Raw genomic sequence first — 63,524 nt, forward strand, 5'->3', positions numbered from 1 at the left:
ACAGTCAAGCATGGCATTACAGAAACTATTCCTTGTTGACTCTAATAGCATCATTCCTCATAAACACTAGTTAGTGGATCTTTCACTTTGAGGACCAAAGTTAGCATGGTCCTCATTGATTTGCATGAGAAAACAATTATCTTTGACTGCAAAAGGCATTTAAAGCTGGAAATCTGGAGACATTTGGTCATAACAAAAACTTCTAGAACCTTACAGGTTCAAAAAGATTTTAAAACTGCCTGCTATCCTGAGATTTTTCCTTTCGTTTGTAAACTTCAGTGTTTCATAAATCTTACAATTCTGCTAAAGCCAAATGTTTAACACTGTTACATATTACTCCATAAAATAATATGGTGAGCACATCACTGCCACAGTGTAGGAAATAGACAATAAAGTAGTAACTTGGTCTGTTTGAGAATTTTTAAAGAGAGCACAGCTTTTCCACAATGAGAAGTGTCAGCAGCGAAACTGCCATTTACACTGTACCATTGCTTAAGAAGGATTTCCTGCCATTGCTCAATATTCCTATTCTGGCTATCATCAGGAATAGATGAGCTCTGTTTACTAAAGAACATGCCTTATGCCATGTCAGTATTAGCCACCACAGTGTGGAATACCTGAAGTTCAGTTTTGTTGAGCATTGTCCTAGCACTGTCACATCCTGCCCTCACACAGTCTATAGGATACTTTGGAGCAGGTTTCTTCCCTGTAAGCACAAAGATGAGACTTAGACCAGCTGTAAGGAAGACTCAGTATCAACACCATGCTCATGACCCAGCACTCCACACTGCTGTCACACATGTCACCTGAAAGCAGCCATGGCCAATCCCTATGGCAAGAAGAATTCAGTGCTCTGAAACTGAGCCCTGCAATGTGATGCTTGAGAATCAACTTAGGCAGGACATTTAAACTGCACCTCTCCTTAGCAGGTCCAGTCAACAGCTCCACCATCTAGTAACAGGAAAGCAGTACCAGGAAAAACCTGCAAAAAATGTGTTACATTTTGCATCTGTGAAATGCAGCCTTATAAAAATCACACACTCTTTTGCACTATCTTTTTCAATTTTTTTACATATTTACACAACTTTTAAACACAGAGGTAGCCTTTAATCTCTGCAATTTAATAGCCACTCCATACTCTAAAACAACAATTCCCAGGTTGGGAATTTGCACATCTTGACTCCACATTTGTTGCTAGAGGCACAATTCTTCTCCCATGCCATGCTGCTCATCGCTCAGACAACTGAGCAATCTCAGCTCTGTGTTTATAGTACTTTGGGTTTGTAATATCTTTGGGCATGCATGCAAATGTCAGTGCCCATCACCATTGCTACACTCTACCATCTCCATTCTCCAACAAACAGGACTTTGCTGAGCACATCACTGTGTAACTATCCTACTAAAACTTTCCATAAAAATGCTAAAAGAGTAGAGCCTAACCCACTACAAAGGTGGAACCTCTGCAACCACCCAAGGTGGCTTTCCCTGCTACAAGGGCTCATCTGCATGGAATTTCTGGGGTCTATGCAAGATTGTAATTACCTCTAAGTCCTCTCTGGGGAATAACAGTATCTTCTCCACCCTTTCACTGCATTTCATTGACAAAAAATTAATCACTTTGTATACCTTCCTCCCACTATCACACCTAAAGTTGGACAATAGATAAAAAGAGTTTTCAGGCAGAAAAAGCAGGCAGAAAAAGACATGCAGATACAGTATCAGGTCTGATTAAACAGCTCTGCATCCTTAGAAATCATGTTATTTTTTTACTTGCTTTAACTCCTTTTTTGCTTCTACTCTTCAATACAGACTTTCCTATTTCTAGGTACAACATGAGAATCAGCATTTGATTCACACTACTTTGCAATTACATAACATGTTTAAAAATAAGTGTCCTAAAACAGTTCCATTTACACGAAGCCTTATAAGCCATTCCTCCCAGTTTCAAAATTAAACTTACATTTCAGATCATGGCAGTTCTGAGTCACATTTTCAAAATGTGGTACATGAAAAATATGCAACATCGGCTGCCACTGACTACAGACTGGTGCCAGTTTAAAGTATTTTTGCAAGACAGGAATAGACAGAGGGAAATAACTGTCCCAAACCCTACTGAAGAATATGCCCTTTCCCAGGCCCTGTGTTTTGCTCAGCTCGTAATCATTTTCCAATCTGCCGGAAGCTAGTGGTTCTGCTGCCAGGAAGTCTCTACTGACTCCTTCTAAAGCAATGTATGCTGGTCAGGGACTTCTTTCCCCTCCTGCTTTGTCTCTCACACTTCATTTCCCCATCACAAACATACTTTTAATCTTTTCTTCTCATGGCTTTTCCATCTGACTGTGGCATCCTCCAGGACCAGTGTAGCACAACAGAAGACCTGCATCCATGTTTTCTTTCCTATGTGTCTGAGGACAATGAGCATATCACGTATACAAAGAGGTGCCCACAAACGTGATGATTTTTAAGTTCCCTTGTGTTTCAGGATGCTACTAAAAGGGAATTCTATTCACACTAACACAGGTGGGGGGTTTGATCTTGTACACCTTGTCAGGGCAGCACCACTTGGGCTTTTTCTTCCAAGAATCTAAAGCAAGTCAAGCTCAGATGTGATGCTGGGCTGCTTTTGTCTTCTCTGCCTGTTCCATGTGGTACAAAAAGCTCCTGAAAAAACACTGTGACTGAAGAGGGGGTGTTACTTCAAGTGAAGAGGTTAGCAGCCTAAAGGAAATAATTAAAGCATGAGTGTCCTGAAGGCTGTTTAGCAGTTAGATAGCTACTTGAATGAAATGCTTTATGGTGGATAAGCCAGTCAAAAATCAGGTTTCATTCCCTGAGCTCACCCTAGAAGCCTTCCCTTCCACATGAGGGGCTATTCCTCTGTGTCCTGCTCTGGGTTAGGATGATCTGGAAGGCAACTACTGGGTCCCAACTCAGACATTCCCCTCGCAAATGTCATGCTTTGGCTGGTGCCACCAATCACCATCAGCCATAGCCTCCAGTTGCCTTAGGGAGATTGGAACTGTACCCGTTCTTCCAAGAGCAAGCCGGAAGGGTAGATGAGGATATAAACAATGACTACGTTGTAATTAGCAATAACACAATTACAAGCAAAAAATACTGGGTTTGAAGGGGCTACATGACTGCTTCAGAGAAACCCTTGTGCCAGAAGAGCTTACATCCCCAGCTCCAATGTATTGGGTTTATTAATATTTTAAATCAGAAAGCAAAGAAGCTTTGGTGTTATAAAGGAGCACTGATAACACATCATTCAAACAACTTTCAACTTTGCACAGACACTTTAAACCATTCACTCATGAAACAACATGTCAAAGGCAGCTTCTCAGTGTAGGTCAGATGCTAAATGGGAGGCACATTCCACCCCATAAACATTTAAACCACCAGTAATTAATTTAAAAGAGGCCACGAGAGCCCTTTGGTCTGCCAGTGCCTCCTCCAAGTAGACAGGCAGTGGGAGAGGGTTTGTTGGTATGCACCAGGCATTTCAGGCATGAATCCCAGCCTTGTCCCAGTGTACCCCAGAATATGGGCACAAAGCTCTTGTGTTGGCATGACCAGCAGGGGCACAGGCAGCCAGCAGTGAAAGCCTCACAAACCATCTCTGAGAACGTGGGTGGTGCTCAGAATCAAAACAGAGGCAGCTCGAACAGTGATAACATCAGTATTACAGAAATCTGATAACTGCCTGACTGAATCTTACTAAAAAGCCCACAGGTGCTACACGAGTGGTTTCATTCCTTGTAGCACATCTTACCTGAGCTAGAGGAATAGACTGGCTCTTGTGAAAAGTCACAAGCCTGCTGCATCCCCACTTTTGCACAGGTACTTAGTTCCTTGACAGTCTCCAAGGGCATGAGAAGATTTACCTTATCAAAATCCTATACCTTGTCCATAGAAGGGATGCAGAAGAAATAGTCAAATTCATTAGCCTTGGGTACAGGCGATAGGGAGTAAAACAAGCCACCATTTTAAGGGGACTTTGACTGTATTCAGCTCTCAGTCCTTCATTCACCCATTCTCCAGCTACCTCAGGACCTTAACCAGAGCAGACTCCTGAACTGGTCACACGTTTTCAAATTACAACAATCATACAGTCAAGTGAAACCAGTCCTCAGCAGACACAGTCATCTTCTCCAAATATCAGCTCACTATCATGCAACGGTGATGTAAAAAGCTAGCGTCAGCTATGAGGAAAAATTGCAGCAAAACTTCCAGGGCAATATCCCTAATCCAGGTGTGGAGCCTGAGATGCCTCAGCATAACTTGAGATAATCCTGAACCACCTTCAACTCCAACCAAAGTCATTCACTCTTACAAATATTCAGGTACAAACCTGAGCACCAAAAAGCAAGCAAACAAAGAAATCAGTGGTTGGTTGTTATGTTTCCCTTGGACATGCACATACACTTGGGGTTTTTTTGGAGCTCTTTGCCCTCTGGCTTTCCAAACCACTTGCATGATAACTGAGAAGGTCATTCACATAAAAAATAAAAGAAGTTTTGTAATGCTTCACATGTTCATAGGTCTGCCAAGTCTTTAATCCACACAACACTTATGGGAACCAATAGTCCCCTCCATCCCACCACAAAGTACAAATATTCACAGGAAGTCTGAAAGCAAGGTTCCTTAACTTAAAAATCCTTCTCTTTTCACAGAAAACATTTTGAACAGAGATAGCAAGAACAGTCCAAAGCAACGTCCCAGGAAGAGTTTTCATTTTCCCTGTGAAATTTTTATTTTTCAGTAAAATCCTTCTGTGCAAGGCTCTTCCTACAAGAAAATTTCAACCAGCTATAGTGAAAACAATCCAGGCGGTAATATATAAACACATGAGGAGACTGTAGCAGGTTTAGAATTACTTTATGAAGAACAGATAGCAAGAGAGGGCTGTCCTGCTCCCAACATCTTCAAGGAGCATTTTAGATAATTCATGTTTTCATCCCCTCACCTTGTGAAGCCACTAAGCTTGAAATGTAGTATGTCCCTAATCAGAGTCCCAGTGGGACCTACCCTCTCTGTCTTTCCTCCATGATTTGCCTCAAGTTGCATGTAAAAGAAAAGTTAAACTTTCACTGGTTTTTTTTTTAGCCTTTTTCCCCCCATAAATTGGGTTGGTTTTGATTTTGTGACCAGAGAATCATCTGTAAGGATTTTGGCCTGTAATCATTTCTGAAGAGCTAAAAAGTACTCAACCAGCAAGAGGATCTAGTTCATATTGTCCCATCAGCAGTGCTCAAGTAAGCAGCAGGAGCTGTTTAACTACTTACACCTTTTTCCTAACATCTGCCTTGGTTCTGATAGCTCCCTGACTGCCTGTGACTCTCCCTGTTGTTCCTGCAAGAGTTCTTCAACTTTTTAGATTTTGAAAATGTGGCTATATAGTTACTGCTTTATGCAACACATACTTTTATCAATACTTCTCCATTGCTGTCCACCTTATACTCTTCACCTCAGCCCAAGCATCAACAGGTTTCATGCCTAACAAATTCATCGTTGTGAATAGGTAAATAAAGCTCGGCAGTCAGCAGAGCTTTTGATCTGATAGAACTCCTGTCCCAAGAGCTACATTTTATAGGGCATACCTCAAACATATCACTTGACCAATATCAGATACTAAGTCAATATTTATTCCCTAAAACTATGCATATTATTGGGCCAGCTTGTTTTATCTACTTGTATTTTTCAGAGTTCACAGGAAAGACTATTACTAAAGAGAAAAATTTCACAAAAAACAAGAAAAGAAGACTTTTTATGAGTCTCAGCTCACAAAAATCACTCAACTCTGATTTTCTGACCTGCTTGGTTTAATTTCAAGTTGTTTTAGACAATGTAGCTGTCTTGATCCCAAACTACTTCCCAAGATCCATGACAGTTGATGTTGGCACATCCCTCCACTCCCCCCACCTTTCAATTCAGTTGCAGTCAAAGTCGAAAAGCTTGATGCTACAGGGCTGCTGTTTGCCTGCCTTTTTAACTTAGAGATATTGAAAATCTGTCACTCTGCCAGCAAACAGACTCATTTGCTATTAACACAGCCCATATTTAGCCATGTGTCTCCGAAGGAAAAAACACATACTTTCTTCTTAACAAAGCCCAATCTCTGGCAGCCAAATCCCTGGGGACCGCTGGATCCCATTTTGCATGGCCAAATAAGGAAAAGCAAGAATTTGAAAAATGCAAACCTGGCCTGAGATTGCCTGAAGCTTTCAGGAGCCGTTTTTGCATTTGTTAACCTTTTGTTAAACATCAGATGGTGCTGCACGGCCTTCATTTTATCACTTTTTCCTGAATGTTTAATTTCCAATTAAGTATTTTGGAACACAAGTATGCTTTAAGGAGATTTAGTAAGAGATCATGGCTGAGAGCAGTAACAGGACACAATACTGGAGAAAACAGTGTTAAAGCTTTACTCAAAATAAAAATGGTGCAATTCACTAAAAGATACTGATTGGACATTCTCCAGATTACAGGCAAACACTCTTCTGAAATGTACATGAGAGGGAATCCAGTAGGTTAAATAACACACTGCACATCTCAAGAGGATTTTAATTCTGGCTTCCCACTGAACTTCACTACCTTCCTTCTGAAGGAGTAGCCAGAGATGTGTGTTTCTCTAATGGAAAAAAATATTACACATTTAAGGCGGAAGGGATAGGGTGAATAATTTGTGTCTACATGTAAACAGCATGTAAAGACTTCCTTAAGAAGGGAACTTTGACTTCATTTTCCTCTGTCCATCTTCCACCACAAATGTATCCTGCCCTCCAGCACTCTGCTTCATGACCTACCACATCTGAGCAGCAGGCAGCTGTTCCACAGGAACCCATTCAAGATCCCCATTATCATTGTGTATGGAATCTAAAAGCACATGGGGAAAAGAGAGCATTTTCTACCATCCCAGCTGAAAAATGTGCATGCAGAAGTTATATAGCTTTACACAGAGCAAGTGCAAAATTAACACCATGTAGTTCATGCATGCATGGAACAAATTCAAGGGGTGTGGGAAGTACAGATTTTTCAACCAGCTGGAAGTGAAAGCAGCAACTCAGAAGAAATTGATTTCTGCTATTTGTTCTAACTTAGTAATGAGAAGTGATTAGGCATAATGGGCCTTATGTGACTGAGAAGCTGCTTTTGGCTTCCCTGAGAAGTGAAGACATTGTCATGCCTCGAAGCGTTTTCTGTTTTTGACCATGACCAGTGGTCTTCCATGGGATGATTTTAACGCTAACTCAGCACCTCAGCCAACTATCAGTTTTGTGGAAGCATCACACCATTTGTTACCTCAGCACACTGCTTGCTAGCCTTCTGCAGAGACTGAGGAAATACCTGTATCCATGCAGAACAAGCAGTTGAAAGTCACTAGGGAGAAGCAGTTATTCCCTTCCAAACCTCTGTGTTCTACAGGAGATTAGCAACTGAAACTGTTAATGTGCTAACTAATCCCTTTAAACATTGTCACATTAGCAGCACTTAGCCTAATTTACCAAACTAAGAGGTGAAAGAGTAGCTTTTAACATTCTCATTCCCAGAAACATACCAAAGTGGAAAACTAACAAGTTTAAAAATGAGAAAGATTTACCTTTGCATTCAAGGTACAAGGAACACAGGCCAGGTTTAGCCCGGGTGACCACATTCAAACTTCCAAAGCTGCAGATCTCAGCACGCACTTTTGTACCTGAGGTCAAGACTATGGCCCACAGCAAAGAACAAAACAGCAACACTGATACACTGATCCAGCAGGACCATCCAGGTTTCAAGTGATGGAGTATTGCCCAATCCCAGACAAAAGCATAGACTGGAAGAAGCAATCATTGAGAGCAGCCCTGTGGAGAAGGACTTGGGAGTTCTCATGGACAAGAAATTGGACATGACCTGGCAATGTGCTCTTGCAGCCCAGAAAGCCAAACACACCCTGGGGCTGCATGCAAAGCAGCCTGGCCAGCAGGTCAAGGGGGAGGATTCTCTCCTTTTCAGACCCCACCTGGGGTGGGAGCGGCCAGCTCTGGGGTTCCCAGCACAGGAAAAGCATTAGCCTATTGGAGCAAATCCAGAGGAGGGTCATGAAGATGATCAGAGGGATGGAGCACCTCCTCTACAAAGACAGGCTGAGAGAGCTGGAGCTGTTTAGCCTGGAGAAGAGAAGGCCTCAAGGGACACCTCACTGCAGCCTTTTGGTACCTTATGGAGGCTCATAAAAACGAGGAAGAAGGAGTTTTTATATGGGCAGACAGTGACAGGACAAGGGGCAAGGTTTAAACTGAAAGAGGGAAGATTTAGATTAGGCATTAAGAAGGAATTGTTTATTGTGAGAGTGGCAAGGCACTGGAACAGGCTGCCTGGGGAAGTTGTCCCATCTACTGAAGTGTTCAAGGCCACCTTGGATGGAGTCCTGAGCAAAAAGGTCCAGTGGGTGGTATCCCTGCCCATAGCACAGGTATTGAAACTAAATTACCTTTAAGGTCCCTTCTAGCTGAACCATTCTATGATTCTGTTTCTATAGCAGAAGAGGACTTTGGAGGTTCCTCCTCTGCAGGTGAATAACATCGCTCATCACATGGGACCACATATAGGACTGCTGCTGGTCATGCCAACACAAGAGCTTTGAAGTAGGTAAGAACACATGGATTTAAAGAACCATGACAGGACTTTAAAAAAATTTTTAGCAGTCTGAATATCACTCAGGGTAGTAGGACTCAGAGCTAATTTTGCTGCAGATTTCAACCTTGTTCCACTTAGTGTCGGATTAGGAAACAGAGAAATAAAAATCCTCCCATCCAGTCCTGAATGATGTAGACACCTGCTTCCTGCCAGACCAATGCTGGTGTGAAGCAGCAGCACCCTCCTAAGGGAGGCAGGGGTAGGCTCCTTACAGGTCCTCTTCCTGATTCTCAGAGGCTCAGTTATTGGCCTGCTGCATCCTTAGCCAGCAGGGCTGTAGCATGCCAAGTTGGCCAGGACCCAACTCTCCTGCCTGTGGCCAGACTCTGTGGCTCAGCTATTGACTTGCAGAGAGCAGGGCTCCACGGGGAGGGCTGAAAGCTATCCTGTGCCAGCTGGCTGATAGACAAGTGTCTCCCTTTCCAAACCAAAGCCAGAAAATACCATGAAGGTGCTGACTCCATCTTGAAACTAAACATAAAATTATAGAAACTTCCTTTTACTTTTTCCACAAGGTTTCCAAACTGAGGAAGGTCCTTTAAAGCTCTTCCAGGTAAATAATTCAGGTAAAATTTGTACTCTAATGTACTTTGTCTCTAATGTAGTGGAGATCAGTGGGGGAAGTAAGGTTGACCTAAAGATTTTGTTTAGGTTTTAACTCACAGCAAACCAGGATCAGGACACTTCTTGTGAACTGAAGGTCCCAGAGATGTTGGAAAGCTTTAGTTGCCTCATTCTGGAAATACTTGGTTTGTTGTTTTTTATTTTAAAAAAGCTGAGTCTAGCTGAGGAAGACAATCATGTTATAAATATGACTGCATAGCATAATCAACAGGACTCTCTATTTAGTTTAGCTTGGGATTATAAAAGAAACACCACATGGAAACACAGATTTTTATATTTAGACTTGGGAGGCAGGAAGATAAAAAGTAGATTTGACTTACCTGGATATCACATCAGGCTGGAGGTACTCTACAAAGCTGGCCAAGGTTTCCAGCAGCAATGGGATTTACCAAGTATAAATATAAGGTGCTGTTCTGGAAGAAAGCTTGTGGGGGTAGCAAGGGGAAGAATATCTTCTGTTAGTTGATCACATCTGGACCCTTGCCAGATACATGCCATTAGCAACATCCTGGATATCCACAGAAAACTGCCAAGCCAGTTCTTTGACTGACAATTCTCATGCTACCACATCACATACAACCACCCTCAGGAAAACCACATCAAAAAAGAACAATACCAACACAAAAATACACACATGCACACACAAACACACACACACACACACACAAACCCAACAAAAAAACCCAAACAAAACAACAACCAAAAAAAGAACCCAAACCAATGCTAGCTCTACTTCTGTTAACTGGAGTAAATGAAATTAAACAGATCTTTGTGTGTGATTACTATCTGTGTGCTCCAGTACAATATAGAACAAAAGGCAACTTTATGCTTAAAATCTTCTTTATAAATTCTGTTTTCTTCATCAGGGTGAAGCATTGGAGCAAGGACACATTTTCAAATGCTGAACTGGAAAAAGGGCTACACATAGGCTTAAGGTTCAGGGTGTGCTTATATGACAGGCTTGGGACTTGGACTGCCAAAGCTGATTATTTCCTCCTCATACTCACACAGGCTAATGCTCCATATGCTTGGCCAGGGCCTGGACCACAGTGTCCAAGTACAGGTCTTAAGTTACCCAGTCAAAGCAAACAGATTTAGGGTTTGGCTCATGCACTGTCCAGGCTGAAGTTCAGCTGTTATTGCTTGAGGCCCACCTCCACTCTCTACAGCTCCTTAGGCTCAGCACTCAGCCCTATGCACTCTTCACATGTTTGGCCTCCTTCATCCTTGCAGCTGGAGTTTCCAGTGAGTGTCCTGCCTTGCCCTCTGCCTGTCTTCTTGTGCAGAGAAGCCATTAAGATGATCTAAGGGCTGAAGCCCCCTCTCCTGTGATGATAAGCAAAAAGAGTTGTGGTTGTTCTTCCTGGGAGAACAAGGCTCTGAGAAAGCCTTCGAGCAGCCTTTCAGTACTTCAAGGGGTCTTAGCAGTACTGGGTTAATGGTTGGACTTGATCATCTTAGAGGTCTCTTCCAGCCTTGATGATTCTCTGATTATAAGAAAGATAAGGACCAACTTTTTAGTGGGACTGCTGTGATAGGATGAGGGGTGATGGTTTTAAATGAGAAGAAGGCTGATTTAGATCAGCTAAAAAGAGCAAGTTTCTTATAATGACTGTGATTAAACACTGGAGCGGGTTGCCCAGAAAGGTGGTGAATACTTCATTCTTGGAAACATTCAAGGTTAGGCTAGACAGGTCTCTGAGCAACCTGGTCTGGTAAAGAATGTCCCTGCTTATTCCAGGGGTTTTTTGACTAGATGGCCTTTAAAGGTCCATTTATTATTTTATGATTCAACAAAAGGAAACAATCCACAGAAAGTAACACTAGCCAAGAGGTATAAAAGATAGTAGAGAATGAAAATCAGGAAAACAAGAGTAATGAAAGAGAAAAGCAAACCCACATGTAAAAGACTGTTTTGTTTAATTTCTGAAAGAATGCTTCTGGAAAAAGATTTTTAGCTTTGGTCTTGGCATACATAATGGCCAACATCCTATGCATTTACCCAAAGAGTGCTCTAGGGCAGGTGTTCTCACAGCTGGAAATACAGATAGCTGTGAGGTGGGCTTGCAAAAGGGCCTGGAGACCGCACCCCTGTTCTGAGGTTGGGAATTCAAAGCTCTATGACAAGAGATAATATAGGTAAAAGCTGGTCCAAGAAGTTTGGGAATCAGTGCTGTAACTTGAAGCCATACTCATTCTGAGCATAAAACAGGTATGCTTCAGTTTGCAGAGCTTCCCAGATGGATTGCAATTTTTTACACCAGTTTATAGGCAAAGGAAATTCTTTTTTTTTTGTTTCCACCCTCCCACTTGTTCTTCCTCCTCCCTAGAAGATTTTATACTCACAGTAAACCAAGTATGAAATTATTTCAATGGGTGGTTATGCTCAGAGAGGGCAGAGACCCTGACAAAGCACATAGGGTGGGGAATCCATGATTGTCACCATTTCTTTTCACTGTGACTCACTTGCAGGCTATTTCAACAAGACAAATGAACTGCTTTCAATTCACAGCAATTTTTAAATGAAAAAGCTGTTAAGAATCAAAAGAAGTATTTTCACATTTGATTGCAAAGATTAAACAAAGTAGTTCTTTACTGGTCACCTGAATCTATTTTACTAAAACATCTGAAAGGCATTTTATCAGCTGCTGAGCAGTATTTACTTATGAATCTGCTCTAATTGCTTTGGAATGTGCACCCTTACTGCTGGAACAGCTCAGCCCTGCGAACACTGAGCAAAGTAATACTGGCTCATAGGACATGCGACTTTTATACAGCATTCTCAAGGTAAACAGCATGAAATTTGAAAAGGAAAAGTAGTAAATACCTCATAAACAATGACTTTTGCAGAGCTGCCCTACATGTTTACAAAACCATCAACTCATCAGCAAAATTAATCATTGCCATGGCTGAAATCATCACAGATCAGTAATTTAGAACTAAGCCTATCTTGCAACTGGAAATTGCATGGATGAAAACTTATTCCTGGTGCCCAGTAAATAAGTACTGGAGCCAATATCCAGCTTGGAAGAAGTAGTGTGTCCTGACCACAAATAAGCCCTATTATTAGCTTGCAATCTTTTCCTCTCTTAGTAGATCAGCAGTGGAGGTCTTGGTAGATCAAAGAAAATCTACTCAGTCTTGCCTTAATCTTCTAAAACTGAAGCAGAAGTCTGGTCTGCATTGCACATGTCCAGGCTCAGTAACAGCCTAACAAAACAAAAACCAAACAAACAAACAAAAAACCCCAAAAAACAAGCCAAAAAAATTGGTTATAGCTCTATCTGTCTTTAAGACAAAGCAATACCAAAGACTGAGTCACAACCTGGAAAGTGCAGTGGTTTGAGCAGCACTTTACTTTTTGTCTGTCTGTATCACAAAATCCCTATGTACTTTACCCAGCAGAGTTGGAAAAGCACAAAATAATTGCTATTATGCATGTTGATGTATAAAACATAGAAAATAAAGAACAATAAAGGACAAATCATCCCAATCCTCCTAGCACTGATACAGAAGTGAGCTGCTATATGTAGGAAACAGCTAAGCTACTCCCACTGGCCTGGGCCAAACTTTATAGACTTGTAAACTTCACATGCTTTGAGTTAGTTTCATAGGAAGCAGGAATGTCATATGCCTATTCCCACCCCCCCCACCCCCCCTTCAAGCTTGAGTTAACAGAATCCTTGGATAAGGCAGCTTCAGACAAAACCGGGCCAGGCCTGGAGAAAAACAGCCCTGGTGGCTGCTCAGAGCCTAGGGTCCATGCCTTCACAATCAGATCTTGGAGAAGGCTGAAGGTGACACAGAGTTAGATTCTTTCAGCTGAGAGGGCTCTTCTCATTTCTGACTCATTCAACAAGAAAGTTTCTTGAGTTGTCTGCCTGACATCCCGTCCACATCTTCTCCTGCTCCATGAAGGCATTGTTTGCAGTTCTCTCACCTCTTCTCCAGATCTGAGCTATTTAAGCAGCCCTCAACCTCCTCAACAGCTGCTGCTAATTTCTCCTCTTGCTGTCAGTCACAGTCTGCCTCTACTGACCAGCTACATGCTCCACGCCTGCTCTCCCATCACCAGGGAAAGAGTAAATGTCTCTTCATTTCCTGCTTTCCCCTGCCTTCCCTCAGCTATCCACAGTTCACATTTCCCCTTGTTTTGTTTCCTACAGCAAATTTTTTTTAAACAGCTTGTTTATTTTCTTATTGGAAAACCTTTTTTGGCCTTAAGGCAGCATGAACTTCTCCTTGTTTTCTCCTGGTAAGAAGGGACCTGACCTAGAGGTGAGAGCTTTGAGGCTGCCAAAGTAATCTTCCTGCATGACCTTTTTAATCCTTGGCCTTCACTACTTCAGTCAACACCACAAAAGTGCCTTCTAGTTTGACAATCACCATTTGTTGCTTAGGAATTAAACATTGACTAAACACATCATTCTGCACAGGCCATTGAACTGGAAGAATGTTTAGTGAGCTCAGCAGCTAAAGCCTTATTAACCATCTCTGGTGATCTCCTTTACCTTCTCCAAGGCAAAGGATAGCTGGGGCTCAAAGACTTTCCAAAGTGCTCCTTCTATAGCCAACAAAGCTGTTAAAGCTCTAACATTCCCACACAACAAAGTCTGCCAGCTCATAGATGCTAACTTATCCATCCCATCACAGCCTAAAGTTTTTGATCCGCTCTTCATGCTGTTCCCAGCTCTCTCCAAACCAGTTTAGCACCACCCACAGCACATCTACTGCTCCTTCTGCTGCACCAATGAATTTAAGTGCTGCACTCAAAGTTGAAAGAAAAATTAGTTGCCTTCCTCAAGCATGCCTGCAATGTTTAACAGTTCTCTGGAGCATAGATCAGCTAAAGGTGTATTGAAACAAAACAACAAACAGACAGGACAATAAACTGAGTTTTATAAACATCAGCAAATACAATAACAGGAGTCCAAAATACCCCTGGCGGAGGATGTTCCCTTTCCACGTATCAACATCACAAAGAAGTGTGTCTAGGGTAATAAATAGAAGACATGTTAAGGTACCAACTTCTCACTCTGGCACTTTAAAACAAGCAAGGAGAAAAATGAAATAAGAATTCTTTGCTTTTTCTGAATTCTCCTCTTCCTTAACTTGGCACACACAAAAGAGAAAGGCATGGGAGAAAAGAGCCCACATTTCCCTCAGACTCAATGCTATTTATACATCCTGCTCCTATGAGATCAGAAGGAAAAATTTGAATGAGTATTCGGTGGTCTTTCATGGTTGCTATTCAATAAAAACCACTTAAGTAAGAGAGCAGTTCTACCGCCTTGCCGGAACTGGACTCCATCCCACATGGTGGCATCTTGGCAATGCTAGTAAATTTAGTAGGATGGTTAAGTGTTTTGAAACTAAAAAGCAGCTTTCAACTCTATTCCTAGACCAATCAGATCTGGAAAAAACCCAATCAGCCTGAATACTGTCTCAGCTTGGAGCCACAAAGCCATACTTCATTAAACTCTCTTGTAGGACACAGTTACATGTGCCAGCTACCTTTGAGTTAGGAAAGGAACTGCACCAGCATTAATGATGAGACTTGCTGGATAGAGCAGATTTACTCTGATAGACAGAAATGAGACAGAGATGCAAGCACGAGCTTGAGATAGGCCAGCAGGTAGTGTCTGCATATTCTTCTCCTGTCCTACCACATCCAGGAGTCTTGAAAAGAAGAATAAGGTGTGGTGCCCTTTAATGTTAGAGATGGTATCTCAAAACATGGGCTTGAGCCTAAGTTTGACCCTGGAAATCTGAATTCCCCAAGGAGGTGTGTCACAGGAAGACCCAGGTGAGACAACACCCCAGCATTTCACAGAGGGTGTTCTCAAGTCTGTATGTGGGAGTTTGGTTTCGGTCTGCTCGGACTAGTGCCTGTGTCAGGCAATGGATTTGCAGTTCTCAGCACTGGAGCAGGAGTGTTCCTCAGGCTTTAATGAATGTAGTGCAACACCTCTGTTATCTCAGCAGGTATAACAATCACATCTGCCATTTGCAGCATATGAGAAGGCAGTCAGTGTTTTCTAAACATACATAATAACACAGGTTTTTTAGTTTGCCACTTCCAAAACATTTTGCACTTTTGGCAAGGCTTGAGATCCATGAAATGAATCCTGCCTATCCATTCCACAGGCACAAAGGGTGTGTGACAACAACTAAAGCCATACCAGCCCTGCAAAGCAAGGTCCCAGGAACAGGACAGGGCAACTGCACATCAACAACAACAGAACATATGACAGGCACCTGGGACACACTGGTGAGCCTAGGCATCTGCCAGCCCATGCCCCCTGAGAAGCAGAGGGGACAACATCACAGACCTGTCTACTAAATATTGCATTTCAGTAGGTATAAGGACAGTGAGAAGGATTTTTCTTCTCATCTTTTCTAAAGTGCTCTAACCAACCACTCAGAGAGAGTGGGACATGAAAACAAGGATTTCAAGCTGATTACTTGTTAGCCATCTACAAAAGCACACAGATTTAGTGGGTACTCCAATGTTCTCTGGAAGCTTGATTTTTCAGCTCTTTTCCTCAGTCTCTGCTAAAAACCTTCTTCTAACAGCCTCTTCTGCTCCAAGAATCACAGGATCATAACAGAGCAGTGAAAAAATTCACCGGCCAAGTCTCTCGTTTTAGTTTTGGGTAAACAGAATTGCACTATAATCCTGATCTTGAGAAGCCAGTTCCCTGGTACATTTATTAATGCTGCCTACATTATCCTTCAGCCTTGGAAAGTGGACAAACCTAACCTCAAGACAGGAGGAAGGAACATGTGGAAGGGAAATTAAGCTACTTAAGAGTTCTAGTTCTTGGCAATAAATGCAAGAAGACAAGATTGTAATTATCTAGTTTATTGCCATAAACAAGCAATTTTTTAGCAGCTTAGTTTTTAATAAATCTTTCTAGGACATGACAGTCAAATAACTGAGAAAGTAATCTCCTTCGTGCACAAAATCCAGGTCATATGAAGAGCATAGAATGGCTTGGGGTAGAAGTGACCTTAAAGCACATTTACTACCAAGTTCTACTGCCACAGGCTGGGACACCTTCCACTAGACCAGGCTGCTCAAAGCCTCATTGAACCTGGCATTGAACACTTCCAGGGATGGGGCAGCCACAGCTTCTCTGGGGGGCCAGAGCCTCACCACCCTCACAGTAAAGAATTTCTCCCTAGCGTCTAATGTAAACCTACTGACTCAAGTCATTCCCCCCTTGTCCTGTCACCACTTGTTCTTGTAGAAAGTCCCTCTCCATCTTTCTCATAGATTCCCTTCAAGTACTGGAAGGTCACAATTAGGTCATCCCAAGCCTTCTCATTTCCAGGCTGAACAACCCCAATTCTCTCTCCCAATTTGGCACCACCATAACTTTTTCCAGAACTAGTACTGTGTAAACAAGCTATTACTTGGTAGGAATTTCTAGGATCCTCCAAATTACATAGATTCTGCTAGCGTAAAATCTTCTTGCAGCAGCCTTGCTCTTCCTTTGTGGACATATTTCAGGAAACCTACACTGAGTTTCAGATTCATTCTGGATCTTAATGCCTGGAAGGATATGTCTGGCTTCAAGTGTTTTTGCCAGCATTGTGCATGCCTGCCCAGTGAACATACCCAGCAGACAGGGGGAAAACCAGCCTTGAGAAATATCAGTTCATCACTCCCTGTACGCGATTGTGGTGTGCAGCAAAGGAGTCAGTCTGGTGAGACAGCCTGTGTCAGTGGTCCTCAGACAACTGTGTTACTAAGGGCAATTTTCAAGACAGATTGATGGAAGGCCAGAACACAATTATCTTTGCAACACACACTTCTTAATTTTTTGTTTTGGCAATGACCAAAAGCACATTTTCCAGCACTATCCACTATCACGCAGGATAAGTTGGCTGCTTCTATCGCTTCAGAGTTCAAGTTATGATTCTTTAAGAAGAGCAGAAATAAAGAAAAATGAGAAAAACTATTGGCATTTGAGATATTTAGACTGAAATACTAGCAATTGTTATTTTTCTCAGGAGGAATGCCTGGCACGTATTTTATTTGCTGCTAGTATAGCCTTCCAAAAGATGCAATCAAATCAAATTCAGCATATTTGCAAATGTGGGACTGCATTTAATGTATCAAATGAACTTTGTACTGGACGTGGCTCAAAGATTGAACTTGGTGTAATAATTTGTCTGTCTCAAAAAAAGCATTCCAAACCAAGAGCTTTATTTTCTGTTTCAAAGGGCAAGTTACAGCACTATCACTACTGCATACCTTTCCTCCTCTCTTTCCACTGCTCCAGCCTCTCTGGATGGTTTTTGTTTCTTTCTTGCATTTGTGATTTTAGGTTTTGCAATTTCAAGCTGGAAGAAAACCCAGGAATACCAAAACCCAACCCTTTGCTCAGTTGCTATGAACAAAATGAAAAGTGAATGTTCAGTAAAAATAGTAAAGAAAAATATTTTTGCCACCTTTAATTCTCATTTATACAGACCTCACCAAATAAACAATATGTTCTTCTCCACCCAATCTGCCAAAGGATGACTTTGATGCAGGAAGAAACACCTCCTAGGCAGTGTTTTGTTTTCCCTTTCTTAGAAAGTATTTGCAAGAAGCAACACGATAGAAATAACTCAGTTCTCAATTTCTTCTGTATTTTGCATTCACAAATATCCAGTCCAAGAGGAATTTGGTATTAGAGTTGCAAACATACCTGAAGTGGCAAGGTGCTGTCCCACAGTATAAAGCGGGGCTGTGAGGGGCTGGGGGGACATGGCTGGGCCAGCCATTTGCCCATCCCTCTGCTGAGCCACCCAAACAGCATCTGCACAAACTGCATCAAAACTTTCCCATGATTATAACAGAGATGAAACAACAATGGCCCCTGCAACTCTGGTCAAACAGAAAGCACCCTTTCAAACCCAAGCATGAGATACCATCTGGGCTTTGCACACACCATCCAAGCTTCTATGTCATTTCACTGAAACCTGCAAGTCTTTGCATGAAGACCAACACATTGTCCAGCATCTCCCAAGCCAACAGAACCCTTTTAAAGGTTCATCCATCTGCCTCATAAAGGGACAGTCTATGCTGGCATTGTACCATACATTTTCCACTTTATGCAGCTACCAGCTAAGCTCCCTTGATGCTCCAATGCCCAAGGTACTGCCAGTTGCTTCCTTACTTCCACCAAGAAACTGCCAACTCTGTAGTGGCAGCAGAAAATTACCCTTGCACAAATTTTAGATTAGAAGCCAGGCTAAGAAATCATATCTTGCAACAAATGGGGTTGTTTTACTTTTAGAGAACAAAAAATAATCTCAAAGCAGACACGAGAAGAATTCACATCTCTGAAGTACTACCCAACTTACAGCCGTACGCAATTTCAGCCCACAGATTATCCTGGAAACTTGAATCCACAAATTTGGCCATATAAGCAGTTCTGTCATGGGCATGCATTCTCATTGGTTGCTGAAAGAAACAGTAGTGACTCTGAGGCCAAATTTTTGTTGAACTTGCAGATATAAACCTGTATACAGTTATGTGTACAACAGTAACTTCTCTCTTGAGCAGACTGCACCATCCCAGAGTACTTTCCCCAAGGTATTTTTATTTCTACTACAGATAAGAGATATACAAGAAAGAACAAAAACAACAAGCCATTTTCTACTGTTAAGCAAATTTTGCTTTTAATTTAAACAAATCCCTAAACTGGGGAAAGTTGATTTTCAGTGTAACTGTATTAACAGCTTATCCATACAGCAAGTTACTTGTTAATGATCCTGGTCATACTCACCATCTTTTCCAGAAGAATTCACTTTGTCTTGACTTCAGGCAGTGGCACAATCAGCTGAGTGGATCAAACCCTGATCCCCAAGAAGAGCAGCTGGGCTCACTAACAAGCAGTAGTTCAAAATTCACTTGGTTTCTTTTTCCAGGATCTGCTCACCCAAGAGTATGACAAACTGACCCCACTTAGTACATTTAAATTGGAGAGAGGCTTTTGGTCAAATGCTCTTTGAGTCTAATGCGAGTGCCTGGTGTGTCACCTAACTAAAGAGAAGAATCAGTGACATTACCATTACTCGGCTCCAGAGCTTGCCAGCATTTTGCTCACCTTCCAGCTAGATGTGGAATGAGAGCTGCTGACACCAGGTTCCAAGCTGGCTGTCCTTCAGACAGCATGCAGCAGTTTATCCTCCACAGCTAAAAAAACTGCATGCAGGTTCAGCAGCATCCCCTAAGAGGTAAATAATAAGACAAATGCAAATCAGGAATGATTTTGTTTGAACAGCTAATCACAGGTTCGTGGCAACAGCGAAACTCAGTATAAAGGGCGTGCATAAATTTGTCACAGAACATGGTTCTAGTTTTCGCTGTCTCATTGCAAGCTTCAAAATAACAATTTATTCCATGCATATATGTGCATGTATATACATGTGTGACTTTGTCCAGCATTGCTAAAGGCACACAGACAAAAAAAAAAAAAAAACAACCAAAACAAAACAACAACAAAAAAACCTCCCACACCATTAAATCCCCTAGGGCAGTAATATGATGAAATCGTGCTCACTCTTGCACCTGAAGTCCCCTCTAAGGTACATAATTTTCATGGTGGGGGTGGGGGGGGGTGGAAGCCACAGTGCCACTCCAAGCTATTTAGCCATCAACTTTTTACACACTGGCAGCTTATGCCAGTCACTTTAGATTCATGTTCATAGGTATTTTCTGAAAAAAACTAGTGGCACACTCCCTGCCTACAGCACATTGCAGACATTACTGACACCAATGGCTAGGTTTGTGTGAGTCACTGCTAATGAAGGCTGATTTGCAAACACCTGCCTTGAGGTCTGAGACAACAGGTAGTGATTAAGCTCAGAATTTCCAGCTCTAACTTTGGGATTTAAAAAAAAATATATCTACAGATAGCTCCCGCTCTGTCACAACTGTCTGAAAACATGAGGGCATCAGGACCATCCATTCTCTCCCTCCCCCCACCTCCAGTATTCCCACATCTTCAAGACAGGCACGCTGAAAGCAACCCAAAAGAAGGGTGTGTCTGATCTCACTGGTCAAGTGACAAGCATGAGACATTAGCCCAGGCTCCAGGAATCATTATCAATGTTTTGTTTCTGGATCGTTTCCTGATCAAGTACTACAATGGATCTTCAGCACCTGTGCTACAGCAGTAGAGGCTGCACAGAAGTTGTACTTGCCTTCCAGGACAGAACTGGATCCATGATTAGCATGCTTTTGTCCCAGTGCAATCAGGCAAAGATGTTAGCTGTGTGTATGCACAAGTGCAAGCACACACTGATTTCTAATCACTTTGCACTACTACTTGCACTGAGAAGTTGTCAGCACATCCTAAAATAAGGATGCTGTCTGCATCTGCCTCGTCAGGGAACACAAGTACAGCGAGATCAAAAAAAAAATCCCAAAGCAACCTTCCACGACACCATTCTGCATCAGAGAAGTTACTCAGCTCAGCTGATGTTAGTTGATTTACAACATAATCATCATGTATCAAAACAGCAGTACAGAACACACAGCAAAGATGAGTAGCTCAAGTTGTACTTTTTATTTTCAAGATTAAAACTATCAATGATATAAAGCAGAAGAAACAGATGTAAAGCCCCAAATTTATCTGCAGTTCAGATGAGGCATCCTGGTTTCACAAAATCAGACAGGTGGGTAAAGCACAAACTGCCATAAGAAGACAGACTGCACAAAATACTGAGAATTGGCAACTCCTCTTCACCTGGTCCCCTCGGTACCCTTCCATAGTATAAATTAAAAAAAAAAATCCATCGGGAAAATATATTTGACATTGAGAAAAATCAAAAAACCATCTAAATTATTTTTATATAGGATGTGCTGATCAACATTTCTTTCAAAATTAAGAATACACTGCAGTTCAATGTAGATGGTATGACAGGTCTAACAAAGGGTAAGAGAAGTACCACTTAAACGGACAACACATAATGCATAAGGATTCATGGCTATAAAATATAAGCAGATTCAGCATACAGTTCAAGAGTTGATATTCCTATTGCAGTCCCTACAGTTTAGCAGTTTACTTGGTAAGATTTTTAGAAAAATAAATATGCATTTAGGAGTAAACACACTTCAACAGAACAGATGTATTGAATTAGTGGGACTGATTATTTTTAATGCAAAAGAGACTGATTTAACAGCCTAAACCAAAGAGCAGATGGGATTACCATTAAAGGTATCATTAAATAAATCATCATACTCTTACTACAGTTAGTCCTACATATATGTCCTTAGCATAAAATTTATTTGCTTCTCACCATATGCTCTGGCTCTTCTACCCATCTGTTGAGCTAAGAACCAAAGCTGGAATAAGGATTTGTCAAAGAAGTAGAAAAAAAAAAATCTTATTTTTCACTGCCAAAAGAACTTCATTTAGACCTAATCTATACTTCAAATAATTTTGAGTCAGTTCTGTTCCCCATATTAGACAATTTCTCTGTGCTTTAACAAGTATTGAAAAGTTGCTTGAAGTTTTGTCCCAAACAGTGGTCCTCTGACCAAAATTCTGATTATTAGGGTTTGGTAACTATGTGTTCAAGTCGAGATGAAAGTCTTACGAAAACAGCATATGGATGTCATATTAAATACTGCATATTTAAGTAAAACTCAAGTCACACATGCTCAGTTAGACTTCCATAGGCAACCCAACCCTAAATCAAAATATCCATGCCCTCTATCTCTTTATCTATCTAAGACCTAAATCTTATCTATCTAAGTCCTAAATCTTGGTCTGCTAAATGATGCATCAATGAACTCTGACACCTGAGAGAAGTACACAAAGAAACAACTTCCAAAGGCTTAGCCAGATGAGAATAGATGAGCATGCTGGCAGAAGCCCTACTCCTGTTTGAGCCAAAATACACAGTTTAAGTACTTTGCCTCAAGCAGCTGCTTGTTTTCTGGTTTCTCCTCTCCCAGCACCAACCAAATGGTCATGGGGTCAGAACAATTTTTCTGGGGAGGTTTTCTTCCCAGCCTGTTTAAAAGTGAACTCTACTGCTTTATCGATATACAAGCAAGACTAAAACCACTGTATTCACCAGACATACATCTAGACTAACAGTAAGAACCTCCCACCTTCTCCTGTGCTCACACCCATCTTTACTCTCCTCAAGCTCACACATCCTGACCTTGCAGGCTGTTATTTGCTGACCTCAGGAGCAGACTGCTCAGGGGCCAGACGTGGCCAAGAGCCTCAGTGTGAGCTGCAGGGTTGTTGCTCACCTGCCAGACCTGCTTCACTCTGCTGCCCAGAACTGGGCTAAGCACTGCCACACCTACTGTGTGGGCACTGGATGCAAACTACTGCCCTACTTCCTTGCTCCTCCCTTCCTGCCCAGCACACCTTTTAATTTTGTAATGCTGGAAAATAGAGTCCACAACCCAAAGTCCAAGCCTAGATGAGCTCAATTTTGCAAAGCATGAGGAAGTCTGAATATGTTTTGGTGTTGAGTAAGCAAGATAAGCCCATTATATGGATAGCTTTTCTCTGTGTAACAGAATACATGAAAGGTAGTTCATATTGCTTGGGATGGTTCCGGACAACCCTAGGACCAATTCTAAACATCAGCATGAATGCTGCCCAGAGCAGCCAAGGGAGATGTCATGTCATAGACCTGCCAACTGCCCAACTCACCATTTAAGACTGTCAGGTTCCTCACACTGGATGCACACCACCAAGCTCTGAAATGACACACAATTCTCTGCTGACAGGCCAAACTTACAGAAATGTTTCCCCCCCCACATACTCAAACCATTAATACTAAATCTATTTTCCATTTCTTTTCCCTCTGCTAACACTCTTAATACCCAGCACATTTCATGACGCAAGAACTAACAGCCAATACGTTAGAAAAACTTCTGAGTTTGCAGTTAAAAATGTGTAACCAAAGTCCTGAGCCCATCCCATCTCTATTCAAATAAATACAGCAGAAGGATTAATACTAGTCATTACTGTGCACACACAATACAAATATTGGTTAAGCCAAATAAATCTCTCTTGAGGCAGATATATATATACAGTACAAAATATATTAAGGGTCAAATACAAACATCATACTCACTTCATCTTGCTTTGTCTTCCGGTTCTGCAGGGGAACCTTGCAACGGTATTATTTCTGCCTCACTGGCATTCAAGCCAGGTTAGAAAATCACAGAATATTCTGGGTTGGAAGCAACCCGTAAGGGTCATGAATCCAGCTCTTAAATGAATGGCCCATACAGGGATGAAACCCACAGCCTTGGTGTTAACATCCAATTGAACTCTGAGCATCAAGACAATTTGCAGAAGAAAACCAACAATACCAAATCCACATGGAGTTTCAGTTGGGGCCATGAGTAAATCAGTTGTAAAGCAAACATAAAATTCAGCTAAGGAAAACCCAGGTATTTTAAATAAACTTGCAGACTGAACAGAACTGTTCAAAACAGGTTGTGATGGTTTCATCAACAAGAAAAAAAAACTACCAAACCTAATAAAAACCTTCTGCTGTGGTTTTAAAAAGAAGTATTAAACTAGAAATTTGAACATAGTTCCCAAACCCTGATTTTTATGACTTGTCCCTGATCACTGAGACACAAGTGGAAAGGAGACTGAGTGACAAGTGCTTCCCCTACCTCCAACTCCCTCTGAGAAACGATTCAGTTAAAAAATTCAAGGAACTCTAATGAAAGCCATGCAAACAACAGATAAATCAGATTACAGTCTGCTCTGAACTCGGCCAAGGTTCACATGGAAGGTTTGCAAACCTTTACATTTCTCCTGAGTTGTGACAAGCAAACAAAGAAGGCTGGGATTTTTCACAGCTGTCAGACCATGATGGCAGACACAGGATAAAACAACGAAAGAAATAATAAATCTGGAGATGAATTTTTCATTTGAATTAAATATGTATATAGACAATCCATTCTATAATAAATAAGCTTAGAGATATATACAAATTCATAATCAGTGAATAATTAGTGCACCAACAGTTTCTTCAGGAAGATGATTTAGCAGAGAAGTATCTGCTAATCAGTCCCTTTTGTGCTTTTTAAAAAAACAATGATAAATGAGACTATAGAATACTGCCAGCTAGTAAATTTAGTGCTGATAAGTACCAATATATGATTGCATTGGACCAAACATACATGGTCACACTTCATTGTGAACCAGCACAAAAATAAATGTGACTAAAGAAAGAAGCAGTACTAACACCCTCCTCTGCTTGTGTGATTATTGCTTACTCTGTCACAAGCAGGTGAAGGCTGGAGAAATTTCTCCCTTAAAAAGTGTGGCTCTCTATCTAAAAGCACAGTTTTCAGATCTGACTGCAGAATTCACTGTCCCATCACAGATCACAGTGATCCAATATTTGGGCTTCGAGCAGTCCATGTCAGCTCCAGTTCCCTGAATATCAAGCAAGCCCCCACTTGGCCTACCTCCTTCCAGAGAAGGGCTGCCTGGGTGATAGACTTTTGCCAAAGAAAATTGATGGATTAAAAAAACCCAAGTGACCAAGAGGTAAAAGAGAAAGGTTATGCTGTATTTTCCTAAATGTCCCAGTAATTCAGGAAAATTAATGTTTCCTATATGTCACAGGGAATTCAGACTTGAGTCATAATCCTCAAAATCTGGAGACTGAAATATTCTCCAAATTAATGCCAAAAGAAATATACTTAAGCACTGTTGCAACTAATTTATTGAAGTAATAAAGTAAAATAAAGAGGTCAAGAAGAAAGATTGTGTCAAGCCTTCACCTCTCAGGCCCAAAGGACAGTTTGGATATTTAACACAGTGTTAACAGCTTCCTCCTGAACAATAGCAGTATTGTCTCTTCAAGTAAGTCAGAGGTAGTGTCTAAAACAGCATAACGAATAGAGCAGCAGCCTCCAGCTGAGCCCAGCTATGCCAGAGGTGGCCCAAGAACAACGCCACCCTATCAGTCTGGTCATGCTGCCAATGGGGTCAGCAGTGATCCCTGGAGTGAGCCCTGGCCATGGGAAGCAGGCAGGATGCACACACACGGGCGCTGGGAGTACGGTCACCAAGGAGATGCGTGCCACAATAGGGTACATCTGCTCCAGAGGCCAGTCCCTGTCAGCAGCAGATGTGTGCACAGCTCAGCCACACAGAGCACGCACACACAGAAAGACAGACAGACACAGCAGCACACACACAGTACTTGGCTGACTGAGGTCCACATGACTCCAGGAGAAGGGACCTGGCTGTACATGATGTTTAACCACGTTTCCTCTAGGAAACATTTTTTCATAGAGAGAGAGATTACAATAGGTTTCACTTGGCAAGTAAAACATTAAGCATAGTTCAAAGATGTCTACTAAAGAGCACACGTGGAACACAGCAATCAGGATTTAAGTTGCAGATTCATCCTCTTCCAAAAGGAGGTCGTTCAATGCAATAACTGTAGCAGCAAAATCAACCAGCTCCACAAAGTCTGATGTAATTATGTTAACACCCATAACACCAGGCTTCTGTGCTTTCACCCAATTCAAAATCATGGGCAGGTTCCTAAAGAAATTGAAATAAAGAAAATTAAACACTTCAAAAGAGACACTTTTGTATACCTACTCCCCTCGTTACAAACACAACATGCTGTTTACAAAATATATTATCTCATATTTGTGATCAGGGCTGTCACCCTAAATGCAATTGGCTGAGTGCTTAACACAGCACATGGTCATTAGCTATCAAACAGACATATTGGTCAGTCATCAATGCCAACTAGCAGACATACAAAATCCCTCTATATTCACTGGGTAGTCTGTGCTTCAGGATTTAACACTGCACTAAAATTTTCTGCACCGTGGTTTGTTTGCACCCAAGCACACGTTAAGTCAAATGCTCAATTTCACAGCAAACCAGCGTAACACAAAGCAAGGCCATGCCTGGCCCAAGATGCTCCCTTGCCCTCCTCTGCCTCAGGGAAGGCAGGAGAAAAAGTTGGAGGCAGCAGCATTGCATTTCTCCCAAATTCTCTCCAGCTTCCAGACTCACTCAAGAGCAATGGGGTCAGGGAAACCAAACCTAGAACGAAGCTGTCAGCTCCACAGGGGTTGAACATCCTGCTTATACATTGCTACAACTGGTTAAAGGAGAGGTGTGTCAGGAACTGAATTAAACAGTTAGAAATTCTACTATGGGGAGAAATTTCAAATATTTCTCGGACAACAGTGCAAGTTAGGAGTCTGCACCAGCTTTCTTGCACTCTAAGATGAAATACCATGCTTTTCAGCAGTTAGACACAAATGGTTAAATATATTTGCATTATTTAGATTAGTGCTGTAACATGTATACATTTTTTGAGAAGATGCTAGGCTAGCAAATTAGCTAACAGAACGATTAAGAGAAAAAAGCAAACCCAAAAAACTTAAAACCACTTCACGCCTGCTGAATCAGGACAATAAAAAAAACTTATCAAGAACTATGAGTGAAGGCATAACTACTGCCAAGGGACACACCACACTTCAGCCAGCTAAGTGTGACTTGTTGCAAGTCTCCTTTAGCAAGAGCTGAGAACATTTAAATATTCAAATCCAGGGCAAAATTTCCATACAAGAAGGGAGGCATCTACATAAAACAAGGATAGATTTGCATATCAGCTAGCTTGTGCAAATGCACACAAGTAATCACGCTTATGCAAACAGCAGCAGCTATCTGCAACTTTCGGTTTAAATTGCAAACAAGTGTTAAGGATGAGAGAAAGGGACGGACTGAAGGCAGGCTTCCAGCTAACAGTGGCTTAGAGCACAGATCTGTGCCAGGAGTCCCTCGAAACAGAGTTGCTCGCACATTCCACGAAATGAAACGATCCTTTGGTAGTTGTGGCCCAGGAATCCCGCCCGGCCTTGGCGCGGATGCCCCGCAGGGTCCGGCGCTCGCGGGCCCCCAGCGCCATCTGGTGCCGAGCGCGGCCGGCACAGGTGCGGCCCCGACACCGAACCAACAGCTTGGGCCGGACTAACGCCTCTGCACGAACGGGACTGAAAATGCCGAGATTTATACCTAACCAGCGATTTTCTTATTCACAGAATCACTGAGTGGCCTGGGTTGGAAAGGACCTTAAATATCATCGCATTCTAACAGCCCTTGCCTTTTGCAGGGACATCTTTGAGCCCGACCCAACGTGGCCTTGAACACTTCCAGGGAATGGGGCATCCACAAATTCCCTAGGCAACCTGAACCAGGGCTTCACCACCCCCACAGTAAAGATTTCTTCCTAATATACACGAGGACTTTTACAGTTCTGGTAATTTTTAGCAAATGGGCTAGAAGGTGTTAATTCTATAAAATAAATCATATGAAACTATCCTGGTCATGCTGTTAATACTAGTAAAAATCACTGTCACTCTGTGCTAATCAAAGCAAAACTCTCTTACAGGGACCTTACTCATAGGAAAATTAATTGTACAATGGTCAATGGTATTAAAAAGAGTCAAATGGTGAATCTAATTTTTGGAAAACCTCTCCCCCCAGCCCCCTTAAAATACAGGGTAAAATACTGCCCTAGGTCATACATCTCCGACTGTTACTGAAATTACTGAGACATTTGTATGGATAAATGTAAAACTAAGTCCAGAAATAAGCAATTTTCCTCTGTGGCACAAGCTTTTTCTACCCCCCCCCAATCCAACTTCAGCCAGTTTGAAATGAATTTACTGGTTTGAAGGCACACATCCATCCTACATTTTACAAAATCATATCACATTTCAAAAGTTCCAATTACCAGGAAACACATATATACCCTGTTCCTTTATTATTTGCACTGTCTTTATTTTCAATGATTGCAAGTGTCTTACATGAACAACAGTATTGAGCAAAATGGCATGCTTTCAGAAGGCTAAGCAAACATCTCCTAGTTTCTTTCTTGCTCAGTGCCTCTTTCAACATGTTAAGTAAAGAACTGAGACAATCAAGACAAGTCCTTACCTATGAACAAGCGTGTTCTTCAGACCACGAATCAGATGCCGTGCAATCGTTTTCACTCGAGGTGTGAGAATTGCTTGAGATACATGGAAAGTCCCATAACGACTTCGTTCCCCAAGTGTGGTTTCCAGGAACTGCAGCAGTTTGTGCACATTAGTTGTATTAGCCCATGGTGCTGGCATTTTATTACCTGGCCACAGGAAGGGATATGCCTGATACAAAGGGTGGTGGTAAAATATGAGAACCTAGGAGAACAAAAAAAGAAAAAAACCAAAGCAAGTCAAAACTACTATATTTTTATTTGAACAGGCTGCTGCATTGGTTTATGTTCATACAGTACTGTTGCACCTAGCATAGCAGTGAAGAGGACTAAGCAAAAAAGTTGCTCTTGAGTCATGAGTGTGAGTATATTTCTTGCACTACAGCCAAAGGAGATGGAGATAATTTTATTCAGCTTTGAGGACAGGATTCCTTCAGGCTTTATGGATCATCAGTTTAAAATGACAAAGTTGCCTTTGTCATTTAAAGAGCTCAGCCTAAAAGTATTGCAACTTCTTAATGCCAGAAAATATTCTATCTGTACTTGAAGGTAAGGATTTTAGCAGCCTTGCCATCTTCTGAATACCTCCTTCTAAGAGGGCAAAGTGTGCAGGGCTGATTGGCACATGACTGACATACTGGCATCGTGCTCACACTTGCTGCATGAGAAACCAAAGGCAGTCCTGCTGTCAGCAAAACCCTCAAATCCAAAGTTAATGTTTTTTACCTTGTAAGGTGCTTCTCTACAGCATAAAGAGGACACGTTTTTTACAAACACCCACATTTACACAAAATTAATCTTGAAGCTTAACATTGACAGCATCAGTTCAGAACAATTCCTCAAAGCCTCATTTCCAGTTCAAGAATTATGTGCTGCTGCTGAAACCCTTTTCTGTTCTCATTTTTTGTGTACCTTTGGGAGCAGTTACCACAGAGAAGAGCCATTAACCTCACCTCTGCAGATCTGGATGGCTGCAAAGGAGGTAAGAAATTCCATCCATACCTTAGTCATGCTAAAGCTTATATGCTTCACACTGGCTAGAAAGACAACAGTTAATAAAATCCTCACCAACACAACTCTGCATTACATGCCCTTCCAGAAGAGAAAACCCTTTGTAAGGAGCACGACGCTCCAAGGACACTACAGTTTATTTAACAAACGTGCTTGGGAGCAGGACAGACTGGCCACAGCATAGATGAGGGGATACACGGCTGCATGTAAATGGAGGAAAACATGCACACTGCATAGAGGAGGCCCTAGTGGGCTTTAACTTGACCATCAGCAACATCCTTGGTCCAATATCTGTGAGTGGGAGCTACACTTGGCTTGTCTCTTTAAAATCTTAACATTTTGGGTTTGAAAAACATCAAATATCCTTTCCCTACCTGGTGTTTCTTCTCCCACATGTACAGTAACGTCACATATTCTACACATTCAACACAACAAAGTTTGGATTCAAATGCTGAGCGGATCCTGTTGATCAAGAAGTGGTGATGGCTGTCATCCATGGCATAGAAATGATTGAAATCCAAGAAGATTACTTCCTTGGGGTGCTGCTCAAGAAAACTATTCATTTCCTTCAGCCCATCCCATACTTTGATGCCAAACAAGCCATGTATGAAGTAAATCTCTTGTCCTATTTCCCCAGGTTTGGAAGATACACGAAGATCAAAGTAGCGGATCCCGCCTTCCAACTGTTCTTTGAAAGTCAAATTTTGAGTCACTGACCATTTCTTCATGATCTTTCTAACGAAGGAAATTCTGGCCAAACGTTTGATGGCTGTTGCTTGGTCTGGTCCCACTGGAGATTTCTCATCGACCCAGTAGCTGAAAGAATCATGTGATCCTAGAAAAAAAGCCAAGAAGAATTAATTTTAGAAAAAGTGGCTATCCCATAACACGTGTACCCATGTGGCCTGAAAACTGAACAAAGTCCTACATGTGTGACAGGGGTGCAGAAGCATTATGCTCATATGTGAGTCTTTCAGACCATCCTTTACACCTTACTTTTCCCTGACAGTATAACAAGAGTTAAGCATAAGTGAAATAGAGATTTTTGGAGTTCACTTGAGTTAGCAATATGAATTAAGCATTTAAGTTTAGCCTGTAGAACTATGTGTTGAATTTTAACCTTTTTACTTAAGAAACCTCCACCATGGTACAAAGGGCATAGTAAAATGCAAATTTCTGAAGCTTTTTGCATAAAGAACAATACCAGAAAAGACCAAGAGATGCAAAGAAACCAGATAAAGGGACTCCTCCGTCTCCAAGCTAATCAAGGCCTACAGACAGTACTCAGATAAGCACCAAGGGACCAAAAGTGCATGTGCAAAAGAGAAAGTTCAAAAGTTCAGTCATGAGGAAGATCACAATCTTCAGCCTCAGAGACCACCTGTGCGGACAACAGACAACGCATGCCCAGAAGGGCGTGGATCTCATTACCCAGCAAAGTGAGAACAGGGCGGGCAGAGATTGAATATGCATGGAAAAGTTGTGCAATGTATTGCATATGGAATACCTTTGTGAATAAAGATAAGGCTCAGACTGAGGCTCAAGGCCTCAAGTTTTCACGAGAGCTATCTCGCTTGTGCTGGGCGCTGACATACCCACTTCATAACTATATCTGGTTGTGGAGTTTATTTACTCCGCATATCGCTTCATAAGGTCCTCAGTTTGAACTTTCTTTCATGAACTCCCAATTTCAATGCTCTCTGAACACCACAAAACAAACATCTGTGGTAAAGGTAAACCTCCTTCTAACCTTCCTTCATTCCTTCCTTCACAAACTACAAATCAACCCCCAAAGCTTTCCCAAAGCCTGGTACATGACTGATCTAGGATGAGACTCCAGAATAATTTTAAAAATCTGAGACTATTTTTTATTTTACACCTGGTATGTACAACCATAACCTTACACACCAAACATCTTGGAACAGGTTTCTTTATTCACATAATGGACTGAGGAATCTGCACCTGCACATGCCTTATCAGCACATCTCCCTTTAGCCCCAAGATGGCAGATAAATGATTAGTAGTTTGAACAGTGGGCAATGACTGGCTGGACCTAGAGGAGGAACGATTGAACACACCACCAGTTACAGTGTGGATGGATACCAAGCTCATGTTAAACAAATTCATGAACATGTCTTTTACCTAGCATGCTTTCAAGTGACCAAAGGCATGGTGAAAAGAAAATTCATCAAAAAAGTACAACCAACAATCAAAATCACCAGTCCCAACCAAAATAATGCACGTCCAAAAAAGCTCCTGTGACACAACCTGTACCTGGGCAGAGAAACTGCATCTCCAATATAAAATTATTGCTTATTAGAAAAACCTCCAATTGAAAATTCAGTAGTAAATGGGAAAAAAACCTGAGAAGCAACAAAGCTCCAAAATAAAAAGTTTCAGAGTGACTGAAATATCCCTACCTTAGCCAAGTCAGTAACAGAACAAAGAGTGAAAAGGCAGTGTATCTTGGCCTGCACCGTACCAGAACAGCATAAAGCAAAGACTAGCAGAAGCTGATCCACCACAGACTGGGGTTTACCAAGGATTCGTGGCAATTTGCACTAGGTACCAGCAAACTAGCCAAGAAGCTGTAGCTGCTCCAGGCTTGCCTTCCTTGTGAATTTCCACCCAACACAAACGCTATTAGGAGCTCTAACAGCCCTTGCTACCCTTTGTCTTCAGGATAAGAGATGAGAGTTTGGCCCATTAAGCCAAACCCCACTTGCTATCTGTGCTGGAGTGTAGAGAAAGCATCTTCACCCAAGGAGCTCATTTTCCAGCTGCCCCAGGGTACAGTGACTTGGCACCTGTGTTTTACATTCCTGCATGTTTGTCTCTGCTTCTACGACTATGCTTTTCTCAGATTTCCTCCTCTACCTCAGTCTGCAACTCTTTGAAATCACAATCTGTAACATTCAATCTCAAGATAACATTTGAGGCATTCACAGTCTCCTTTATCCAAACCTTTTATTTGGGTACCAGTGCTCACTTGAACACTGATGCATTTTTTGTGATGCAAGATCAGAGCTACAAACAAGATTATTATTTAATTGGATTATCTTGTTGGCATTTTTAATCCAGATGAAAGAAGAGACTGTGCATAAACTAAACATCACTTCTCAATAACCTTAAATGCACTCTTTTCCATAGATTTCAACTAGTTCAAAACCAGTGAACAGGTAGTGTGAAGGTGAGTTTTTAAACTTTACAAATGAACAATAAAACGTATTCTGACCAATTCTCCATGAATTCTTCACAGCATTTGTATAAGTGAATTTCTGTTATGGCTTGCCATTCAGTCTTCTAGACAGAAGTGAGAAGTGCCAAAGATGCCATCTTAAGCAACTTTTTAGTACTTGTCCCAGTAAACTACATCACAAAGTAGCTGTCAGTTGTGGAGCAACACCTAGATTTTTTTTCTCCCATCTCCAAACATGCAACCCCAAACAAAATCCAGGAGCAAACATTTAGTGAAGACATTTCAAAAGCCTTATGATGCTTCAAACTGTAGTTTACAAATATTTAAGTTTCACCTATCTCCCTGTACAGCAGAATTAGTCATTCAAGCTTCTACTATATTCGGAAAGTAGACTTTAATCACAAGGAGCTTGCCTTCTGCCTTGAAATTAGTATCTCTGCACAAAGAAATCTTTCATTTGGTTGTGTTTTTTGTTCGGTTTTTTCCTAGTTCTTAATTCTATCAATTTTTATTTTTTCTTCTGTTTAGGTCACTGTAGAAGGCAGTTTAACATTGTAGAATGTAATATATGTTAGAAATAATTCATGCTATAAAAGAGTGTATTTTATAAAGATTGTGAAATCCAAACGAGTCTCTGACCACAAGCCGCCTGAGAGGTAGATGTCTATTCAAACTCCGAAACTCCTGGAGTCAGGCCAGACAACAATCGATCGGCACTTTAGCCCAAGAATAGATGCACGCGACGTGATGATCACCGCTATCCCGAGTCATCGGAAACCGCCTAAGTGCGATCATCTCGCTCTGCGGATAACATTGATCAAGATAGCCGAGCCAGAAAGATACATGTGAATACGTGACTTCCCGGGATTCGATCAACGCTGGCTATCAACCAGGAAAAGGTGATTGTCCAGCTCTGCACAGTGAAAGAACCAACTATGAATAAGCAGAGTTACAAAAGAAACTTGGACTCCTTTGCCTCGGGCACAATAAACTGTATAAAACATCCCCGCTAGAAGCGGCTCTCGTGAACGGGGGCAGGAGGGATTCGATGCGATAGAGGTCGGATCTGCGTTCACCCAGCGCCGATCCTGGGCTCGATGCTGTCTCTTTGGCTGTGGTGGTTTTGAGGACCGTGTTTTGGTCGTGGAAAATGATAAATAATTCTTTTCGCATTTTTTGATAATTTGGCTTTCGATTGATCATTTATAACATAGAATAACGACATAAGAAATATTTTCATATTAACTAAGACAGTGCAGCATCCTTGAACGTATAGGAATCACTCGCACCATTATGCTCCCTCAAACTGATAAATCTGACTTACAAAGGAATGAGAATTTTATCTTGCCACTAATACATTGTTGTTACCTCAGAGTTGTCCAAGTAAATCTAAACCAAAAAACAACTCATTTTCCTTATAATTCACTTAGCAGCTACAAAAGTCTTTCCTTTGCAGTTTGACACTTACAAGGTGCTTTTAAGGATACAAAGAGCAAATTTTCTCCCTGCACTATCACAAACCAAATTTTACTTATAACCTAGCACTAGAAAGCAGTATTAAAAAAGAAAAAAACCTTCCACAAAAAACCCAAACAAGTCACCACATTGCAACTTTTTCACCACATACTTTAAAAACCGCGCTCCTTAACAGGAAAGTGAACTATGTGTGACATGCTTCTATAGTTAGAGAAGATCCTATTAACTCCTGCCCCATGGCTCTGCTAAAAGCCTAGGAAATGGAGCTTTCCTCCTAAATCGAAGTCAACGTGTATACCTAGATATAACCAAGCAGAACACTAGTTGCATTTGCAAAACGTATCCTCCTTTTCACTGTTGGTAGCACATCACCATCTAAGAAGGGCAGGGGACCATCACAAATTCTGTTGATCATTCTGTGATCAATACTGAGGCTGGAAAGACAGCAGAAGTCCAGTTGGGTCTTCAGTGGTCATTTAAAAAGGCCAGTCACCAATATCTAGGCCAAACCTGGACCCACAATGTTTTGACTCTGGTCAAAAAATTGAAACCCTGCAGCAACAGCACTGGATGCTTGTGGGGCTGTGGGGTAACAGCAAGGTGAAGACCCACATCACCACCAGGCCCTTCTTTAAGATCACTGTGATATACTACCAGCTCAGGCACTGCCTTTTAACATAGCTTAGCTGTTAGATGTTAAGTACATGCTAAGCTGATTGCATCACAATGTCAAAATAATCCCTGCTCTCCTTTGCTCTATTTCTAAACTCATAAAGTCTTGCCATTCTGTTGCTATGGCAGGAGCCAAGCTGCTTGCTGATACATGTGATGCAGCATGATTTCTTTTTGAAAAAGCATAACCTAAACCAACACAAATCCATAAAACCTCAAAGGCAAAGAGCAGAGCCTACATGGCAGGAATGGAGCAGACCAGCCCCATTTTGTCAGGAGCTCAGTGGAAGAGCTTGCTAAACAGATTCTCAATTAATGTCTAACACAAGGACGTGTGAAGGTGCTTGGACACTGCCCAGCGACAGCAGCAAGGCTGGAAGGTCCTGGACAGAGCAAGAACCACAAAACTCTCACAGCAACACACACTGTAAAGTCTTGGTAAAAAATCTCTCACCCCACCATGTGTAAAAAATCCCTCACCATCTGTTGTTCCCCACCACACAAATAACGTGCATTGCCGCAAATTATGCTGAGTACTTTTCTTAGGGAAAAAAGCAACCTCAAGAATTATTGAAGCAAGACATTTCACATGATAATTAACAACTTAAATATAAATAACATCCTATTCCTATAGTAAAGCTATTCCTTAAACCTACTGATTGTGGACAAAACAACTAACAAAACTAGGTATTTATAACCTCCACCTCACCCACTGAGAAGTCAAAAGGCAGAGATGAGCCAAGAAAATTTATCTTCATTGTCCTTTAGGTAAGGAGAGGCTAGAAGTCCAGCCTGAACCACCTCAAAAGCATGTTCCTGCACATGCAGGACATGGAATCACTGTACACAAGACCGGATTAGCGTTCAGACAGCAAACCTTACTGAGCTGCTCTAGTGGCATGGCAGCAGACTGGTGCTCAGCCCTTCCCAAAACAGAGTCAGACACAGGCAATACAATGAAGAGATCATGATTTACCAATTGCTTCCAATTGGGTAAAGATGTGCAGCACAAAGCAGCAAGCATTAAATTTGCAATATTCATGAAAGAGATTGCACATTCAAAGACAAAAATTAGGGGACTGCTAATCATCTGGCAGCTTTTTTTCTGTTTCATTTCTTTCATCTGACAAAGACTGGCAGCTTCAAGGAAAGAAGTCACATGCCCTCAAATGCCCAGACATTTAACTACCAAAAGCTGTGTTATAGTTAGAATAATATTATATAGGTATATATAGATATTCCAGATGCCAGACTTAAAATGATGGACAGATCTCTTAATTTTATCCTAGTAATTGCAACTGTGGATTAAATTTCATTCATATCTTTAAACTTCTTATTTTTTTCTGCTTATACTAATTCCTCAAGTTAATTTTATGTTTAACAGCTCACTTTTCAATTCAATTTATTTGTTAAATAGATAGTATTTCACAGTTCAGGATGACTTCTTGTTGAAGCCCTTGTGCTGATTTGTAGACAGCAGCCTTTTATCATCGCATCTGCAGTAAAATCTAACTTCCCAGTATGTTAATTTGTCATGCTACTTACTCACAGATAGTCAAATAACCCATGCCCGAGCTGAAACAAATGACACTGATCAACAGAATGTTATCAAGCCTCCAATGTCAACAAATACTAGCTATAGCTCTTCACTCTCATGACCAGTGACAGGACTCAGGAAACAGCACAAAGCTGAGTTTACAGGCTTACACTGGATCTTGGGAAAAGGTTCTTCACCCATATGGCAGCTAAACACTGGAATAGGGAAGTGGTCACAGCACCAAGCCTGTCCGAGTTCAAGCAGTGTTTGGACAATGCTCTCAGGCACAGGGTGTGACTCTTGGAGGTGTCCTGTGCAGGGCCAGCAGTTGGACTTGATGATCCTGTGGGTCTCTTCCAACTCAGCATATTCTATGATTCTGTACCATTTGGTACTATCTTTTGTTTCCACATAATACTTCCTGCAAATACTGCAGAGGGACAGAGATTAGCATCATGTCACCAACCCCTTGTAAATTTACCTTCATGGAATATTAAAAATATGATTATACAGCATGTAAAAGTGCAAAGATCTTCCAACACAGAACATTACCTGTGCACTGCCAATCACTCGAAAACAGGACAAAAACTCATGGGGTTTTTTTGGATACAAGCATATTTCAGCATACTGCAAGCCTCCCTGGTTCCAAGGTTGTGGACTAGTCAGAAGCAGCAGCTCAAGACACTTTCTGCAAACATCTGGCCAACCAAGAAGCAATAAATGAAAGCACAAGGGCAGACAAGTGTGCTGTGAGTAAATTTAAATAAATCTGAATAAGCTGGATTGATCTTTACATGAATAGAATACTAACAGGATGAAAATTGCAAGAGACAAATGTTTAACATAGCATGAAGCTAAGAAGCAAGGTCAAAAAAACATACTCATTCCTTTAAAAACATTACAGGGTCACTTTTGACCAAAGACTCACCCGAGCTGTAGTGATGCTGCACTTCTTAGCACAAGCTTTGCTTACTAAACAGAGTACATTCCCCACACAGTAGGCATTACACAGCCAAGATGGGCAAAAGAACAGTAACCAAGATCCAAAACCACAGGATCTAAGTGCTAGCAAGTCAAGGCTATCCCACTGATGTTCTTTTCAACCAGATCTCCCGTGTGTGTCAAAACTGAGGGAAAAACAGGATAAGCAAAAGTGCCTCTCAAAGTCTAGAAGTCCTCAGGATTCAGGTCATTAACAATCCAGATTTTCTTATTAGAAGGTTAGCGTCTTCAAAGTTCATCAATAATGAAAAGCAAATAGTTCATACTAACTTGTCCAGCAAAAGGAGATGAAGCAGAAATGAGAAACATCCTATTGATAATCAATTATCTAAAACTATAGAGATGAGTATATTTTAAGAAACCTACAAGAATCCTTTAGATATTCTTAATGCAGTCCCATTAAGAAAGACAAATCCTAGTAGGGACCAAATCCTCTTAGGAAAACTCCCTCTCTCTATTCAAGAACTACCTTGATTTCCCCCACTGCCATCAGGCAGTGCAATGGGATGCAAGAGCTTAAAGACAACCTAAAACTGTCAGACACAATACAATGTCAGAGTAGTTTGATTTTCTTTCCAGCCAGAAGAAATACTTTTGGCACTGGCTGGAGTTATTGCCATTGAAGGTTAAGGTCACTTAGCAATGATTTCTCATTTATCAACATTCTCAGCTGTCTGCAATGGGAATGCAAGAAAGACACAGCATATCACTATCATTTCAAAGCCTGACTGGATCCACACACTCAAAAAGGAAAAAACCCTTCAGCTTAGAGTTCTAAACTCCTCTTTTGTGACCACTCAGAACTGAGTGGACCAAGGGTTCATTCTCTTCTGAGAAAGCAACAGAGAAATTTTTATTACATAGTACTTTCTCCTCTTTTAGCATCATTGATGGAAAAGCAGGCAAACAAACTTTCACAACATGGAAGGAGAGCAACAAGCATTTATATCAACATTGTAACTAGTTTTCTCCATTGGAAGTAAAACTTTGGCATGTTCTGCACTAATTTACATCTCTCCTTGAAGATCAGTGAACAGTCAAGTTGAAGACACTTTACCAGACTCATTTACCAGACACACTTGAGTCCTTCTATAGAGTACAGATTTTAATAAATCACAGGAAGAAAATTTTCCAGAAGAAAACCAAATTAATTAGGACCTTCATATACTGTTTGAAGAAAATTTTGTGGTATTTCAAGAGTAATTTGGTTTTGGCTGAACAGATGACAGAAATTCTTTAAAAAGATAAGCGTTAAGACTGGCTTTTCAGGGGAGCTTCTACACAGACCTAGCATCTGCCAGACCAGTTCCTCACAGAGGGTCATATAAAAAGAATACTTGGTTACTTAAGAACAGTGGAACAACTTCCATCAAATGTTCTCACCAGTGTAACAGTCCAGATAGTTTAATAGCCTCTCTAAAAATATTTGAGAGTTGCTGTTACAATCAAATAGCCTAACAAAGTAGTAAAATAACTTGTCTTTTCAGAAAATTCTGCATTTACCAATCATACTCAACATCATTATACTCATGCAGATACTTTCTTCTAGTGGTTACCACCTGATTCATTGGTAGATGCAAACTAAATTGAGAGGGAAAATAAAGCTTGGTGAAACAGAACATAAATCTTATATTTCTTCCCTCTGAGCTTCAATCCAACAGATGGCCAGTTCAGATGATTCAATGATCCTTTTAATGAGAACTCCATAGGAATACTGTTTCGGAGGAGGATGCAGCCTCAAGGTCACCACCACGCCTCTCAGCACGCATGTCCACAGCCCACAGCAGCCCATGAACAAATAAACAAGAAAATCATAGCATTAGCAAGTTCAGCAGCTCACCCAGGGTCAGGCAGACAAAAAGAAAAACCATCCAATCCAGTCAAAGCCTAGTGGCCAGCTCTCAACTGGACAGTGCTTGCTGCTGCTTCTTTTCAGAACCACTTTGGCTCTGCTTAGCCAACTCAAAGTCAAGCAGCTCACAGGGCTTTTAGGGAACAGCTACACTGTCAGGACAGCAGAGTTGGCCAGTTGGTGGATAGGACAATGGCATCCTGTGCAGAAGATGCTCAGGCCCCCATCACCTCCAGGGGGTGGGGCACATGAGGATGGTCACACTACTGCACCAACTCAGTCACTTGCAGCAGGTTATCAACTCAGGAAACACCTCTCCATGCCTTCCATCCCCCCTTTAAGCTGAACCATAGGCTTGGCCAGCAGGGCTGCTCCTTGTTAAGACTGCCTACCAGCTGTATTTGTAAAGCTTTGTTTTCCAGGGATGAAAATTTCATAGTACTTTGATCATTTAAATCAAAATCAGGAAGCTTCTTACTGAGGCTCTTGGGATGAACTTCTCAGGGAAGGGCAGAAACAGTGGCACACTGTACTGTGGCAAGTTTTGGGTTAGTCACGCTGACACTGCCATGAGCAAACTATGGAAAGTTATATTACAAGTTGGCTAGAAAGTCAAGAGTGTGTGTGTCGTAAGGGGGAATTAGGCAGCTTGACTATGCTATAGTTTGGAGCAGCAAAGTTTTACTATTTCAGCAGTGCCAGGACACATCTCTTCTTGGGGATCAGCGAACAGTCAAGTTGAAGACTTTACCAACTGTTCTGAGTCTCCAATATGGTCTTGTTCTGGCCATATTCAGGTCAATATGATTTTTTCTGTTTAAAAAAAAGTTTCTGGAAGGGTAAAACCCATTTTTTATCTGTCATCTCTGGCTACCTACAACCCAGCATCCCACAGGAAACTCCTCAGCCATTGTACAATCTGATGCTGACAGAAATGGCTCCACATTCCAAATGCTCTGCATGACTTAGAAATGAGATTATGGCCAGCCATCCACATGCTTTCTGAGAAAGCAAGAACACACCAGCTGGGATCACTAGAAGATGAGAGAAGAGGCCCTGTACACCACCAGAAGCCACAGGTGGAGACCTGTCCCAACTCTCCCTGGAAAGGCAGCCTGCCCAGCCTGCATGTTCCAGAGCAGCAGAACACTCTGCTGAGTGTGACATTTGGCTCTAGGTGTACCAGTGGTTGAAAAACTGACTTCAAGTGGCAAAAGCTTAAAAATAATAAAAAAAAAACCAGTAAGCTATTTCAAATCAGCCTTAGATATACCAAGTTTGATCTACAACACAAACATCTTTACTTAAAAATTTTAAAAAGAAATCTTACACCCTAGGAGAAAACCACTGGTGTAAGGGTTTTTTTTAGTATCACATTTCAAAGTGCTAAAGTAAAACATTTTACTTCTCCCAAATTTTCCATCTTTTAGCTCTCTTCTTCAGGGACTCCTATCAAACAACTTAGTTCAGATTGAAATCAACTTTTCCATGACTCAGCTTACTTTTTACTAATAGCATTTGTTTCAGCCAAACTATGTGAAAGAAAAGAATCACTCATTTATTCTACAGCTATTGCAACTCTTGTTCTTTCCTGTCCACATCTGCAACACCATGACACCTCAGGTTAACGACTGTGCTCCCTCAGGACATCCACACAGTACAGCATCCACCCTAGGGCTTGCCCAACTCCGTGAGTAGCTGTTGCAAGCAGCTTTTCTGACAAGAACCACTTCTCAAAATAAAAAAATCCCTCTAAACTATCATCACCACAAAAACCTTCCCAGGTTAGCCTGGGGAACACACTCATTTGTATTTGGAGGGGGAGAGAAGGAAAGGCAGGGGACAGAAATGACTTTTGATTATCTTACTTTATTTATTAAAGGGTTCCCATAATTCTTCTGGGTGCTCCTGCAAGCAGCAGTGGATCCCTACCTTAGCCATCATATGTTTTCTCCGGAAGACAAAGAAAAAAAATCAGCAGCATGGAAAAACTCATAGCTAGCTATCCTGACCAGAACTGGGAATGAAGCAAGGGGTACAGATTGATCCAAACCTCCAAGTATACCTGTTACATCCATACTTCAAGTTGGAATAGTCCAAACAGGATTAAGTAAATGTATTATTACCAAAGGAAAACAGAACTGCCTGCTATTCTCATAACATTCATCCAGCACCTTGGAGGCTGGACTAACAAAATACTTAAAACACTGATAGCTGGCAGTGAACATCTGCTAGAGTGCCTTGCCTTGCTGTCTCAAACCAAAAGGAAGGAGCTTATCATGACCTCACACAGAGGAGACTGAGACAGAAAAAGCGTTTCACCTGCTCTAATACAAGTATTAATGCAAAAGTTTGATTAAACAGGAAAATGGTGCCATACCTTCAGATGCAGAGACTTCAGACTCTAGCAGCAAGGTAATCAAGTGTGAAAAACACCAATCACGTGTTTTTAAAATTTCAAAAGTTTAATAGAAATAAAATGGTATATTTTAAAATAGTAATACAATTAGAGTAATACAATAGTAATAAAATTATAAAAATAGTAATACCATTAGAGTAATAAGAATTTGGACAATTTGAATTAGGACAATATGAGACAATAGAAACAAAGAGTTATGGACTCCGGGTACCTTTTCCTGGGCAGCACAAGCCCGAAAAAGGACACCCGTTAATGAAGGATTAACCCTTAAAAACAATAGCCTGTTGCATATCCATACATCTCATTCATGATGCATAAATTCCATTCAAATACAGGATTCTGTCTGTCATCATCAGCTTCTTCCTCATAATCCTAATGGCGTCGTCCTGCCCAAGCTAGTTTCTCCTGATAATGGAGCAAGAAATTCTCTTTCTCTGAAAGATTTAGGTGTCCTGTGACTGCTGTCTCAGTATGAGTCCTTTCTTCAGAAAAAAGTATCCTACATAGCATAGTTTCTATTTTAACATTTTGTTATAACCTAAAACTATTTTTAACATAGTACTTAAGAGAATACAGCATCACTTTCTAACACAACACACAATATTCATTTTAATATTTGCAAAAAGCCTATCATAAAACACATTTTCCACATCAAGATACCTGCCTTTCTAAAAATTTCTGTAGCAGTTCAAATGAAACAGTACAAACTGGAAATACCATGGTGCTATCAACTATTAGGATGTAAGTACAAGCAAGGAACAGCTAGGCTCTCCAGCTAATTCTTTAACTAGCTGATTTACTTTGAAAGCTGATCAGTGAGAGCATTCCAGATTTTTGTGTTCCTTTTCTACATGGAGAAATAAGAAAAGTAGCAGATGCAGATCAAAAAAATGACCAAGGAAAATATAAGTATCATAGTTGTGATTTCATAAAATTCTTTAATGTAAATCAGTTTGAGATTAAACAAGCACTATACAATACCCTGCCAAGGATCATGTCCACAATCAAAATGTTTTAGGGTTCATTTTTAAGCCCACATCCAAAGAGGATTACTGGAATATAATTAAGAGAAAACCCTCTAGGCTTTCACATAAGGTCAACACTTGTTGAAGGTGGTTATTTTTGTTGACTATGCTGCATGCTTGTGACATTGATGACATTTTAGTTACTTAGTATTTGGCAATTTTTCATTGCAAAAGATTCCTCCTCTCATGACATTGCACAGGAAACCTCATCTCTTTTCCTTGCAAATGACTATATTGGTTTAGCATTTTGGCTAGAGTTTTTCCCAACAGAAGTAACAGAATAGCCCAAACGTGGGAACTGATCACACACAAGGGTCTTAACTCTTTCAAAGTCTCTCTTCGTTTTGAGCAGAGTTAAATAATTATGTAAACAGCCCATATATCTCATGAACACTCATCTTCAACATTATTTACTTACTACCAGTTGGTTCTAAAGCCTGAGGAAAGAATGATCTTCTCTACCATCAAGTAGGGTGCTTCACACCATTATTTAACAGCTCATGGAATCATAGAATAATGTAGCTTTAAAAGCACTCCCAGAAGTCACAGCTACCTTTTCTAAAGCCAGTGAAAACAAGCAGCTCTGAAAGCAAAAGGTATGCAACAAATTAAGCAGGAGAACCCTATGAAGCTCTCTTGGGCAATATAGAAGGGAGTTACCCACTCACAGTAGTACACAATAAATTAAATCTAAGATGTTTCTTTTGTGTGTACGCTCTCAATTCATTCACTTTAAATAGCCCCATGATACTATCATTTTGTTCTCAAAAAAAAAATTCTTTAAATGCTGCAATTCCTCAAAGTGCAAAGTATAAAATAACAACAGTGTCATGATTTTGAGTGTTGATTTTATTTCAAGTTAAAATGTTTTAAGGTTTCCACTCCTGGAGCTCTATCTCTGTTCCTATGTACAAAGGATGACAAGGAGCTTGGTGGGGAAGCAAACAAACTCCCCAAATCAAAACCAATGGAGTCCATCATTCCAGGGGAGAATGTATCCTGAGACGGACAAAAGCAGGTTACTCCTGTCATATGCACACAGTGTTAGCAACAGACAAAACTGCTTCTCATTCAACCGTTGATCTCTCTTCTGAAGGTAACACTGATCTCCATTGCTGTTCAGCATCTGCAAAGATTCCTCAACTGCGACCTGTATTCCACACTGCTAGGAACATCCCCCCACCCACCCCCACCCCCCCCCCCTTCGGCTCCCAAAAAGGTTGCTCTATCAAGCACAACACCAAAACCCCACTTCAGCAAAACAGTCATTGGACTAAAATAATAGTAATAAAAAAAAGACAAAAATCTACCCAAAATAACTTTTGCCTGCTTGCAGGTTGCATAAGGTATATACAGGAAAGTGGTGGGGAGATACACCAACCTTGATCACAAATAAACACGTACTGCAAGCTCTTAAAAAAACATCGGCCATTCTAAAAGCACCATGGCATTACTGAAACAACTACTCATTTACTTGGTTTCTCTGCTGCAACACTGGTTGCATGATGTTTGGACATGACAGCAGCATTGCCCGTAATACAACCTAAATCATAACATTCTGCAGAGTTTCACAGTCTTTAAGTGGCTACAACAAGTTGATTTATGAGTTCACTAAAACAGAGAAGCCTTTCTTTGCAAGAAGTTTCAAAGTCTGCTGGCATTAGAATTTTATATGAACATTGAATTTATTTTCTGTCTCACTTCCCTGCTCAATAGAACATAAAAAGTTTTTGCTACTGTCAAGATAGGAAAGAGCACCATTTTTGATTGAAACCTAGTATTTTAACTGTTCTGATACAGGTAACACACCAGTCAGCGCATAGGAGGTGCACCGCCCTTTATAAGCTTCAAGGACATTTGAGCATGTAGAGAAGCGGCTATGTTCTGACACAAAAAGTTACTCTGTTTCTAGGGAGGTATTTCTGAATGTCTGCTATATAGATCAGAAGAAGATTGGAAAACATTGCTGAGATAACAGAGTCCAACCCAAGCCCTAACACCACCTTGCCAACTGGACCGCGGCACTGAGTGCTACATCCACTCTTTCCTTAAAGACCTCCAGGGATAGTGATTCCATCACCTCCCTGAGCAGTCCCATCCAATGCCTAATCATCCTTTCTGTGAAGAAACTTCTAATGCCCATCCTGAACCTCCCCAGACACAACCTGAGACTGTATGTATGCTACAACATACATATCCAAAGTGCTAGTGACAAGCTAAAGCACTAAAATGAAAACCAAGCCTGTACCAGACTGCAACATCCAGCATCAGAAGGAGCTACAGTAACCACCCCTAAAATCTTCCCTATTGACATTTGCAAGGAAGAATATTTTTACCCTTTAGAGACAGAAAATCAGCGTAAATAAGTTTCAGGTCATCTGTTGTTGTCGTCACTTATAAGCTTATCTATCTGTAAACCAGGGTATAAAAGACATGCCATATGCCATGTCTGGATTGAGAGGGAGCCTGAAGATCACATAGTTCCAAGCCCTCTGACACGACCAGGAAGACTCCCCCCGAGAGCAGGTTGCTCAGAGCCCCATCTCAGCAGATCTTCCATTTGAGAAACCTCCAGTTGCTGGGTCAACGCAGCCAAACCATTCTCCCCACCCGACTTCAGCCCTACTTAAAGCACCTGCAAACGCTCAGGACGGCCGCTAGCGGTCACAGCTACCTTTTCTACAGGCAGTGAAAGCAGCAGGTCAATAGTTAGCGTCTCACAGCAGTATTTACAGGAGATTAAGCCCACCATTCTCAGCTGCGATGGACAGGGCTCCTCTCAGCCCCAGCCTCTACCTCAACACTTTATTGAAAGTCGCGGCCGAGGCGACTCCCCTACCACCGCACGGACAGCCCCGGCCCCGTACACCTCGTCGCGCCGCCCTACCCGGGATGGCGAGGTTGGAGAGCGGCAGGGAGCGCAGCGCGGGCGGTAGCGAGCCCATCCAGTCGGCGTTGCCGTCGGCCATAGCCCCCACGGCACCACCCCGCCGGCGCTCCCTCATGGCTGGCGGGCGGGGCAGCCGAGCCGGCACAAGGCCGGCACCCGCCGCCCTTATGTAATCGGGGTGACGTCAAGGGGCACGGCGGCTCACCATTGGCCGCCACCCCGCGCCCCGCCCCCAGCCCCGCGCCCCGGTGTGGTAGGTGGGCGGGGATTGCGGCGCTCGGGGAATCTCGGCGGGACGAGTCGGCTGCGGGGCAGTGCAGGGCTTTGTGCCCACTGCCCACCGCCCTGTTCCAGCAGGGACAGCTTGGGGCACACAGCACAGAATGGCGTCCTGATGGGTCTGGTATGCCTCCAGTATGCCACCCTGTGCGTGCAATCTACTCTAGTGCCCGGTTAGTGCACAGGAAGAAAGTTCTTTCTCCTGTTCGGGTGGAATTTCCTGGGACTCAGTTTCTGCCCATGGCCTCTGGTCCTGTTGCTGGGCACCACCGAGCAGAACCTGGCTCCATTCTGTTGACTCCCTTCCTTTAGATACTGATAGACATTGACGAGGTCCCCTCTCAGGCTGCTCCAGACCAAACAGGCCCAGTTCCCTCAGCCGTTCCACATCAGAGAAACACCCGTCCCCTAAAATTCGTCCATTCCCTCTACCATAGCACCTGAGAAGCTACCCCTGACACAGAGGGCCAGCACCTTGGTTTTGTGATGCTGGCTGGTCAGTTAAGTGTGTTATCTGGAGAGATTTACACACTGTCTGGCAAGAGCCAACATGGCAGCAGAAGGTTTAAGGAGCAAGATAGCACAATCCCCCACTACCTGCTCTTCCACAATTCCCTTTCCTTGACAGTCTCACACTTGACCTTTCACTGCATTTAGTTATTGGGGAAAGAATTTTCTCCAAAATAATTTCTGGATTTGCTGTGATACACAAAATTGATCTTCTAAAATACACTTTTCCTCCCTTGCATTCTTATGTGACTTTGAAGGATAATGCTTTGTGAGCAAGTTTTCTTAACCACTCCTTAAAAATATGTACAAACATACTATTTCCCTACTCTTCCCATAGGATATAGAGATGACCAGGTATACAGCACTGAGACCTACTCCATCACGTTAGTAAAAAAAAAAAAGAAAAACCCCACAAATGTAATTCTGAAATATAATTTTTCACTGTCAAATTACTAAAGGCTGAATACAAAACATGAACGATATGTATTTTGTAAGTCCTCTGTTTTGTCTGTAAGGAAGTATTTTTTAATTAGGCAGGTATTTTTCATTTGGTATATTACAGTTTGCACATTATTCACAGAATACTTTAATTGATATACAGTCAAACTGCTGGTTGAACTGTATATTTAAAATATACATAAACTTAATATATTTGTAAATACACATTAACTGTATATTTTCATAGAATACAACCAGAATTCTATTTCCTTCCATGAGTCAGCATTTTTCTTCTCAAGGAAGCCAACAAAGACATTTTGCTTTTAGATCTTTGATACTGAAGAGGCTTAAACCAAGTGTAATTTTTATTATAAATTTTCACAAGACACTCCTGACCCTCACACTCGAGGAAGAACATGGAGGGTAGCATCTCATGGCATGCATTTCATTGTCCTGCAGCCCTGCTCCCCCTTCCATTAAGACCACACTTGCCCTGATGTAGGAGACAGCAGTGTGTATGAGACCATGAACATTTTCTCTTATAAATAAATTTTTATCTTCAACTAAGAGAGTGGTTACATTATGTTACGTTACATAGGAGCTCCAAACAGTCCCTACCCCTGCAAGTTTATCTCCTTTAAAAATCTGTTCTGCTGTACATTATTCGCTCTGTCCTGCTCCTACCTTTGCAGCTTGTGGCTGTCCAGGAAAAGAGCACTTGTGAACACCTTGCATGCAGCTGGCAACCACAGCTGTGCCAAGTGTAGCTTTCCAGGATGAGAAAGCCTTGCAGTTCAGGGGTAATGACTTCTCGGAGGTTGGTATGTTCCCAGGGACATCTCTGTGCCTTTGGGCAGGGAAACTGTAAACACTGAAGTCTAGAACCAAAACTGTTAAGGCTGACTACTGACACAGTACTGCTGGGTGTCCTTGCCAGGCCCCATCCTGCATTTCTAACAATTTCTAATCTCTCAAAGGCCATAAATATGGGGTGTGTTTGACAGGCAACAGAGTCTGAAGAGGAACAGGAGGGTGTGCTGTGACATGGGAGAAGGAATCTAATCACATCTTCCATGAGAGCAGTCCTCTGCCATCAGATCAGCTAGAAAAGAGGGGTCTACAGCTGAAGCAGGAAGAATCTCAAACCTTCTCTCTTCACAGCCTCCCCAAAACCTCTGAGCATTTGCCTACACTCTTTCATGGTACTGGAGAATGTGACAGCATCAGGTACTTCCGTGCTATCACAGCGCAGTGACTTTCTCCCTTGTGCACAGGTAGTTTCAACAACCCCGGGCTATGATGTGCAGGATGAGCACACCCTGGCTCTTGTGGTTAAGATGGTGCCTAGATCTCCAACCTGCAAAGGACATTTAGACTGCGTGGGACACCACCAACTTGCAACCAAGTGGTGAGGCAAGGAGGACATGCATCCATTCAGTATTGTGGGGTGAGACTTCAGCTGTGAGCATCAGATGTGATGCACAGACACTTGCCAGCAGTAACCACTAGCAAGACTTTCTTGTGGTCCAAAAAACCCTTCCTTTTCTAAGAAAGAAGAGTATTAAATTACCTGTTGCCTCCACAAAACCTCTTTCCATCTACACAAAACTTTGTAATTTTCTTCTGTAATCAGTACCAAACCTTGCAATCATGATCATTAATTGAGATAGCCAGAGGGAACAAATGGCATTAATAATACAATTTTATTTTCCAGGGACTAAACTCACAAATTATGTAGGGTCTTGTCACTTGAGACTAATCAAATGCTCCACTTCAAGCAAGAGTTTAAGTGGCAAAACAAACATGTTAAGCTGCAAAAATGAATGCCTAAGCAGACAACGAAAACACCACATTATTGACATTTTTTCATTCTGTATCAAGACGAGTAGGTTATTGTATTTTTCTGTGTTGCTGGAGCATTCCCATATGAATTACATTCAGCAGTGAAGATAGCCTAAAATTTTACTATCAATTTTCCCCCACAGATTTTATAGTCACATTTGTGCCTTATGTGGATTTACTGAGAACTCAGCTATTCCCTTTTGCCTGGGTGCAGAGCACAAGTCAATGTCACAGGCAGCCCAGACAATCTAGCAGCTCAAATCCCTCCTGTTTCAAATGCATAGTAAAAAGATTAGCTGTGCAGATCAGGCTGATGCTATTTAAGCACCAAGAGGCATATGGTTTTCACTGTTAGCTAATTCCAAGCACACAAATGTGATTTATTTCAATTTTAATATGTCAGCTGCCATATACAGAATATAAATCCAGAACAATGAACTTTTAAAAGAGCTTTAAAGGAACTGAAAATAAACTGATAATATCAGGTGCTACAGGGAGCTTAGCCTCTTTCTCCTTACCACATTGAATACCCTGATAACACATCACATTCTTAAACAGGCCACATTTACACTGTTAGAAAGCTTTCTGTTAATGTTTTAAAAATCATCCTTTTCAGCCCAGTCTACAGTGCCCTGTAAATTCCAAATCCTTACAATGCAATTTATCAGCAGGCAAGAGATTAGTAAGTTATGGGAACAGCTTCTGTGTCTTCCATGTATTTGATAGGTCACTTTGCTGCTGATGAGAAGAAAACTGCAGGATTCATTTGCAGAGAGAGAAGCTAATTGCTAAACGTTTCATGTAAGTATACTCAGACTCTTCCAAGCTGTTCATTACCATTTTTACCCTGACTGCAACAGAATCGTTTAACATCTCAAACCATCAGACACACTCAATCACAAAGCTTGCAGACATCACTGCATTGAAAACGCCACTTCTTTCAAGTGCACCACAAGCAGTGGTGTTCCTTTTCCATTTTGCATCAAGTCAGAAAACCACTGTTACTATCACAGTTTTTGCACTTCCTAAGTCCATTGCAAATACTTAGATTTCTATCATACAAAATATACCCTGTGTAATATTGATTTCGCCTCTCTTTTCTGCCCACCACTCATAGCCTCAGTGTCAGTTCTATCAATATATTGCCTGCTTCTCTATCTCCCTTTGTTCGCTGTGAGCCAAGCCCTGGCATCTGCAAGCCATATGTTTGACAATAGCGAGCTATTCAATTCTTCGTTTACACCACATGAGGGTGTTTCAGGCTATGCAGCATGCCAGAATCAATCTGGAAGTCATCCCGTTTGGAAAGGAGCCAAGGGGGAAACAGATACATTACTTTTCCACTGGGCAAACTGGTACAGGAGACTTTGAAAGGAAAAAGATGAAGCATCATAAACTACAAACCTGATGGAAGAGTGTTATAAATGATCAATCGAAAGCCAAATTATCAAAAATGCAAAAAGATTTATTTATCTTTTTCTGCAACCTAAATATGGTCCTCAAAATCACCACAGCCAAAGAGACAGTGTCGAGCCTGGGATCGGTGCTGGGTGAGCACAGATCTGACCTCTAAAGCATCAGATCCCCCTCTGTTCACAAGAGCCGCTTCTAGCAAGGATGTTTTATACAGTTTATTATGCCCAAGGTGAAGGAGTCCCAGTTTCTTTTGTAACTCTGCATATTCATAGTTGGTTCTTTCACTGTGCAGAGCTGGACAATCACCTTTTCCTGGTTGATAGCCAGCGTTGATCAAATCCCAGGAAGTTGCGTATTCACATGTATCTTTCTGGCAACTTCATCTATCTTGATCGATATTATCAACAGGGCAATGATCGCTCTTGCTCTTAGGCATCTTCCATGGCTCAGGATGGCGGCCGATCCCCCGATCATCGATCATCGCGCTGGATGCGTCTATTCATAAGCTAAATGCCAATCGTTATCCTGCTGCCTTCAGGAATTTCAGAGTTTGAATAGACGTCTGCCTCTCAGGCTGCTTGTGGTCAGAGACTTGTTTGGATTTCACAATCTTTATAAAGTACATTCTTTTATAGCATGAATTATTTCTAACATATATTACAATCCCTCCCCTTTAATATCAACACATTAATTCATGCTCCCTCTACATCCCAAATTACTATTATCTATTTATTTCCTACATCTACCCTTCACCTTTAAGGGTCGCCTACAAAGAGAAGGCTTTATTAAATTCTCATGTCATGCTCTCCTTGCAGGATTACCTGATAACCATTCTAATTGTTCCCATTTGTTTTGACCTGTTTCTCAAATTTTGCCAAGACCTTGTCAGCATTGCTTGCACACTTCCATTCTCCCAGGCTCATGATCTTGCACACGTTGTTTCTGGGAGCCAACTCTGGGTCCACACACACTACAGCTATCTGCATATCCTGTACCACAGAGTGTATCAGTCTAATAAAACAAGGTATTAGACACGGGAGGAATATGACTCCTGCTACTGAACACAGCATGAAAAACATTATTTTGTTCCACCAGGCCCCATCAAATAATCTGTCCCACCAAGATGACTGCAAGATCAAATTCCATTTCTGAACTGGGACATGGGCCACTTTCTTAATTTCGGCTGCCAGTCCTCTTATGGTTTCCCCATCATCATCAATTTCAATACAACATTCTGATTCATTGAATTTTCCACACACTCCCCTTTCTTTGGCCAGCAAATATTCTAAAGCTATTCGATTCTGGTACACAAAAACCCATACCTGAGTGTGCTGCTGACTCAACAAGTCCAGGGCCTCTGAGGTGAGATTCGACACAATTTCCACCACTGCCTGCAGCCTGATCAACCGGTTCATTAGATAGATTGGAGTCCTGTATCCATAGCTTCCGCCCATGTGGCTGGCCCATAATAATCAATTATCCTTGCTGCTGGCCACTCCTCCTCCCCCCAAGTTTGCCTGCCACTCATGACAGGTATCATTTTCTTCAAGCTTCTTTGCTCCCTCCTCAGGGTCTCATACAGAGGAGACCCTAGTAGGTTGCTTTTTGTTCAAGGGAGAGTGAAGAGTACTGGCCCGATCATGCCCAAAGTGCCTGATTCTTTCCACCTTGGAGGTAACTCACTGTATGCTTTCTTTCCACAAATCCAATAAATTCCATCTGGGGCTTTCCATCTGATATCAGTTTTCCCTGGGTCTCCCCAGTATTCTCTTAGTCCTGCCAAGGATTGGTAAGGGTTAGTTCTGGGACTCTTGACCCAGCAAAGTCTATTTGACCATTCCAATCACAATTTGTTTCGTTCTTCTGACTCCAGTATCCTGTAGGAGGTTCTGGTTGCCAGACTTTGCTCTTGCTGTTCGAATTTACCGACGAAGTGGTTATACACAGCACATATCCCACCATTTCAGTATATTCTTTCCCTTCTCGACTGATGCAGATCATCCCAATCACTCATTGATCTAACACCCATCCCTCAGGTCTCTGTGCCAATCTTGAGACCCTTGGGTTGTCCCATTTCAAAAGCTGTTCGGGAGCCAAACCCTCACCCTTCCAAGGCCACTTCTCTGTCGATTTCAGCCCCCCGCAAATTCAACAGTTTGACAATCCCTATTCCGTGGCAATTTCCTGAACTAAATCAATGAGTAAGTTATGGTCTGGGGAAGGTAGTTCTCCATCAACATATTGTCTCTGAAGCTGTTCATACTGCTTGCCCAAAGTTTTCAATCTTTCCTGTTCCACCCTTTTCTTTCTCAGTTCTGACTCCCTCCTTTTCAGCTCCTAAGTAATCTCTTTAATTTTTCCCTCAGGATCTATTCCATCTTTGTTCCTTGCAAAACAGACAGCCCTATCATATTGCAGGCACACTCTATCATCATTTGCCTGTGCTAAGTCCAATATGATCGGCTCTCTGTTCAGGGTGAATTTACTATCAAATTTTATATTTCTTCACACCCAGTACATTTTCCTGTTCATCACGCACATTCCCAGCTTCAAATTGTCATAACACAATGGATTCATCTGGTGATACGCTACAAAAATTGATTCTGTTTTTCCCCCAATCCACATTGTTCAGTTACTGCAAACAGCAATTGACATTGGTTCTACATTTCTTTTCGGTACTTGGTGTTGGTGCTTGCCTGACTGCCTGTTCTGCTTCCCAGCCTTCAGATCTAAACACAAAATCTCTTTGCCTGATCTGTGCAATTTGATCCGAGTGCCGTTTATCAAACAGTACCTTCCAGACCCCCAGATTTCTAGACGGGCTGATGAGACCCCTGACCCAGGAGTAGACCGAGGTGTGGAAAATCCTAAGTGGTGTGGGGAATGGGAGGATATGGGCCAAATCCTGAAGGAATTCTCTGACCCTATAGTCTGGGACTTTCCCCATGAACAAATTCAGAACCCAGCAGAGGTGGGGAAATACCTGAAAGAGAAGTACCAGGATGACCCTAAGGACAAAAAGATCATTGCAGTGAGCTGGGCCTTGGCCTATGCTTATCACACACTGCTAGATACTGTCAGGCAGCAGACAGAGGCATGGGGGCAGGGAGATAGATCAGCAGCTATCCCAGTCACTCAGGCTGCAGCCAACATCTCAGGCTCGAAGCCAGCAGCCACATTAGATACTGAGCCTAAGCCAGCAGCTAAACCAGCAGACAATAAGCCTCAACCAATGGCTGTTGCTACTAGCACTAGAAGAGGGAAATGCATGGACAAGACTAATTGACCAGTGGAGGATGATGATGATGATGATGCAGGAGAAGGACCCTCAACACCTCTTGACATAAGATCAAGAGTCAAAGCAGCAGGTGCAAGATCAGAAGCCAATACTTAGTCCTTTTCCCTGAAGGACCTTCATGGCCTAAGGAAGGATTACACCCGACGACCTGATGAATCCATAATTAGTTGGTTAGTCTGTCCTTGGGATGCTGAAGGCAAGGCTACAATTCTGGATGGCACTGAAGCAAGGCATTTGGGATCCCTGTCACATGATCCTGTCATCGACCGAGGAATGATGAGGGGGGCTAATCCACAGTGTTGCACAAAGATACCTGTGTGCAGATGATCTTTATATGCAGCAAACACACTGGAAGACCATAGAACAAGGGATCCAACACCTGAGAGAAATGGCAGTGGCAGAGATTATCTTCTCAGATGACATAACAACTAGGAACACAGACTTGGTACCATTGTGTACCAGACTTGGTACATCTGTGATGTGGTGAAAACTTGTGCGACTTGGGCCACATGAATATGCTTCTGCCTTAGCCATAATGAAGCGGGATGAGAGGGATGAGACTGTGCTTGATATTGCAAAGAAGCTCTGAGCATATGCAGATGCTGTGCATGGCCCAACACATGCCAGAATTGCAGCAGTGAAAACATGTCTGCAGAAATTAGAGGATAAGATAGAGGAGAATCACAAGAAGCTCAGAGAGGAGATTAAAGAAGACCTTCTCCAAATCTCAGCAGTACAGATCAGAGGCGCTGATCTGTGGCTTGGTATGCTAAGATCCCCTTGTTCCTTTGCTCAATTGGGACCATCTGAATGCACTTACTACACTCATCCATGCAGCTCTGATTTCCGTCATGGATGGGGGTCTCAATGTGCAGACTCTGTGTCCCGCACATGGCTAGGCTCAGGCCAATCAAGATTCCCACCAGGCGTACTTCTCTGCCTTTGCCTCCACCCCCTGGAATGCCACCAGCGGAGAGGAAGACCATCTTCGCGGCAGCAGGAGTATTCTTCAGGGAATACATTCTCAGACCTTGCCACATACCTCCTCTTAAAGGTGCCCCTCCTTGAGATCTTGACAGTATCTGAGCTGCATGGTACTTTGATTGACTTCTGACACTCCACATCCAGTATTTCTGCCTTAGATTTGAGTTTTCCATGCACCCTGTTTGGGAAAATGTGGAACTACTCTTTTGAATCTAATTCGATGATTCCTAAAATTGTGGCTAGGGCTAGAATGCAGTCAGTCAGCTCAAGCTCCTCTTCCAGACACTGGGTGCACAATCCCTTTGGCCTCTGCCCCCTTCTACAATATCTAACAAAAACCCCTTGTCAATATTCACACTTGAAGTGTACAAACGGATAGCATACACAATCTGACAGTATACAACCTATCCGTTCACCATCAGTCATCTATGAGGACGTTGGAGCTTGATCTTCAGGTCGCCTGGAGAAGAGGCAGTCCTCCACTCGGGAGCCTCCTCCTAATGCTCGACCTTCTTCACTCTAGACATGTGTGTCCAACCTTTTTCCGCTGTCCGTATGGCCGTGTCTGTTGTCAGAAGGACATGAAAGGGGCCTTCCCATTGAGGGGAGAGGGGTACGTCTTTCCATACTTTCACAAGTACTCTGTCACCTGGTTGAATTTTGTGGATAGCAAATCCCAGAGGGGGCACTCTGAGATTCCCTGTTTTCTCAGTTCCTGTAAGTTTCTGTTTATTGCTACTAAATATGGTTGAATTTGGCTGTCCTTTAATCTGGGGTGTCCCACTGGCATCTTGTGCTTATATGGCATTCCATATAGCATTTTGAAGGGTGAGAGCCCCGTCTCTGAATGAGACATTGTCCTGATATTAAGCAAGGCAAGAGGGAGGCATTTCAACCAGGACATCCGAGTTTCTAAAATTAATTTAGACAACTGCACCTTCAAAGTCTGATTCATCCTTTCAACTTGTCCCAAGCTCTGGGGATGCCACGGGGTGTGGTATTCCCATCGAATGCCCAGTGCCTCTGCCATCTACTTAATAATCTTTGAAGTAAAATGAGCCCCTTTATCTGAGTCTATGTAATTCACCACCCCGTATCGGGGCACAATTTCTTCCAGCAATTTCCTGGACACTGTCTGAGCCATTGCCGTTGGACTGGGGTAAGCTTCCACCCAATGGGTCAATTTGTCCACTATTACAAGCACAAATTTGAACCTTCCCACCTTGGGTAATTCAGTAAAATCAACTTGAATTCTCTCAAAAGGTCGGTACGCAAAGGGGCAACTCCCCAGGATTGCCTGTCTTCCCTTAGTTTTGTTAATTTTCTGGCAGATCAGGCATCCCTCTACCTCTTGTTTGGCCAATTCATAAATTCCTCTGCACCCGAAAAATTTCAAAAACTGTTCAGCCAGGGCCTGAGCCCCCCAATGTGTTCGCTGGTGCAGTCTCCTCAAAATTCTCCTGGGAAAACCTTTAACGACTAGTTGTCTCCCATTCAGTAGTTTCCACTTACCTTCCTCCACTTTTCCCCCAATCTTCTCATAACTTTCAATCTCCTTTGGGGAGGGTTGAGGAGGGTCGTCGGGGACCTCAATCCCTTTGATCTCTGGCGTACTGTACTTACCGTCATCTGTGACACGGTTTTGGCCTCCTGGTCTGCCAAGTTGTTTCCCCGGGTCCGGAACTACATCCCTGCCTGATGTCCCTTCACATCGACAACTGAAATTTCCTCCAGCTCCCTTATCGCTTACAGAATTTGCCGGATCAATTCCCCGTGCATCAGTCCCCATCCCCATGTGTTGATCAGCCCCCTTTCTTCCAAATTTTCCCAAAGGTGTGAACCACCCCAAAGGCATACCTAGAGTCTGTAAAATTGTTCCCTTCTTTCCCTGCAGTCCTTTCAAGGCTGTCAGAACTGCGTACAATTTGCAAGCCTGTGCTGACCAACCTGCGTTCAGGGGGCCTGCTTCTATCACTTTCCCTGTTCGCCCATGCACGACTGCATATCCTGATTTCCTTTTCCCTTCAATCACTCTGCTCGAGCCATCTACAAACCATTTTTCCCCTTCGTCTAATTCCTCTTCTTCCAAATCTGCTCTTATCTTTGTCTGCAATTCGACCGCTTCCACACAATCGTGGATGAGTTTGTCCAAAGCTTCCCCAAATAAGAACTGAGCCAGGTTTTGCGCGGTTGTTGTCCACAATTCCAAGTCCTGTGAGTGAATCAAAATGGCTTCATACTTCAGCAATCTAGCATCTGTAAGCCATTTATCTGCCTTCTGTTGTAGTATATCCCGCACATTGTGTGATGCAAATACTACCAAAAGTGCTCCAAAAGTTACTTTCTTAGCTTCCTCCACCAACAATGCTACAGCTACGATCGCTTGCAAGTACATGGGCCAGCCCCTGCTTACAGGGTCCAAAAGCCTAGAGAAGTAACCGACCAGTTTCCTGACCCCTGCCCAGTCCTGTGTCAGCACACCATGTGCTGTGTGATTGCTCACATCCACAAACAACTGGAATGGCCGTCTCACATCGGGGAGTCTCAGCACTGGTTCTGCTGTGAGTGCTTCCCTGACTCCCCTAAATTCTTCATCCTTTTCTGTCCATTTGATTCTGTCTGTGGTGAGTTTTTCATACAAAAACTTCACCTTCTCACTGTATCCTTCGATCCACTGCTGGCAATATCCCAACAACCCCAGCAATTGCCTTACTTCTCTTTTTGTCCTTGGGGGTGGTAGGGCAATAATCCCTGCCACCCTTTCAGGATCCAACTTCTTTTTCCCTTTGGTTAACCAATGTCCCAAATATCTGACCTTGGGCTTTGTGAACTGCAGCTTTGACACAGACACCTTCAATCCTTTTTCCCCTAAAAAAGTTCAAAAGTTCAATGGTACTTGTCCTCACATCCTCCTCCCTCGGACCTGCAATCAACAAATCATCTACGTATTGTAGCAATTTTGTTCCCTCTGTTGGTACAAAATGACTCAGCACTTGTTTGAGTGCTTGCCCAAAAATGTTTGGAGAATCAATGAAGCCCTGAGGCAGCAATGTCCATCTGAGCTGCTGCTTTCTGTTTGTTTCTGGGTCTTCCCACTGGGACACAAAGTAATCTCTGCTGTCCTTCACTAAAGGACAGGTCCAGAAAGCATCTTTCAAATCGATCACACTGTACCACGTGTCCTCAGGAGAGATGTTAATCGACAGGGTGTAAGGATTTGAGACCGTGGGGAGCAGTGTCTTTATCCTTTGATTCATAGCCCTTAGATCCTGCACTAGCCTGTAGCTACCATCTGTCTTTCTCCCTGCCAAAATCGGGGTGTTGTGCTGGGACATGCACGGCTCCAGCGTTCCTTTCTTTAGCAATTCATCAATCACTGGTTTCAGTCCTGTCCTCCCTTCCATGGGGATGGGGTACTGTTTGACCCGAATGGGGTCTTCTGGCCTTTCAATTTCAATGTGGATTGGCTCTGTGTCCAATCTCCCGGCCTCCACCTGGGCATACCAAACCCTTGGATTAATTTTTTCCTCATCCTGGGTGGTGAGTTTATACAATCTCACCTTGAGCTAGGAATCTTGCACTGCTAAACCAATTTCCAATGCCACCATCAAATCCTGTCCCAGCAAATTAAAGTCTGCATCTTTTATCAATAACATATTTCCTATACACTTTTTAGTTTCTGTCTCTATTTCGACATTCTTTATGATCGGAACCTTAAAAGGTTCCCCTTTTGCTCCAATTACCATCATTGCATCATTGCTCAGAGAGCAACCTCTCTGTTGCACCATGGTCTGCTCAGCTCCAGAATCCACTAAAAACCAAATTTCCTGCCTGTGGGGTCCCACTCTCAATTTTATCAAGGGCTCCCTCAGTGTTCCAGACCTCAAACTGAAAAGCCCCTGACACCCCTAATCTACCTGAAACATAGTCTGATCCTTGACCTTGTTGGGACAATTCCTCTGGATGTGCCCCTTTTGCTTGCAGTAGTAGCACTCAAAGTCCTTTTTCTGGTTGTTTGAGCCCTTTCCTTGGGAAGGGTTTTGTTTCTTCGCTGGTGCCATTTTCGCCGAGTCTCTGATCTGTTCCTGTTTCTGTCCCTCCCTCACTGCAGCCACTAGCACTTTGCCTGAATCTTTTGCTTTTCTTCGTCTCTTCTCATGTAGATTTTCTGGGCTTCTCGGAGCAATTCCTGCAGTTTCCTGTTCTGCCATCCATCTATCATTTCCAATTTCTTCCTTATGTCTTCCCATGATTTCGCCACAAATGGGATCTTCAGCAAGACTGCCCCAATCGGAGATTCAGGGTCTGTCCTGGAATACATTCTCAGGCTCTTTCGGAGCCTTTCCAGCCATTCCGTGGGGGTTTCATCTTTTCCCTGACATTTCCTGAGTACTTTGCTCATATTTTGTCCCTATGGTACTGCTTCCCTGATACCTTGTATTATCATATTTCTCAAGTTTATCATTTTCTGCCTCCTTTCCTCCATCTGGGCATTCCAAGATGGCTTTTGGTCCTGCCACTTCTGATCTCCTCGCTCCCCCTGGAGATTCCTGTGCTCCAAATCCTTGATCACAGCTTGTCTGATCATTTCCCTCTCCTCATTGTTGAACAGTGACCTCAGGATCGCATTGAGATCCTCTTACAGGTAGGTGCTGGTTCCTAGAAATTCATCTAGCCTTTCTGCCACCCCCAAAGGATTGTCCATCAGCTTCCCCATCTCTTTCTTGAAAAGCCCTCACGTCCCCAGTGTTGATCGGCACATGTACAAAGCCGATAACTCCTGGAGCTGTCGGTACTTCCCGTAAAGGGAAGAGACAAGGCTTTTCCTCCTCATCATCACTCCAGTGGTTGCCCTCCTCATTCTCCGCCTCATTCAATGGGCCGGAGGAGAGTTTGCTTTCTTTGGGGGAAATACCTGTTTCTCCTCGGTCTTGGGAAGGGTTGGTGGCTGTGGCTGCTCACATGGGAGCGAAGGCACCATTGCCTGCTCTCGTGGGAGAGAAGGCGCTGTGGCCAGCTCCGGTGGGAGTGGTGGCACCGAAGCCTGTCTCTGCGGGATCGATTCCTCTGGAGGCAGTGTGGGCACCTGAAATACCTGGTCTGGCGCAGGCTAGGGCGGAGGGACAAGGTGTGGCGGTGGAAGGTTTTCCAGCAGTTCCCATGCCTTGCCCCAGTTTGCGGAGCGTCTGAGGGCTCTGATCAGGTACAACCCTGAACAAGCATATTTTCACATCTCAGCATAGTCAATTTCCTCAAAATCCTGTGGGCGGTGATCAACTACATGGTTGTACAGGGATTCGAATGTCCATATCTCGAAAGTCCCAAACACTGGCCAAACCATGTATTTCGCAATCTCCTTTCCCCCCCACTTTTCCATACAAAAATGTATCATCTTTTCCTTGGACTTTCCCACCCTCCTGGGGCTGTTGTCCCAGTGTTCTAACATCCATCCCAACGGGCTTCCCCTCCGGATTTCAGGCAGAACCCTCTTGGGATCTTGTGGAGGTTTTTCCTGGGGCTTTTTCTAGCAATTACTCTTTCTCAATCCCATTTTCCCAAAAACCCTGTTTGCTAATTTTCTCACCTTGAGTCCTTCGGCTGGGATTCTTGACGTGAGTCCCAAGTATTTCTCTGATCTCGATTTCCTAAGTCTGTGAAACACTACCAGTCTACTCAGCCACGCAGAGAACCGTTCCACAAGTCTTTTGACTGTTATCGAGCTCTCTTACCTGATTCTCCAGATCAGAAGGCGGACCGGCTCACGAAATATTTCGGGAACGTTCTTTCCCCTCCTGACCCAACCATGATCGATCCTCTGAACTCCCTATAAGTCCCAAGTCCCATGTGTGACAAGAGAAAGCGCTTGCTTCCCCCTTGACCGACCACTTCCCTTGCAGGAGAGCGGAACTGCGATTGTGGGGTCCACACTCGCTTTGTGATAGAATCACGTCTCACACACGCTCGATCACACCCCACTAAACCACACAGTACTCATGGTTCCTTTCCCATGTGGATTCTTTGTACATGTTGATTTTCCAAGTGAAAAAAAAGTACCGTGGCCTTGGAGATCCCTCTTTGGATCGTTCCGAGTTTCCAAGAGGTCTGGGGCCCGTTTTATCCCTCTTTGGCTGTGGTTCTGGCTTCGGTTCGGTGTTTGATTGGTTTTGTGAACTCTCAATCCTGTCAGGCCACTGAAGTCAGCCAGAGACGGGTCCCCGAACCCCAAATTCAAATCACATCAGGGTCACTAGAATTGTTATAAATGATCAATCGAAAGCCAAATTCGAAAATGCAAAAAGATTTATCTTTTTCTATGACCAAAATATGGTCCTCAAAACCACCACAGCCAAAGACCTCTAAAGCATCAGATCCCCCTCTATTCACAAGAGCTGCTTCTAGTGGGGATGTTTTATACAGTTTATTATGCCCGAGGCGAAGGAGTCCCAGTTTCTTTTGTAACTCTGCATATTCATAGTTGGTTCTTTCACTGTGCAGAGCTGGACAATCACTGTTTCCTGGTTGATAGCCAGCGTTGATCAAATCCCAGGAAGTTGCGTATTCACATGTATCTTTCTGGCAACTTTAGATCGCTCTTAGGCATCTTCCAATGACTCGGGATAGCAGTGATCATCTGATCATCGCGCTGGATGCGTTTATTCATAAGGTAAATGCCAATCGTTATCTGGCCGCCTTAAGGAATTTCAGAGTTTGAATAGACATCCACCTCTCAGGCTGCTTGTGGTCAGAGACTCGTTTGGATTTCACAATCTTTATAAAGTACATTCTTTTATAGCATGAATTATTTCTAACATATATTACAAAGAGGAATTTTAAAGACATAATCAGATGTTCCCTGAAATCAAATACTCTTTACTGTGGACTTCCCTGAGCTTTGTCTTGTCCTTAAAGAATAATTTCAAATATAATATTATTTTATATTATTTCTATTAAAATCTCCTTAGACAGGATTAAGTAATCATTATCCCCCTACATAGCTTTTCAGGAGCTTTCCATTGGTTATTGCTCAAAAGTTAATTGCAGAGTCAGGAAGAATTGCTTCCTAACATAATAAATAAAACCAAATTTCTCCTTTGTATCCTGCTTCTTCTGGAGTCAAAGCATACACAGATCTTTCTAATGTTTGCCACTTCTGACACATGGTGGCTCTAAATCCAGCAAAGACTATGCAAAGTAACCAATACTCTGTGCTGATTAGGAGGGCTAATTTCTGTGCACAGCTTTGTCAAGCAAACACAAACACTGAAACAAAGCTGAAGCAATTCTCAAGGCTTTCAACACAGCTGCAGGGAGAAAAACATTCCTGAAAAGAGAAAACTCCATACATCTGTTTTAAGATGGGCAAAACAGCCCATCCCAGGAAATTCTAAGTGACAAAGCCTATTATCAGCCACTGTTATCTAATGAGTCTGGCACTGGGATGGCCAGGGAGCCCATGCTCTCCCACAGCCTGCTCCCTGCTCCCAGGCACTGCCACACTTCTGCCTGCATTCCAATTACTGGAGCACACCGTGCAAATTATAGGGGTGCTTCTTAAATAAACAAGCCAAGCTTAATTAATTTGCAGGACCAAAAAGTGCCTTGTAAGTGAAGCCGCTGGTAATTCAGGGCAATTAAGGCTTGGGATGGCTGTCAGGTGTTCCAGGAGCAGGGCATCCTCTAAGCTCAGAGCTGTCCTCTCTGTGGTCAGAGAGGTGGAAGCCAGGCTGAAGACACCTGTCTGCTACATGCACCCTATGGGCTTGGGGCTGGCAGCCTTTCCTGGGCCTCTGTCAGCAGGACCCAGCACCACCTGGATGCAACAGGCAGGAATGCTGGGAAGGGTCACTCACTCCACCGAAATGGCCAGGCCTTGGCACTGCTTTCACAAGGCACATTAGCAACTGCAAACAAATACTGAGAACAAATCCCTTCCTTTTGTGACTTTTCCCCCTCACCCTGCAGTATTCACCATCTCCTCAGGAGCAGATGAAAACCACTTGTGCATAAAACCAGCTAGCTGCTTAGCTTTCCAGTGTGCTGCTTTTATGGTTGTATAATGCAGGTATTATAGACCATATACAGTAGGACAAGCTAATTTCACAGTATAACATTACATGTTATTATGTGACCTCAGATTCTGACTTGAGTCTGCTTTACAGGTTTTATTATTCATGGATTTGCATTTAGCAATGTGGCTTTGGCTGGGGTAGAGTTCATTCTCTTCATAGTATCTGGTACGAGGATTTATGAACTAGTGTTTTGGATTTATGATAGAAACAATGTTGATAATGTAGAGATATTTCCATTACTGCTGAGCAGTGCTTACACAATGTCAAAGCCTTTTCTGCCTCTCACCCGACCACTGAGTGGGCTGGGGCTGCTAAAGGAGTTGTAAGGTGACACAGTTGGGACAGGCAGCCCCAAGTGACCACAGTGATGTCCCACACTGTATGGTGCCATGTTGGGAATATAAAGCTGGGGAAGAAGAAGGAAGAGAGAGACATTCAGAGCAATGGCATTTTGCCTTCCCAATTCACCATTACACTTGATGGAGTCTAGCTTTCCCATAATTGACTGAACACATGCCGGCCCATAGGAAGCAGTGAATAATTCCTTGTTTCTCTTTGATGGTGTGCAGCTTTTGCTTTGCCTATTAAACTGTCTTTATTTTAGCCCAGGATTTTTCTCACTTTTATTCTTCCAGTTCTCTCTGCATCCTACTGGTAAAAGTGATCTCCCAGCTGGGGTTAAACCATGACAAACATTTAAGACTCTCTTAAAAAATCTTTACTATATCCACACAGCAAGCTTTGAACGTTTTCCACTTAGGGAAAAGTCTTTATCTAATACTCCCATAGCCACCTTCAAGCATCTGGTAACTAGATCTGGCCAAATAATTCCAGATTTGACAGAACCCAAGTCCAAGCCAATGATTCCAGTTTTCATAGTGGGGCAGCTGCTGCTAAAAATAATCACTGAATCGTAGAATGCTTTGGGTTTAAAGAAATCCTGAAGTTATCATCAAGTTCCAACCCCTCTGCCATAGGCATGGACATCTTCCAGGTTGCTCAATGCCCCATCCAGCCTGGCCTTAAACACCTCTAGGGATGGGACAGCTGAAGTTCTGAAGTTACTACAGTTGAGTAGGGTTTTTTTTGTTGTTTTTGTTTGTTTGTTTGTGTTTGTTTTGTTTGTTTGGAGTTTTTTTGTTGTAGTGGGTTTGGGTTTGTTTTTTTTTTTTTCTTTAAGGCAGGGGTCAATTTTGAAGTAAATTACAATTCTTGAGTGTGAAAAATGCCAATCACTTGTTTTTAAAATGTTAAAAGTTTAATAGTAATAAAATGGTTATAAAAATAGTAA

The 63,524-nt window shown here is 42.4% G+C and overlaps 1 protein-coding gene across 1 annotated transcript; it reads right to left on the reverse strand.

The window, feature by feature from the left end:
* Positions 1 to 20,858: 20,858 nt before the first annotated feature.
* Positions 20,859 to 45,497, reverse strand: PLCXD2 (phosphatidylinositol specific phospholipase C X domain containing 2). Its single transcript, XM_036391607.2, has 4 exons — positions 45,395 to 45,497; positions 29,700 to 30,160; positions 28,278 to 28,519; positions 20,859 to 25,859 (listed from the first exon to the last, which is right to left on the reverse strand). The coding sequence occupies exons 1-4, from the start codon at positions 45,474 to 45,476 to the stop codon at positions 25,703 to 25,705; spliced, it is 942 nt and encodes a 313-aa protein (XP_036247500.1). The 5' UTR covers positions 45,477 to 45,497; the 3' UTR covers positions 20,859 to 25,702.
* Positions 45,498 to 63,524: the final 18,027 nt, after the last annotated feature.

The sequence above is a fragment of the Molothrus ater genome, chromosome 2 (assembly GCF_012460135.2).
Source record: "Molothrus ater isolate BHLD 08-10-18 breed brown headed cowbird chromosome 2, BPBGC_Mater_1.1, whole genome shotgun sequence".
NCBI lineage: Eukaryota > Metazoa > Chordata > Aves > Passeriformes > Icteridae > Molothrus > Molothrus ater.

Coding starts and splice junctions, on each gene's coding strand:
- PLCXD2 (XM_036391607.2), bottom strand. CDS start 45,476: ATGGCCGACGGCAACGCCGACTGGATGGGCTCGCTACCGCCCGCGCTG. Junction 30,161..45,394: donor CTCCAACCTCGCCATCCCGG/GTAGGGCGGCGC, acceptor CTTTTTTTCTAG/GATCACATGATTCTTTCAGC. Junction 25,860..28,277: donor AAGAACACGCTTGTTCATAG/GTAAGGACTTGT, acceptor CAATTTCTTTAG/GAACCTGCCCATGATTTTGA.